This window comes from Budorcas taxicolor, chromosome X (assembly GCF_023091745.1).
Source record: "Budorcas taxicolor isolate Tak-1 chromosome X, Takin1.1, whole genome shotgun sequence".
Classification (NCBI taxonomy): domain Eukaryota; kingdom Metazoa; phylum Chordata; class Mammalia; order Artiodactyla; family Bovidae; genus Budorcas; species Budorcas taxicolor.
In genome coordinates this window covers 86,833,091-86,902,833 of record NC_068935.1, presented here as the reverse complement: position 1 = coordinate 86,902,833, position 69,743 = coordinate 86,833,091, and the positions used below count along the sequence as shown (strand labels likewise).

Below are 69,743 nucleotides of genomic sequence, written 5' to 3'. Positions count from 1 at the left end.
CGATTTTACTTTCCAAATTCCATTAGGTCTCTCCACTTTTTCTGAAGATTATAGGTGATAATGGCTGTAGAGTTTCCAGGGAAATTAAAACTTTACAGAGTTTTTCTAACACAAGATTATAAAGCAACTAAACTTCAATTAAGTTATATTTAAAAAAAACTTTATGGAGTTTTAAAATACGTTATTTAGGTGTAATGCCTGTCCTTGCTACTGAAGAGATAAGTTGAGTTGGGAATTACAAAGGCAATCTATTTCCCTGTCCTTAGCAAAAAGTCTCTGGCCAGTAGGAAAAGTGCAGTTTACCTGGAAAATAAACCACAACCATATCTTGCTCATAGCCTTTTGTATGTGTGCTAAGTCAGTTAAGTCATGTCTGACTCTTTGCGACCCTGCGGACTGTAGCCCGCCAGGCTCCTCTTTCCATGGCATTCTCAAGGCAAGAATACTGGAGTGGGTTGCTATGCCCTCCTCCAGGGGATCTTCCTGATCCAGGGATTGAACCTGTGTCTTACATCTCCTGCATTGGCAGGTGGGTCCTTTACCACTAGTGCCAGCAAAAGGGCCTCGAGCTGTTGGTTCCTATCCATACCTTACATTTTCAGTCTTTAAGAGCTTAATGCTTGTTAAGAGCTGTGACGTTCAAGGGAAATATCTCAGCAAGACCCTCAAGTTTACCCCATCAATGTTGGTCCAGTGTCAAGGCTATTATGAAGCATTTTTGCTAACCTCCACTCTTATGGTGATCTCAGGTGCCAAAGCTGAGTGGAGGTGATGGAATTCCAGTAGAGCTATTTCAAATCCTGAAATATGATGCTGTGAAAGTGCTGCACTCAATATGCCAACAAATTTGGAAAACTCAGCAGGGGCCACAGGACTGGAAAAGGTCAGTTTTCATTCCAATCCCAAAGAAAGGCAATGCCAAAGAATGCTCAAACTACCGCACAATTGCACTCATCTCACACGCTAGTAAAGTAATGCTCAAAATTCTCCAAGCCAGGCTTCAGCAATACGTGAACCATGAACTTCCTGATCTTCAAGCTGGTTTTAGAAAAGGCAGAGGAACCAGAGATCAAATCGCCAACATTCGTTGGATCATTGAAAAAGCAAGAGAGTTCCAGAAAAACACCTGTTTCTGCTTTATTGACTATGCCAAAGCCTTTGACTGTGTGGGTCCCAATAAACTGTGGAAAATTCTGAAACAGATGGGAATACCAGACCACCTGACTTACCTCTTGAGAAATCTGTATGCAGGCCAGGAAGCAATAGTTAGAACTGGACATGGAACAACAGACTGGTTCCAAATAGGAAAAGGAGTACGTCAAGGCTGTATATTGTCACCCTGCTTATTTAACTAATATGCAGAGTACATCATGAGAAACGCTGGACTGGAAGAAACACAAGCTGGAATCAAGATTGCTGGGAGAAATATCAATAACCTCAGATATGCAGATGACACCACCCTTATGGCAGAGAGTGAAGAGGAGCTAAAAAGCCTCTTGATGAAAGTGAAAGAGGAGAGTGAAAATGTTGGCTTAAAGCTCAACATTCAGAAAACGAAGATCATGGCATCTAGTTCCATCACTTCATGGGAAATAGATGGGGAAACAGTGGAAACAGTGTCAGACTTTATTTTTTGGGGCTCCAAAATCACTGCAGATGGTGATTGCAGCCATGAAATTAAAAGACGCTTACTCCTTGGAAGAAAAGTTATGAGCAACCTAGGTAGTATATTCAAAAGCAGGGACGTTACTTTGCCGACTAAGCAAAGGCTTAGGCTATGGTTTCCAGGCTATGATTTTTCCAGTAGTCTTGTATGAATGTGAGAGTAGGACTGTGAAGAAGGCTGAGTGCCAAAGAATTGATACTTTTGAACTGTGGTGTTGGAGAAGACTCTTGAGAGTCCCTTGGACTGCAAGGAGATCCAACCAGTCCATTGTGAAGGAGATCAGCCCTGGGATTTCTTTGGAAGGAATGATGCTAAAGCTGAAACTCCAGTACTTTGGCCACCTCATGCGAAGAGTTGACTCAATGGAAAAGACTTTGATGCTGGGAGGGATTGAGGGCAGGAGGAGAAGGGGACGACCGAGGATGAGATGGCTGGATGGCATCACTGACTTGATGGACGTGAGTCTGAGTGAACTCTGGGAGTTGGTGATGGACAGGGAGGACTGGCGTGCTGCGATTCATAGGGTCGCAAAGAGTCGGACACGACTGAGCGACTGAATTGAACTGAACAGGTGTCAATTGAAGAAAAAAAACACACAACATAAAAGTAGTAAAAGTCACTCAGTCATGTCCGACTCTTTGCAACTCCATGGACTATGCAGTCCATGGAATTCTCTAGGCCAGAATACTGGAGTGGGTAACTTTTTCCTTTTCCAGGGGATCTTCCCAACCCAGGTATTGAACCCAGATCTCCTGCAGTGAGTTGAGTTTTATTCAGTGACTTAGAGAACTGGGCAATGGCACCCCACTCCAGTACTCTTGCCTGGAAAATCCCATGGACAGAGGAGCCTGGTAGGCTGCAGTCCATGGGGTCGCTACTAGTCGGACACGACTGAGCGACTTCCCTCTCACGATTTGGAGAAGGGAATGGCAACCCACTCCAGTGTTCTTGCCTGGAGAATCCCAGGGACGGGGGAGCCTGGTGGGCCGCCGTCTATGGGGTCGCACAGAGTCGGACATGACTGAAGCGACTTAGCAGTAGCAGAGAACTGGGAACTGTTTCAAAGAGGCAGGTGAGGGGGGGAGCCAGTAAATATATAAATTTTTTGGTGGGAGAATACATGTAGTCACACACGCACCTTGGTAAAAAATTGCTGCTAATCACACACACACACACACACACACACACACACAACCCCACCAAATCTCAGTTAAGTGTTTTTGTGCTTATCTATGGGAAGATGCAAGAATCTGGTGTCATTGAAATTCTTCCCTAGATATGCATCTTAGTTATCTAGGGGCCCATATATATACAAAATAAAGAATGTTCCCCCACCGAATTCCTTTCAGAGTGTACTTGTAGGTCAGTGACTGCTGCTGCTGATGCTAAGTCCCTTCAGTCGTGTCTGGCTCTGTGCGACCCCATAGACAGCAGCCCACCAGGCTCCTCTGTCCCTGGGATTCTCCAGGCAAGAATACTGGAGTGGGTTGCCATTTCCTTCTCCAAATCATGAAAGTGAAAAGTGAAAGTGAAGTCGCTCAGTCGTGCTGACTCTTAGCGACCCCATGGACTGCAGCCTACCAGGCTCCTCCATCCATGGGATTTTCCAGGCAAGAGTACTGGAGTGGGGTGCCATGGCTTTCTCCGTCAGTGACTGCAGTGGCTAATTATTTGAGCCTTGTAAAATTTGAATTGTGGGCTACATTCTTTATTTACACAAGTAATGGAAAGCTATATAGAAATTCCTTCATTTGTTGTCCATTTTGAGAAGGGTTGTATAGTGAATATGAAATTATCACTGTGAAAAGCTAGTTACATTTCCCTATGAAAGGAGAGGGGAAGAATTTTGTCTGCAGGAAAATGCAATTTGACATAATATGCTCCAAAGAGAGTTATTATAGCTGATTTAAACAATAACTCAGGCCCTTGAAAATTTTATCATGGCATGCTATTAAAAAGTCAGCACTTCTTGGGGGATTCCCTGGTGGTCCAGTGGTTAATACTCTGAGCTCCCAATGGAAGAAGCATGGGTTCGATCCCTGGTTGGGAAACTAAGCTCCCACATGCTGTGTGTCCAATAAATAAAATAAAACATTTTTTTAAAAAAGTCAGCACTTCTTAATCCTCAAATACAGAAGTGAAGAGGAGGGTGTTTCCTTTGTTAAATAAAATGATCTCTCTCCTTTAAGTAGATAAAACAAGCAAGGTCTTCATGTAATTTCTGCCCTCTTTCCCTAAGGAATCTCTCAAATTGATGATCTTGTTCATAACAAAAGTTTCTCAAGGTGGCTACTTCAATCTCAAAATTTTCCTGGTGAAATTATGCCACTTAGAGAGATAAACATATGTATTGACATTACAGTGAGAAAACATGAAGGAAGCAAGTCCTTGGCCTGAAAGGGGCACAGTTTTAGACTGAGAACATTTCCTGAGAAATGCAGTGTTCCATAAAGGTGGTGGTTGTGTGACTTGATGTCTCCAGATTTTGGCCAAAGGCCAATCATCACTGATCATGGACCAGGAATAAATATCCTTCTGATTCTGGGTGGATGAAACTAAGCAAAGCAATTCTCAGGGACACAAAGACAAGACTGAGGAAAGTTCACATAAGGTAGTTTTTTTTTTTTTCCCCAAGTTATTTTTAGCGGTAAATACACATTACATGAAATTTACCTCAACCATTTTTAAGCGTACTGTTTGGTGGTAATAAATACATTTACAGGAATGTCCCTGGCGGGCCAGTGGTTAAGAATCTGCCTTCTAATGCCAGGGATGTGGGCTCAATCCCTGGTCATGAGACTAAGATCCCATAGGCCACAGGGCAACTAAGCGTACACACCACAACTACTGAGCCTGAGTGCCTCAACTAGAGAGTGTGCAAGCCACAACTAAGACTTGATACAGCCAAAAATAAATAAGTAATTAAAAAAAAATACATCCAGGACTTGCCAGGTGGCCCAGTGGTTAAGAATCCACCTGCCAGGAAGAAGACAAGGGTGCCCACTCTCACCACTACTCTTCAACATAGTTTTGGAAGTCTTAGTCACAGCAATCAGAGAAGAAAAAGAAATAAAAGGAATCCAGATTGGAAAAGAAGAAATAAAATTCTCACTATTTGCAGATGACATGATCCTCTACATAGAAAAGCCTAAAGACTCCACCAGAAAATTACTAAAGCTAATCAATGAATATAATAAAGTTGTAGGATATAAAATTAACACACAGAAATCCCTTGCATTCTTATACACTAACAATGAGAAAACAGAAAGTGAAATTAAGGAAACAATTCCATTCACCATTGCAACAAAAAGAATAAAATACTTAGGAATAAATCTACCTAAAAAAACAAAAGACCTATATATATAGAAAACTATAAAACACTGGTGAAAGAAATCAAAGAGGACACAAATAGATGGAGACAGATACCATGTTCATGGATTGGAAGACTCAATATAGTGAAAATGACTATACTACCCAAAGCAATCTATAGAGCCAATACAATCCCTATCAAGCTACCAATGGTATTTTTCACAGAACTAGAATAAATAATTTCACAATTTGTATGGAAATACAAAAAACCTCGAATAGCCAAAGCAATCTTGAGAAAGAAGAATGGGACTGGAAGAATCAACCTGCCTGTCTATACTACAAAGCTGCAGTCATCAGGACAGTATGGTACTGGCACAAAGACAGAAAAATAGATCAATGGAACAAAATAGAAAGCCCAGAGGTAAATCCACACAACTATGGACACCTTATCTTTGCCAAAGGAGGCAAGAATATACAATGGAGAAAAGACAATCTCTTTAACAAGTGGTGCTGGGAAAACCGGTCAACCACTTGTAAAAGAATGAAACTAGAACACTTTCTAACACCACACACAAAAATAAACTCAAAATGGATTAAAGATCTAAACGTAAGACCAGAAACTACAAAACTCCTAGAGGAAAACATAAGCAAAACACTCCCCAACATAAATCACAGGAGGATCCTCTATGACCCACCTCCCAGAGTAATGGAAATAAAATCAAAAATAAACAAATGAGACCTAATTAAACTTAAAAGCTTTTGCACAACAGAAAGAAACCATAAGCAAGATGAAAAGACAGCCTTCAGAATGGGAGAAAATAATAGCAAACCAAGCAACTGACAAAGAATTAATCTCAAAAATATACAAGCAACTCCTGCAGCTCAATTCCAGAAAAATAAACGACCCAATCAAAAAATGGGCCAAAGAACTAAACAGACAGTTCTCCAAAGAAGACATACAGATGGCTAACAAACACATGAAAAGATGCTCAACATCACTCATTATCAGAGAAATGCAAATCAAAACCACAATGAGGTACCATTTCACACCAGTCAGAATGGCTGTGATCCAAAAGTCTACAAACAATAAATGCTGGAGAGGGTGTGCAGAAAAGGGAACCCTCTTACTCTGTTGGTGGGAATGCAAACTAGTACAGCCACTATGGAGAACAGTGTGGAGATTCCTTAAAAAACTGGAAATAGAACTACCATATGACCCAGCAATCCCACTGCTGGGCATGCACACTGAGGAAACCAGAATTGAAAGAGACACGTGCACCCCAATGTTCATCACAGCACTGTTTACAATAACTAGGAGATGGAAGCAACCTAGATGTCCACTGGCAGATGAATGGATAAGGAAGTCATGGTACATATACACAATGGAATATTACTCAGCTATTAACAAGAATACATTTGAATCAGTTCTAATGAAGTGGATGAAACTGGAGCCTATTATACAGAGTGAAGTAAGTCAGAAAGAAAAACACCAATACAGTATATTAACACATATATATATAGAATTTAGAAAGATGTTAATGATGACCCTATATGTGAGACAGCAAAAGAGACACAGATGTAAAGAACAGACTTTTGACTCTGTGGGAGAAGGCAAGGGTGGGATGATTTGAGAGAATAGCGTTGAAATATGTATATTAACATATGTGGAATAGATCGCCAGTCCAGGTTTGATGCATGAGACAGGGTACTCAGGGCTGGTGCACTGGGATGACCCTGAAGGGTGGGAGGGGAGGGAGGTGGGAGGGAGGTTCAGGATGGCAAAACCCGCTGCAATATTGTAAATTAATTAGCCTCCAATTAAATAAATTAATTTATTTAAAAATGGATTTCCCTGATGTTTCATGAGACTTGAGCCTTGGTCAATGTTATGTCCAGTTTCATTGAATAAATACTTTCTCACTCCAAAAATAAAAAAGAATCCACCTGCCAAGCAAGGGACACAGTTTTGATCCCCGTTTCCACATGCCGGAGGGTAGCTAAACCTGAGTGCCCTTGGGACTATGCTCCACAACAAGAGAAGCCACCCAATGAGAAGCCCATGAACTGCAGCTAGAGAGTAGCCCCAGCTCGCCACAACTAGAGAAAGTCCACGAGCAGTAACAAAGACCCACCACAGCCAAAAATAAAAGAAATAAAATACAGTCACAGAGTTGTTCAACCATCACCACCATCTATCTTCCTAACTCTTTTCCTCTTCTGAAACTGATATTCTGTACTCCTTAAACAATAACTCCCCATTCCCCTCTCCCTGCCAGTTCCTGGCACCCACCATTCTACTTTCTGTCTCTATGAATTTGACTACCTCGTGTAAGTGGAATCATATAGTATTTGTTTGTAACTGGCTTATTGCAGTTTGTATAACAACCTCAAGGATCATCCACGTCATAGCATGAATCAGAATTTTTAAAGCTGAGTAATATCCTATCTTATGTATGTATCACATTTTCTTATTCATTCATCCATTGTTGGACACTTAGTTATTGTGAATAACGCTGCCATGAACAGAAGTGTATAAACAGTTCTTCAAGACAATGCTTTGACATGAGGTTTTCTCATGGTGATTGTATTGCTGATCCTGTTCACAGCACCAATTGTCTTGCTGTATCTCACTGTGCACACTGTTTGCTGAACGCATTGTAGGCAAGGTGTGAGCTAAGAGGCTGAAAGAAAATGTGAGGAGCCTAGGAACTGCAGACATGTTTATTCTCTCCTGGCTGGTGCAGCAGCTGTAGCAGCAGACACAACACAACACAACACAACACAACGTAAGTGCACACAATCCTTCAGGGCTTTTTCAGGTGAATCTTATACAGGCATACCACACAAAGCAGCCCATGACCAAGTGACCTCGTGGTGCATATGTGCAGTGCTGTACATGATCTCAGCGGTTACATAATCATTATTTACAAAACATGGGGCAAGAAAGCCTGACTATGCCATCTTGGCTAACTTGCTCTTTCCCTGCAGGGGAAGCAGCTTTGTCCAAAAGACACTGGTCTGAGAAGACCTTCTGACTTCAGCCCCTAGTGTCAGCTCAAGAATAGAGTATCACAAATAAGCTCCTTTTCTCCCTATAGACTTTTCCTTCTGTTGCAAAATAACACTCAACTGTGTCACTAAATATAACACTCTTACTAAACAAGTGGATGGACTATAGGAACAGGTGGTAGAAAGCTGGAAAACAACATTATTATCAAGTACTTATCTGATCAGAGAACCAAAGTCCTGGGGAAACTTTTCCCTCCCTAGGAAAACAAAGAAATCCAATGCAGAAAGGCCTAGTTGAAATGTCTTTCAATTCACTGTGAACTTACTCCTAGGTACTGGTAAGGAGGTATGACTCAATTAGAAGAAAGGCACAAATGGTTCCAGATATATGCACTGCTATTGAGTTGAGGAGCTCAGCTGAATTGCCAGGAAGCCTCCAATTGTGTGGACTTCCCTGGTGGCTCAGACAGTAAAGCGTCTATCTACAATGCAGGAGACCAGGGTTCGAGCCCTGGGTTGGGAAGATCCCTTGGAGAAGGAAATGGCAACCCACTCCAGTATTCTTGCCTGGAAAATCCCATGGACAGAGGAGCCTGGTAGGCTACAGTCTATGGGGTCGCAAAGAGTCTGACACGACTGAGCGACTTCACTGTCACTCCATTTGTGTAAATGCCTATCAGTTAAAGACCATCAAAGAACACAGCAATAGTTAAACCAAGTTGGTTTTATTGGCTAGTTGCAAATGAGGGAGACTACACATCATGCAGAACCATAGACTACCTGAAAAAGGGGTATTAGAAATAACTTACTATGGAATTTCCCTGGTGGTCCAGTGGTTAAGACTTCACGCCTCCACTGCACGGGGCATGGGTTCGATCCTTGGTTGGGGAACTAATATCCCACATGCCCTGTGTCCGGCCAAAAAAAAAAGAAAAAGAAAGTTATTGGATCTGAGATCATATGTGGTTTTATAATTTTCTGTCTACAAATCTTGCACTTATTCTCAAGAGCTTTTATTCTTTTTGATGTTATTGCAGATGGATTTTTTTTTTCTTGGCCACACTGTACAGCGTGTGAGATTTTAGTTCCCTGACCCAAGATGGAACCTGTGCCCCATGCAGTGAAAGCATAGAATCTTAACCACTGGCCTGCCAGGGAAGTCATGGAATTATTTATTTAATTTCATTTTTGGATTGTTCATTGCCAGTGTATGGAAATACAATTGAATTTTGTGATATTGACCTTGTATCCTGAAATCTTGCTGGTCTCATTTATTAGGTCTAATGTTTTTTTTTTTTTAAGTCTAATGGTTTTCTTGTGAAGTAACATTATCCATGTACAAAATCATGTCATTTGCAAACAGAAATAATTTCACTTCTGCCTTTCCAATACGAATGCCTTTTATTTCTCTTTCTTGCCTAATTGCCCTAGCTAGCACCTTCAGCACAATGTTAAAAAGAAGTGGTAGAGGAAACATCCTAGTCTTGTTCCTGATCCTTGGGGGAAAAGCTTTCAGTCTTTCACCATTAATTATGATGTTAGGTTCTTTGGAGCATTCTCTGCCAGGTCGACGGAGAAGGCAATGACAGCCCACTCCAGTATTCTTGCCTGGAAAATCCCATGGATGGAGAAGCCTGATGGGCTGCCGTCTATGGGGTCGCACAGAGTCGGACACGACTGAAGCAACTTAGCAGCAGCAGCTGCCAGGTCGAGGAGTAGGTATGTGGATGGATTGGCTGTCTAATGGGGTTGGAAGCCCCTTTTCCATCCTGGATGGGTGGCATCGACCACCTTCAGGGAAGGGGAGCCTGGTTCTAGTTGTCCTACCTTCTTTCTTTTTTTTAAAAAAAAAAAACTATTTAATTTTAAAATTTATTTTCAGTTGATTTTTGCACAACAAAGTTTAAGCTTCTCAACCTTTTCCCCTATCCAGGGCTGCAGACCCTGAATGGCCTGGATCTGCAGTCCTCATCTCATTCTCACATCCCTCCTCCCTTTTCCTCCAGGGTCTGTCCATTTGTTACTGTATTTTGCTGGGGATTGGCACCAAGGTGGCATGAGATGCCACTTGTGTAGAACTTTGCTGAATAAAGATCAGTTTCTTGTGACCAAAAAAATGTGATATTAGCTGTGGGTATATTTTTTATTCCTTTATTAGGTTGAGGAAATTTCTTCTACTCCTAGGTTGTTAGTGATATGTTGACTTATGATGTGAAGGGGTGTTGAATTCTCTCAAATGCTTTTCCTGCTTCTGTTGAGATGATCATGTGGTTCTTGTACTTTATTTTATTGTTATGGTCTATTACATTAATTGATTTCACATGTCAAGCAACCTTACCTTCCTGGGATAAACCCCACTTTGTCACAGCGTGTTTGTTGTTGTTCACTCACTAATTCATGTCCGGCTCTTTGCGACCCCATGGACTGCAGCACACCAGGCTTCCCTTCCTTCACTATCTCCTGGAATTTGTTCAGACTCACGTCCATTGAGTCGGTGTTGCTATCCAACCATCTCATCCTCTATCGTTCCTTTCTCCTCCTGCCCTCAATCTTTTCTAGCATCAGTGAGTCAGCTCTTTGCATCAGGTGGCCAAAGTATTGGAGCTTCAGCTTCAGCATCAATCCTTCCAATGAATATTCAGGACTGATTTCCTTTAGGATGGACTGGTTTGATCTCCTTGCTGTCCAAGGGATTCTCAAGAGTCTTTTCTAGTTGTATACTCCTTTTTATATGTTATTGGCTTTAGTCTGCTAGAATTTTGAAGAGGATTTTTGAGTCTACATTAATAAGAGATATTGATCTGTACTTGCATAGTGTCGACTTTATCTGGTTTTGCTTTTGCCCTCATAGAATGAGTTGAAGAATGGCTCTTCAATTTCAGGGAAGAGTTTGTGAAAAATTGCTAGTAATCTTCCTTTAAATGCTTGGTAGAGTTTGCCAGTGAAGTCATCTTGATCTGGGCATCTCCGTGGGAAGTTTTCAAATTATTGATTAATAATTAACTTAAATTATTGTTCATTAATTTCAATAACATACAGAGACTTTGCTCTGGGCTTCTCTTATGGCTAAGCTGGTAAAGAATCTGCCTGCAATGTGGGAGACCTGGGTTCGATCCCTGGGTTGGGAAGATCACCTGGAGAAGGGAAAGGCTACCCACTCTGGTATTCTGGCCTGGAGAATTCCATGGATTGTACAGTCCACGGGGTCTCAAACAGTCAGAGATGACTGAGCAACTTTCACTTCACTTCACTTTGCTCCAGTATAGGTCTGTTCCTTCTCTCCTATTTGCCCTATTCAGTTCAGTTCAGTTCAGTTCAGTCGCTCAGTCGTGTCCGACTCTTTGCGACCCCATGAATCGCAGCACACCAGGCCTCCCTGTTCATCACCATCTCCCGGAGTTCACTCAGACTCACGTCCATTGAGTCCGTGATGCCATCCAGCCATCTCATCCTCTGTCGTCCCCTTCTCCTCCTGCCCTCAATCCCTCCCAGCATCAGAGTTTTTTTTCCAATGAGTCAACTCTTTGCGTGAGGTGGCCAAAGTACTGGAGTTTCAGCTTTAGCATCATTCCTTCCAAAGAAATCCCAGGGCTGATCTCCTTCACAATGGACTGGTTGGATCTCCTTGCAGTCCAAGGGACTCAAGAGTCTTCTCCAACACCACAGTTCAAAAGCATCAATTCTTCGGCGCTCAGCTTTCTTCACAGTCCAACTCTCACATCCATACATGACCACAGGAAAAACTATAGCCTTGACTAGACGGACCTTAGTCGGCAAAGTAATGTCTCTGCTTTTGAATATGCTATCTAGGTTGGTCATAACTTTTCTTCCAAGGAGTAAGCATCTTTTAATTTCATGGCTGCAATCACCATCTGCAGTGATTCTGGAGCCCAGAAAAATAAAGTCTGACACTGTTTCCACTGTTTCCCCATCTATTTCCCATGAAGTGATGGGACCGGATGCCATGATCTTCGTTTTCTGAATGTTGAGCTTTAGGCCAATTTTTTCGCTCTCCTCTTTCACTTTCATCAAGAGGCTTTTTAGCTCCTCTTCACTTTCTGCCATAAGGGTGGTGTCATCTGCATATCTGAGGTTATTGATATTTCTCCCAGCAATCTTGATTCCAGCTTGTGTTTCTTCCAGTCCAGCGTTTCTCAAGATATACTCTGCATATAAATTAAATAAGCAGGGTTCAAGCTGGTTTTAGAAAAGGCAGAGGAACCAGAGATCAAATTGCCAACATCCACTGGATCATGGAAAAAGCAAGAGAGTTCCAGAAAAACATCTACTTCTGCTTTATTGACTATGCCAAAGCGTTTGACTGTGTGGATCACAATAAACTGTGGAAAATTCTGAAAGAGATGGGAATACCAGACCACCTGACCTGCCTCTTGAGAAATCTGTATGCAGGTCAGGAAGCAACAGTTAGAACTGGACATGGAACAACAGACTGGTTCCAAATAGGAAAAGGAGTACGTCAAGGCTGTATATTGTCACCCTGCTTATTTATTTGCCCTATTATCATTAAGCAAATTAGATCTTTATACATTATAAGTCCATCAAGAGTTTTATAATTATTGCTTTATGCAGTTGTCTTCTAAATCAAATTAACAGAAGAAAAAAGTTACAAAATATATACTTTTGCTGTCTTATATTAGGTTGGTGCAAAAGTAATTGCTGTTTTGTAATGTTGAAATTTCATGTTTGATATTGGAATACATTCTTAAATAAATGTGGTTACATTATACATCATTTTAATGTACATTTCTCACTTCATGTTTTTTGCTAATGACATTACTTGCTGCTTATTTTATATTTATTTTAGACTATAGAAGTGATGTTAGACAAAAAGCAAATTTGAGCAATTTTAAAATTTGAGTTCAAAATGGGTCGTGAAGCAGTGGAGACAACTGACAGCATCAACAATGCATTTGACTCAGGAACTGCTAATGAACATACAGTGCAGTGGTTCAAGAAGTTTTGCAAAGGAGAGTCTTGAAGATGAGGAGTGTAGTGGCCGGCCATTGGTAGTTGACAATGACCAACTGAGAGCATCGATCCTCTTACAACTACATGAGAAGTTGCTGAAGAACTCGTCGACCATTCTATGGTTGTTCAGCCTTTGAAGCAAATTAGAAAAATGAAAAAGCTTGATAAGTGGGTGCCTCCCCACTGTGCATGTGTGCTCTGTCCTTTAGTTGTGTCTGACTCTTTGTGACCCTATGGACAGAGGAGCCTGCCAGGCTCCTCTGTCCATAGGCTTCTCCAGGCAAGACTACTGGAGTGGGTTGCCATGCCTTCCTTCAGGGAATCTTCCTATTTTGGACCCGAGTCACCTGAGTCTCCTGCATTGCAGGCAATTCTTTGTTCACTGGGCCACCTGGGAAGCCTGCCTCATAGCTGACTGCAAATTAAAAAAAAAAAAATCATTGTTTTGAAGTATCAGCTTCTCTTATTCTGTGCAATGACAATGAACCATTTCTTAATCAGCTTGTGATGTGCGACAAATAGTGTATTTTATATGACCACTGGTGATGACCAGCTCAGTGGTTGGACAGAGAAGAAGCTCCAAAGCACTTCCCAAAGCCAAACTTGCACCAAAAAAAGGTCATGGTCACTTTGGTGATCTGCTGCCAGTCTGATCCATTACAGCTTTCTGAATCCCAGCGAAACCATTACATCTGAGAAATAATGCTCAGCAAATTAATGAGATGCACTGAAAACTGCAACACTTGCAACCAGCACTGGTCGACAGGGAAGGCCCAGTTCTTCTCCATGACAATGGCTGCTGGCATGTTGCATAACCAACACTTCAAAAGTTGAATGAATTGGGCTACGGAGTTTTGCCTCATCCACTTCATTCACCTGACCTCTTGCCAACTGGCTACCACTTCCTCAAGCATCAGGACAACTTATTGCAGGGAAAATGCTTCCTAAGAGTATGCCAAATCCTGAAACAAGGATTTTTATGCTACAAGAATGTGCGTGTTAGTCACTCAGTCATCGCTGACTCTTTTCGACCCCACAGACTGTAGCCTGCCAGGCTTTTATGTCCATGGGATTCTCCAGGCAAGAATACTGGAGTGGATTGCCATTCCCTTCTCCAGAGGATCTTTCTGACCCAGGGATCAAACCCTGATCTCCTGCGTCATAGGAATATTCTTTACAATTTGAGCTACAGGGAAGTCTGCTACAAGAATAAGCAAACTTATTTCTTGCTGGCAAAGATGTGTTGATTGTAATGGTTCCTATTTTGATTAATAAAGATGTGATTGAGCCTAGTTATATGATGGGCTGCAGTCCATGGTGTCGCTAAGAGTCGGACACGACTGAGTGACTTCACTTTCACTTTTCACTTTCATGCATTAGAGAAGGAAATGGCAACCCACTCCAGTGTTCTTGCCTGGAGGATCTCAGGGACAGGGGAGCCTGGTGGTGAAAGGTTGTTGTTGAATGAAAAGACACCGGGATTCTTGGCCTCTGGAGGAGAAGAATTCAATCCAGGACCAGAGACAAGGCTTGATCGCTCAGAGCTTTTGTGTAATAAAGTTTTATTAAAATATGAAGGAGATAGAGAAAGCTTCTGACATAGGCATCAGAAGGGGGCAGAAAGAGTACCCCCCTGCTAGTCTTCAGCTGGATGTTATATAGTCACTAACAGTCTGTTAATGAAAGAAAGGAATGTCTTAAAACTCAGAATGGCACCAAGCCATAAAATGATTAACTTGAATCATAAAATGATTAACTTGAATCTTGTAGAAGGGCAGAGTATCATACAAATAGTTTCATTTATATAGATTACTGGAACAATATCTGAGTATAACATACTGGTTTGTCAAGTAGGTTCTGAGCCATTAGGCGGAACCGACTTGAAGACAGATTTTGGGGTAAACGCATAGTACATTAACGTAGCTTGAGACAAATACTTCCATAAGAAAAATGCATTAGTTATCTCAAGGTTTGAGAATAGTTAACTTCAGGTGAAACCAGGTGTCATTATGGCAACACAGTATTTTAAGAGAAACCTCCTTTTAAATTTGTATAGAGAAGAAAAAAATATCACTAGTTTGTTTCCCCCTGCCGCTTAAGAGAGACAAATATGTCTGATACTTGCAGGCTATTTTCTCTGTTTGGAGACCCCTGGCCTTCCTGCCTGTTACCCTCTCATTCCCCCCTTTTCTTTTAGGAGAATTATGTTGTCTAGGGAAAAGGGGCATCGTTTTCATTCCATAACTGTTTCAGGGAAAAGGGGCATCGTTTTCGTTCCATAACTGCTTCAGAGCTGACAAGGGGCATTGTCCCTAAATTGATGAGGCAACATATTCTCTTAATCCTCATATTGAGGATATCTGATCCAGGGGCCCCAAATAATAGTTGGAAGAAGCTGCAGCAGTAGCAGGAGTTTGAGCAACCACTTGTAATTTAAAAGCTTTCATGCGACTAGAAACAAATCCAGTTACACAGTTCCAGACGCAAGGCAAAATAGTCATTAAAACAAGTTAGAATCAAAATAAAAGTCATGTTATATCCATGAAGTGCAACGCGTTGCACCGGTCCATTTTACGGTTGTTAGATGTCATCAGATGAAGAAGAGGCATCACATATGATTGTTGTCGAAGGTATTCACAGACTTGGAGAAAGTCTTTTCCTTGAAGTGGAGATGTCCACCATGCGAAGCCTTCTACTGATGAAGAGGGGAGCACTCTGCAGACCCAGCAGTTAGACCGATTGTGGAATGCAGCATAGGAGGGAGCCCAGGACCAGGAAGGCATTGTCTTGAGGATCAAACGGCAGACTCAGGATTTTTGGAGTCAGCAGAAGTGAGCTCAGATAGATTATCAGGCCCATCTGAAAAGTACAAAGTCAGAGCATAGAAAGTAAAGACATAAAATGAGTCTCTTAGTTCTGGTTAGGGTGCCACCTCTTAACTCGAGTGTGATGTACCCACGAATCAATTTCTGGCACTTTGATAGCTGTGGGAGAAGAAAGAATAACCTGGTAAGGGCTTTCCCAGAGGGGCTCTAGGGATGGGCCCCCAGATCCCAATGTCCCAATGTTTTTATGAGGACCTCTGTTCCTGGCTCAAATAGAGGCTTGCTTGACTCAGAGGCTGGGTCAGGAGTCGTCTCCTGGAGTTCTGTTAATGCCTGTTGAAAAGTGGGCTGCTGTCTATGGGGTCGCACAGAGTCGGACACGACTGAAGCAACTTAGCAGCAGCAGTAGCAGCATAATGACTTAAAATTCATGATCTGAAACCACAATTACTTTTGTACCAACCTAATAGTTACCTCTGAAGTTACCTTTAGCAAGTTTCTTTGTTTCTTCATGTGAATTTGCGTTATTAATTTGGGATCCTTTTTTTGCCATGTATCATGCAGGATCTTTTAATTTCTTTTCTTCCAAGGAGTAAGCGTCTTTTAATTTCATGGCTGCAGTCACCATCTGCAGTGATTTTGGAGCTCCCCAAAATAAAGTCTGACACTGTTTCTACTGTTTCCCCATCTATTTCCCATGAAGTGATGGGACCGGATGCCATGATCTTCATTTTCTGAATGTTGAGCTTTAAGCCAACTTTTTTGCTCTCCCCTTTCACTTTCATCAAGAGGCTTTTTAGCTCCTCTTCACTTTTTGCCATAAGGGTGGTGTCATCTGCATATCTGAGGTTATTGATATTTCTCCCAGCAATCTTGATTCCAGCTTGTGTTTCTTCCAGTCCAGCGTTTCTCAAGATGTACTTTGCATATTAGTTAAATAAGCAGGGTGACAATATACAGCCTTGACGTACTCCTTTTCCTATTTGGAACCAGTCTGTTGTTCCATGTCCAGTTCTAACTGTTGCTTCTTGACCTGCATACAGATTTCTCAAGAGGCAGGTTAGGTGGTCTGGCATTCCCATCTCTTTCAGAATTTTCCACAGTTTATTGTAAAAGATGCTTACTCCTTGGAAGGAAAGTTATGACCAACCTAGATAGTATATTCAAAAGCAGAGACATTACTTTACTGACTAAGGTCCATCTAGTCAAGGCTATGGTTTTTCCAGTGGTCATGTATAGATGTGAGAGTTGGACTGTGAAGAAAGCTGAGCACCGAAGAATTGACGCTTTTGAACTGTGGTGTTGGAGAAGACTCTTGAGAGTCCCTTGGACTGCAAGGAGATCCAACCAGTCCATTGTGAAGGGGATCAGCCCTGGGATTTCTTTGGAAGGAATGATGCTAAAGCTGAAACTCCAGTACTTTGGCCACCTCATGCAAAGAGTTGACTCATTGGAAAAGAGTCTGATGCTGGGAGGGATTGAGGGCAGAAGGAGAAGGGGACGACTGAGGATGAAATGGCTGGATGGCATCACGGACTCGATGAACGTGAGTCTGAGTGAACTCCGGGAGATGGTGATGAACAGGGAGGCCTGGTGTGCTGCGATTCATGGGGTCACAGAGAGTCGGACACGACTGAGCGACTGAACTGAACTGAACTGATGCAGGATTTTGGGCTTCCCTTGTGGCTCAGCTGGTAAAAAATATGCCTGCAATGTGGGAAACCTGGGTTCGATCCCTGGGTTGGGAAGATCCCCTGGGAAAGGGAAAAGGCTACCCACTCCAATATTCTGGTCTGGAGAATTCTGGTCTCTTGCAAAGAGTCAGACATGACTCAGCGACTGTCACTTTCACTTTCACATGCAGGATCTTAGTTCCCCTACAAGGAATCAAACCCAAACCCCACTGCATTGGAAGTGTGAATCTTAACCATTGGACAGCCAGGGAAGTCCTAGACCTGTTCTTATTTTTGAGTGTAGTATTAGCAATATGTAAGAAGTTTCCATATTCCTTTGATTACTTTTGTTTCCTCTCATTTTTTCCCCTATTCCATTTGTTCTTAGTCTTTCTGTTTTGTCCCATTGGCTATTCTTAAATTAATTAACTCAATGCTTTATACATACTTATCAAACTCCTATTATACTCTAGGTTTGGGGATGCAGTGGTGAAGAGATTGAAGACTGTCCCTGTGAAACTTACACTGTAATTGGGGAGACAGTATATAAAGCATTATAGAGGAAATATGATTAAAGAAATTGATAAGTGCTACAGTGGAAAATAAAGCAGACCTAGACACAGAGAATTTGAGGTAGAAAGATCAAGGAAGGCCTCTGTGAAGGGGTGATACTTAAACAGACCAGGATGAAACAAAGGAACAAGCCACATGCAAAATGAATAGCAAATGCAAAGACACTGAGGTTGGGAACATGCTCGGCATGTATGAAGAACAGAAAGGAGACCAGTGCAGGTACAGAGGAAATGAGGGGGGCAGTGGTAGGATGGGAGGTCAGAGAGGTATCATGGGCAAGATCTCACAGGACCTCATGGACCATAGGCTTTATGTGGGTACATGGACTTTAGCTTTTATTCTGATGGGATCTGGGAGGGAATGCTGAGTACATAGGAACATTAATTAGAATAGGGTCCCTCTAGCTGCTATGAAGAAAAGAAACTATCAGGGGCCCAGGAAAGAAGCAGGGAGACCGGTGAGGTGGCTACTGCAAGGGTCCAAATGACACACGGTAGTGCTGGCAGTGGAGGCAAAGACAAGGGGTTGGATTATGGATCTATTTTAAAGGATTTCCTCAGAGACTGGATGTGGAGGTGAGAAAAAGAGAGGCATCAAGGATGTTTTATGATTTTTAAAAGAACGAAATAATACCATTTGTGACAACACGGATTTACCTAGAGATTATCATACTAGATGAAGTAAGTCAGAGAAAGACAAATATCATATAACATCACTTATATATGGAATCTAATAGAAAATGATACAAATGAATTTTTTGCAAAACAGAAACAAGCTTAGATCAGATCTCAAAATCAAACTTATAATTACCAAAGGGGATATATGGGGGAAGGTGGTAAATTAGGAGATTGGGATTAACATACACAAATTCTGTGTATGTTTTCAGTCGTTCAGTTGTGTCCAGCTCTTTGGGACCCTATGGACTGTAGTCCACCAGGCTCCTCTGTCCATGGCATTCTCCAGGCAAGAATACTGGAGTGGATTGCTCCTCTAGAGGATCTTCCTGACCCAGGGATCAAACCTGTGTCTCCTGCATTGGCTGATGGGTTATTTTTTGCTGAACCACTGGGGAAGCTCTACATACACACATTACTATATATAAAATAGACAACTAACAAGGACCTTCTGCATAGCACAGGGAACTCTATTCAGTATTCTGTAATAACCTATATGGAAAAAGAATCTGAAAGAAAATAGACATATACATTCACTTTCTTGTACATCTGAAACTAATAAAACATTGTAAATCAACTATACTACAATAATTTTTTTTTTAAAAAGGATGCTTTATGGTTTTCGATCTGAGAAGCTGGGTGAATGATGGACCACTTATGGAGATGGGGGAGACTGAGAGAAGAATAGAGTTTTTGTTTTGTTTTTGTCTTTGCAGTGGAAGAGCAGGCCTTCAGTTCAGTTCAGTTCAGTCGCTCAGTCGTGTCCGACTCTCTGCGGCCCCATGAATCGCAGCACACCAGGCCTCCTTGTCCATCACCATCTCCTAGAGTTCACTCAAACTCACGTCCATCAAGTCGGTGATGACATTCAGCCATCTCATCCTCTGTCGTCCCCTTCTCCTCCTGCCCTCAATCCCTCCCAGCATCAGAGTCTTTTCCAATGAGTCAACTCTTCGCATGAGGTAGCCAAAGTACTGGAGTTTCATCTTTAGCATCATTCTTTCCAAAGAAATCCCAGGGCTGATCTCCTTCACAATGGACTGGTTGGATCTCCTTGCAGTCCAAGGGACTCTCAAGAGTCTTCTCCAACACCACAGTTCAAAAGCATCAATTCTTCGGTGCTCAGCTTTCTTCACAGTCCAACTCTCACATCCATACATGACCACTGGAAAAACCATAGCCTTGATTAGACAGACCTTTGTTGGCAAAGTAATGTCTCTGCTTTTGAATATGGTATCTAGGTTGGTCATAACTTTCCTTCCAAGGAGTAAGCGTCTTTTAATTTCATGGCTGCAGTCACCATCTGTAGTGATTTTGGAGCCCCTCAAGTGATGGGACCAGATGCCATGATCTTCGTTTTCTGAATGTTGAGCTTTAAGCCAACTTTTTCACTCTCCTCTTTCACTTTCATCAAGAGGCTTTTTAGCTCCTCTTCACTTTCTGCCATAAGGGTGGTGTCATCTGCATATCTGAGGTTATTGATATTTCTCCTGGCAATCTTGATTCCAGCTTGTGCTTCTTCCAGCCCAGAGTTTGTCATGATGTACTCTGCATATAAGTTAAATAAGCAGGGTGACAAGATACAGCCTTGACGTACTCCTTTTCCTATTTGGAACCAGTCTGTTGTTCCATGTCCAGTTCTAACTGTTGCTTCCTGACCTGCATACAGATTTCTCAAGAGGCAGGTCAGGTGGTCTGGTATTCCTATCTCTTGAAGAATTAGACAGTAAATCAACAGTTGGAGTTTGGGGAAGTTAACATTGAAATGCTTATTTCTACCCAAGTAGAAGTGTTGAGGAGGCAGTTGGAGTTTGAATCCCAAGAGGCCTGGGCTAGAGATGTGAATTTGGGAGTAACAGTAATTACAGGCTATTTTTAAAGAATCAGACTGGGACTTCCCTGGTGGTCCAGTGGTTGAGAGTCCACCTTGCAGTGCTGGGGACACGGGTTCCATCCCCTGGTCAGGGAACTAGGATTCCACATGCTTTAAGGCCAGTAAGCCCCTGCACCACAATTAGAGAGCCCACGTGCCAACAACTGAGACCGGATGCAGCCAAATACATTTTTTAAAATAAATAAAATAAAAAGAATTAGAATGACAGAGCTCTGGAGGAGCTCATACTGGCAATCAAGTGCTCCAGCCTGAGGCCACACAGGCTGTTTCCACTCAGTCGTGAGGAAGTACAATCTTCCCACCTTCCATGGTCCTGAAAGGGAGAAAAAAAAGAAAATCCTAGCAAACAGCAGGAATGACAACCATAGAGAGCCAATGGACTTATTTTTGTGTTTTTACTTCTGCAAAAGTCTATCTCCATCCGTTGTAATTGGGGGTTGATTCTTAGCTCTCCCCCCATCCCACCCCGCCACCCTGCATGGCTTGACTCCATCTGCAGTCTGTCTCCTAAAGAATGCCTCAGAATAATTGGTCCTTTGATGGCTCCCTTGAAAAGCACCACTCAAGGTATTTTGGAGGGTTGCTTTGGGGGAATTTGGGGGAAGGAAGGGAGGTAGATGTGTCTGCTCATTAGACCATTTTGCCACACTCTCCCAGAAAGCTTCAAAATACAGTGAATTGGAACATGTCCTTCTGTGCTTCAGGCTCACCAGCCTTACTTCAGTTCCTTGAACATGCCACGCTGCTTCTCAGCTTAGATCTTTCTCTTGTGGAATTCCCTTGCCTGAAATGCTTTCCCCCTATACCCATCTCCCTGGGTAACTCCTCCTGGACCTTTAGATCTCAGCATAGATACGCTTTCTCAGGGCGAATTTTCCCAGTCCCCTCCCCCACTATGGGTGGTAGACCCTCTTACACTGGGTACTTGACAACTCTGGTGTACAGGCTAAATTTGGTTGAGTACTGCCAGACAATTGCCCAAAATGGCTGCTCAAGCCCAGACTCTCACCAACAATACATGAAGGTCCCTGTATCTCCATAAGACTGCCAAATTTCATGTGATTCAGTTTTCTAATTTTTTCCAGTATGATGGATATAAAGTAATATTTCATTTTATTGGCTTTTGAGCAGTGAGCAGCTGGACCCTACCTTTCAGGAACAAGTCTAAGGTGTGGAAGTCATATCACCTAACTTTTTTTCTATTAAAAATGGAAAAATTTGTTCAATTAAAAAAAATGCACTTCTCTAATGATTAGTAAAATTGAGCATGTCTTCACATGCTTGATAACCTCATGGGTTTCCTCTTGTGTGAGCTGTCTATTCCTATCCTTTGCCCATTTTTCTTTGAGGCTCTTGTTTCTTTCTTGCTGTTTCTCAAAGTCACTTTTATATTCTGGATGTTTAATCTCTGGTGATTTCAGCTATAGCAAATAGATATTTGCTGTTTCATCTGTTAACTTTGTGTATAGGGTCTTTTATTAAACAGAAACTGTAAATTTTGATACGTACATTGTCATTAACATTCTTCCGTGTGGTTTGTGCTTTTGAAGTTTTGTTCAGGAAGTCCCTCCCCATCCCTAGGTCCCATGGTATATTTTTCTATTAACCTATAGTGTTTTCTTTTACATGAAAATCTTTAACCTGTCTGGAGCTATTGTTTGTATATGATGTGAAGTAGGATTCCAGCTTATTTTCTTTCAGTTTTCCATACACCATCTTACCTTTCTGGCCTTAGAACACATCCTAATACCTGGTAAGTCAAGTCTACTTTTTAATCTTTTTCAGAAATGATTTAGCACTTCACAAATCTTTATTCTTTTTTATAGATATTTATTTATTGAGGTATAATCCACATACACAAGATTCATCATTTTAAAGTGTACAATTCAATGGTTTTTAGTATATTCACTAAGTTGGTCACCCATCACTGTTATCTAACACCAGAACATTTTCATCACCTCCAAAAGAAACCCTGTACTTATTTGCAGCCACCCCTGTTCCCTTCTCTTCTCCCCTCAGCCCCTGGCAACTACTAATCAACTATCTCTATGAATTTGCTTATTGTGAGCATTTCACATAAATGGAGTCACAAATTATGTGACTTTTTGTGTCTGGCTCCTTTTCACTCTGCATATTTTCAGGTTTCATCCATATTGCAACATGTATCAGTACTTTGTTTCTTTTTATGGATGAGTAATATTCCATTTTATACCTCATTTTGTCTATCCAGGCATCAGTTGGCAGATATTTGAGTTGTTTTTATTTGGGGGCTATTATGAAAAATGCTGCTTTGAACATTCATGTAAAAGTTTTGTGTGGACTCTTTATATACTTTATTGAATAAGATTTATTGATTTTCCTTAAAATGTTCAGCTGGGATTTAAATTAAGATTATATAGAAATTATATAGTAATTTAGATGTAGCTGAAATAGTTATAATATGAAATAGTCTCACCCAAGAGGATGAAACATGTCTTCTTTTATTCAGATTATCTTTTGTGTAACAATATTACCACAAACTTCTCAGCTTAAAACATTAACTAACAGTATCTGTGGGTCAGGAGTCAGGGTATGGTTTAACTGGGTTCTTTGCTTAGGGTCTCACAAAGTTGAAATGAAGGTGTTGACCAGGGCTACAGTCTCATCTGATGCTTGTCTGGGGAAGGATCTGTTTTCAAGCTCACTCAGGTTGTTGGCAGAATTCAGTTCCTTGCAGTCATAGGACAGAAGGCTTCAATTTCTTGCTGGCTGTCAGCTGGGGTCACTCTTAGCTCCTAAAGGCCACCCTCTATTCCTTGCCATGTGAGGTTCCCCAAAGTGGTCAACTGTTTCATGAAAGCCAGCAAGGGAGTGGGAGTTGCCTCACAAGTTGATCATTTCCACCTCATTTTTAACATGATTATCTACATGTAATCACATACATCTGATCACCTTTGGACACACACATACTCAAAGGGAAGGGATTACCCAAGGATGATAATACAAGGAGACAAGGATCATGGGAGCCATCTTAATTGTGTGTCCATTACATTATCCTGAGCATATAATCTTCAGGTTCATAAGGGGATGTGTATAAGGATTTGGGGTCTTCCCAGGTGGCTCAAGTGGTAAAGAATCCGCCTGCCAATGCAGGAGCCACAGGAGATGCAGGCTCGATCCCTGGGTCAGGAAGATCCCCTGGCAACCCACTCCAGTATTCTCCTTTTTCCTCCAACCAGGTTTATTAAACTTAACAAAATTCTATATACAAGGTGACCTAAATATGCTGCTTCAAAACATGATACTTTCCTTAACTGGTATTTTGATACGTCAATCCACAGAGTGTCAAAATGCAGCCTACTCTAAAATTAATAGAAAAGTGCTCAATATGTGTTACATGAATGGTCTATTAGTTCCATAAGATAATTAACATAAGGTACGACCGAGTCCCTGTGACAGGCTGCTGGAGAACTGATATGGGTTGTCAGGAGGCCATTTTATGAACTGCCACTGTAATGCCATTGTGTTTCTGGATCATAATGTTCGCATTATTTGATTCTAGATACACCACAAGAATATCAGTGGGGTCCGAGGTTAGCTTAGCTGCTTGCTGGGCTAGAACAGATATCACCCGAGCATGCTCATCTGATAGGGTTCTGCAGCAACCTAGATTGAGTCCCTGTGAATCTGTGCCCAGGACTCCGAAAATGGATGGGTTCTTCAATGTGTCCTCCAAGTGCTGCTCTAAGGTAGCCTCCATCCCGCCGCGTGTCACCTCCTTTTTTGCCATGGGTGTGAGGTGCTCCTTGGTCTCCACTCCATTATTCTCACCGAGCAAAAGTTGGACCCGACTGAGCATGCACAATAGAAGCAGTTAGAATGGATTAGATATACTCACAGCAACACAAATAGATCTTTCTTTTATTCACTTTTGATTTATGTCATGTTACCATACTTTTAAAATTCCAACCAAAATGAAAATACCTTTTAAAAATCTGGTTATAATAATGATACATATTCATTGAAACTTTTTTTTCAGATAACAGAGAAAAATGTAAAGGAGAATGTGACAAAGCATCTGTCGTCTCCCCCTGCACCCACAATAACCACTGATATGCCCTTCCTGTCGTTTTTCCCCCGATAGATACAGAAATTTTACCAAAGTTTTGTTTTGTTTGCTGTATCATTTTACATGGCTTAAAATCCTTTTGGAATTTATGAGTGAAATCAATCTACGTATCTATGGAAGACAAGTAGATGGAGACAACAAAATAAAGACAGACCCAGGAGGAAGATTGCAGAGATGAAGTGAGAGAAAGAATCAGAGGCAGGAAGAGATAGATGGGAGAGGAAGACAGAGAGACCTATGGGCATATAAGGTCAGAAAGAGAAACAGAGCAATGGAGAGATGAAGATACTGGGAAAGAGACAAGGAAAGGATAGAAAGGAGCTTTTATTGAGCTCCTTCTAAATGCCATTTTTTAAAAGTTTTTTTTTTAAAAATTGAATTTGTTATGACATTGCTTTGTTTTATGTTTTGGTTTTCCGCTAGGAGACATGTAGGATCTTAGCTTCCTGATGAGGGATTGAATCCATGGCTCCCTGCATTGGAAGGTGAAGTCTCAACCACAGGACCACCAGGGAAGGCCTCTAAATACCATTCTTATTAAACCTTCAAAGCCACTCTGGGAGGCAGTTACTAGTAACTGCTTTATGCAGGTAAGGGACAGCACCTTAGAATGGTGAACTAATTGAACTCATCACTCTGTAAAGGCCATGGTCCATAGGCCATCCGTAACTGTTTATCCAATGAACAAAATTGTGTATCTCTTTCCCAAGAAGTGGGGCGGCAGGGGCGACCAGACCCCCATTCCACTCCACTGAGTCATTTTTCCTGCCTGTCTGCTGAGGCGACAGCAAGGTCTGTTGCTCTGGCTACTGGCCTCCGACTGCCATGGCAACCGCCATCAAAGGCTCCAGCTCATCACCTTGCCCCTCGGGAATATCCTTGGCAACGGGCAGGATGCAGAGGCTGAAGGAGCTAAAGGCTGCGCCTGCGTAGAGTGACGGAATGGGGTGGGCAGAGAAAGGCAAGATTCCTCAGCGTGCGCAGCCGCAAAGCACCGCAGCGGTGCTGGGTAGCTCAGGCGCTGCGCACTTGCCAGTCAGTCAGCCTGTCCGGAGCCCGGCTCGCTGGGGCAGCATGGCGGGGTCGCCACTGCTCCACGGGCCGCGGGCCGGGGGCGTCGGCCTTTTGGTGCTGCTGCTCTTGGGCTTACTTGGGCCACCCCGCACTCTTTGCGCAAGGCCGGTAAAGGTGCGACCCGGGTCGGGCGCTGGGTGGGGGTGGGAGGGAGGATGCTACAGGTGAGTGCCGGTGCCTGGTCGCCTGCCCCTTATCCTCGCTGGCCCCAGTTCTCGGGACCTGTGGAGAGATCGGCCATGGGGGCCTGGGGTCCAGCCTCCAGCCTGCGCCCAGGCCATGCCAGCCTCTGTCTCTTGGGTGTGCGGGTGGCAGTGTCTGGGGGTCGTCTGGCCGCCGCGCCCTGCGCATCCCTCCGCACTAGGCTCTGGGCCCGGCCTCGCCCCGCCCGCCGCCTATGGCGCTGTCCACAGACGTAGCACACAGTAAGGCGGGGGATGCGGGCCTCGGTCTGTGTCCGAAAGATGTGATGACAGGGATATGAGTGTGTGCTGTCTCTGTGTGTTTCTTTTGATGTAAGCGCTTACGAGCGTCCATACAAAGGTGCCATTGTGGGTCCAGGTGTGCATTGTGTGTGATGCTTCTGTGTGTGTTTTCTCAGTGTGACACCGGTGTGTTTGTGATTCCTGTGGTGATGGTGTGACTTATGGGTGTGTCTCTGTGTTTGGGTGTGTGTCTGTGTGATTGTCTTTTTGTTTGGGAGGGAGTGGTCTTTGCATCCCCTAGGTGCACACCCCATTTCAGTTCTGTTGAACTGAGAGACGGGGATTTTGTATATGTGTTGATGAGACTGTTTCTTTGTGGAGCTGTGTCATTGTGGAGAGAGGAGCCATGATGTCGCTCTCTGTGCAGCGTTATGTCTTTAAGGGTGGTGCGTGTTCTTGCATCTAGATGGCTTGGCGATTGTAACTGCATAGCATTGGTTGGTGTGAATGTGTGCAGCCCCCCGAGTGCGGATGGGCAGTGTTGGGTTGCATATTTGACATCTCAAGGCTTGTCACTCCAAGTAGTGTGGGTGAGGCCACGATTGACGTGTGATTCCCTGGAGGGTCTCAGGGGTGGTGGCCATCAAGGGCACTTGGAGCACATCCTTCTCTAATGTAGAGTTCAAGGCTGTCTGCATCAAGGATGGTTTTTTAAAAGTATTCTTTATATATGAGAATATATCTAAACATATGTATATATACAGTGTAAGAAATAATGATAAAATAATCCCTTTGTGTGCCCATTACTCAGCTTAATCAAACATGACCAATAGTTAGAAGCCCCTGGGTGCCTCTCGCCACAGCAGTCTCTCTCTTCCATAATCATTATCCTGTATTTTCTGTTAATTGATCCCTTTTGTTTGTAGCTTATCATCTATGTCTGTATCTCTAAACAATATCTTGTTTAATTTTTCCCCACAGAGATGGAATCATACTGGGTGTCTGACTCCTGGTAGTCACTAGGGGTCACTAGGAAGTCATCAGGGTGTCTGGTTGTAACAGGTAGTCTGCAGTGGAATTCTGGAACTTGATTTTTTTAACACATTGGTTGTGAGATTCATCCACATTGAAGTATGTGGCTATAATTAATTTATTTTTATTACTGAATAATATTTTACACTATGAGTATATCATGAGTGTATCATGATTTATAGATGCATTTTCAATATGCCAGCAACAACATTTGGGTTGTTTCTAGGCGTTTCTTTTTTCCTCCCTTCACTTTTATGCTGTTGTGAACAGTGCTGCTGTAATTTTTCATGAACCTTTGTCCAGTAGTATATGCACAAAAGCTATTCTTGGGTGTAACACCCCAGGAGTGGGGCATATGATATGTGCATCTTTCAAGACGTTGCCAAATTGTTCCTCAACGTTATTTTGACAGTTGAGTTCCCAGCAGCAATGTATAAAAGCTTCCATTTTTTCTACGTCGACATCAACATTTGACATAGTCAGACTTTAATTTTGGCAGTCTTTTGCACTCCCCCTGCATAGTGTATCTCACTGGTGTTTTAATTTGCATTTTCCTGATTACTAATGAGGTTCACTAGTTTTCATTTGCTTAGTAACTGTATTTGGTTCCTTTTTTTGTGAAATACTTGGTCATCAGTTTTGCCCATTTTTATATTGCTTTTCTCTTACAGCTTTTTAGGAATTTTTGGTATATTGGACACTGTACCTTTATTGATTATTTGTGTTACAAGCATATTCTCCTAGTCTGATTTTACTTTTCATTCTTTTTATGGTGTCTTGGGATAAAAATAAATTCTTAGCTTGAATGTAGTCAAATTAAGTTTTTCCCTTTCCATTGTTCCCAAATTTGGATTACTTGTTTTTCCTGCACAATTTACTGAAGTTGTTCCCGTCCCTCACAGCTCTGCAGGGTCCCCTCTGTCGTAGCAACTGTCAGTATGTATGAATCAGTTTCCAAGCTCTGTTCAATCCTATTTCTTCCACTGCACTGAATCTGTAGTTTAACTTGCCCATTCAATTTTTAATGTCATTTATTTTTCTAAATGTTCTGTATGTCTCTTTTTCAAACCTTTATGGCCATTTACTGGTCTTTTGTTCCTTTCTCATACTTTTGATATCTTTTATTTCTTTAAACTTACTGAAATTGCTTCAAAGCTGCCTGAACTGAACATTAGGCATTGGGTAATTTATTTTACAGATAGACTTGTATATACAAATGATATATGTATACAAAAGATATATAAATGATACATGAACACAGTTTTTCATTCCAACATTATTTATCAGAATAGAAAAAGATTGGAAACATCCTCACTGTTCATCAGTTGGACTGGTTAAATAAACTATTGTGTACATCCATAGGAGAAGGATTCAAAGCAGAAGAAAGGAAGGATCGAAGAGAGAAAGGATGCTTTTAGGGTAGGATCTAGACATAGATTCCAAAACACAAGGCATAGAACAGTCTGCTACCTTTTGGGTAAAACAGATGGACAGTAGGAATCTGTAAAATGCAAATAGAAGTTCCTATTGTCCACAACATTAATATAGAAAAATCCATTGCTGTCATATCTACCATCTCTATTCCTATAAAGAAACCTCGTCTTCAGCAGCCCCGGGGGGCAAAGTCTGAGTCACTGGGAAATCGTTCGCGGTGCGGGGGGTTGGGGTTGAATCTAGGGGTCTTTGGTGGCCCTAAGTGTGACCAGAGATATTTGTGGGTTTCCATTGGCCTTAGGGGTGTCTACTCATATTCGAGGGCCCACGGCACCTTTGGTGGCATCTAGGGATATTTGAGGTCCGCGGAGTCCTGCGGGTTGGGAGTCTCTGGCCGGGCGAACGCTGAAGACCTCCCCCCTCCAACCTGTCTTCTCGCAGGAGCCCCGCAGCCTGGGCGCAGCCTCGCCGCCCTTGGCTGAGGCCAGCGGTCATCGCCGCTTCCGGCGGGCGGCGCCGAGGGGAGAGGCTGCGGGGGCTGTGCAGGAGCTGGCGCGGGCGCTGGCTCACCTGCTGGAGGCCGAACGGCAGGAGCGGGCGCGGGCTGAGGCTCAGGAGGCCGAGGATCAGCAGGCGCGCGTCCTGGCGCAGCTCCGGCGCATCTGGGGCGCACCCCGCACCAGTGACCCGGCCCTGGGCCTGGAGAACGACCCCGACGCGCCCGCCGCGCAGCTCGCCCGCGCCCTGCTCCGCGCCCGCCTGGACCCGGCGGCCCTGGCAGCCCAGCTTGTCCCCCCGCCTGCCCCCGCCGCGGCGCTCAGACTCCGGCCCCCAGTCTACGACGATGGCCCCACGGGCCCCGATAGCGAGGACGCCGGTGACGAGACGCCAGACCTGGACCCTGAGCTGCTGAGGTACCTCCACGAAGGGCGGTCGGGGGGCGGGCGCCATCATCCTAGGAGGAAGAGGGCGAGGAGCGGCGGAGGGCCTTCTTTACAGGGTGGAGGTGCGAACACCTAGGTCCTGGGACCCTAGGTGGGGGCAGAGGTGCCTGGCTGGCTCCCTTCATCCGAATGACTGGAGTGGGAGGCGAGGACACCTGTCTCCAGAAAGCAGTGGGACGCCTGAGTGGGAGGAGGCTGCCAGGTCCCAGAGAGGTTAGAGGTACCGGCGCCCTCCAGGTCCTAGGGCGGAGGCGTTGACTCACGGACACCTCCTCACTGCAGGTATTTGTTGGGGCGGATCCTAACGGGAATCGCCGACACCGAAGCCGTCGCTGCCCCGCGTCGCCTCCGCCGTGCCGCTGACCAGGATATGGGCCCTGAGCTACCCCCTGAGGGCGTGCTGGGGGCCCTGCTGCGTGTGAAGCGTCTGGAGACCCCTGCACCGCAAGCGCCCGCGCGCCGCCTCCTGCCCTGAGCACCGCCTGGATCCCGTGCACCCTCCTGTCCAGGACACCCTGCCATCTCCCGCCAGCCACAGTTGCTGCCCTCGAACCCCAGGATCCCCACCCAACCCCACAATAAATACAGTCTGAAGCAGCTATGTACTTGTTTGTGTGAGTGACTCTCTAGGGGGCTAGTGGACTAAGTTGTGATGGCCCTTCTTAGACAAAGGAAGAGGAGCCCCAGCCCTCGGTCCAGCACTTTTAAGACAACCCCCTCCCTGCAGTCTCTGCCTCTCCTCCCTGGGGAGATCTCCATGTGGGCAATGGCAGTGCCTACCAGATTTTGTGCCCCATTTCCAGGCCTCGGTTGGGAATAGGGGCCCCAGAAGTCTTTGAGGGCCACTTTCAGCAGCACCTTCTCGGAGTCCATCCCAAGGACCAAGCTGTTTGTGAGGCAGGTGAAGAGCTTGGATGGTGCTGGGATGTCCACTTGCACACATGAACTCCCTGACATAGGGAGGGGCTACCTGAGGGAAGAGAAAGGGAGTGGGCTGCTGGCCAGGGGTCAGCCCTCCCAATGCTATCCCCTTCTGGCATCGAACTTTCTGGGCCTTCAGATTATTGAGAAAATGTATTCATCAAGGTAGGAGGATAGGATGAATTTTGTTAGCTTGATATGTAATGTTTAAATATCTAATTAGATATTAATAGTATAGAGGCCACTCTTATTGTACTGTTATCCCAGCCCTAAAGATATTGGGAGTCAGTGTGGCAGTAACTGGTGCACACTGGCTATTCCCTCTGCCCCTAGTTTTCCACAAGATTTTGCTCAAATATCACCCACTAAGGCTTTCCTTGACCTCCACGTCACTCTATTCCTCCACCTGCCTTTACTACATAGCCTCATGTCCTATCTACAAGGGCAGGGATTTTCAGTGTCTAGGCTCTACATCTTCTGTATCCAAAGCAGGGCCTGGCACATAGGGGTTTCCCCCCACATTTCTTGAATGGAAGAATTCTCACAACTCAGTAACATTCTCCCCACTCAGTCTCATTCCCACCCACATAACACTTGGCATGGAGGCAGTTTTGAAACCTAAGAACACCATTTATTTAATTTTGCACAGAATCTCTCAACTTGACATAACACAACCAACACTATGTCCCACACTGCCAAAAAGCCCATCACCAAAAGAAAACCTCCCCAGGAGAGAGACACCAACAGTGTCCCACACAGCTACTTGCTGGTAGGGGGGGCTCATGTGAAGGAACCATCACCCTGGTCTGGGGGAGGGTCCACTTTTCTAGACTGAAGACCTTCAGGCCACAGAGCAGCCACAGTGGCACATGGCTTTCTGGTGCCGGCCTTTATCCCCACCTGGCCCTGTCGTGGCCTCCTTTGCCATGGCCTCCCGGACCCTTTGGATCTCATGGATGAGTAGGGAAAAGGCTTCCACCACACCCTGGCGTGTCTTGGCTGAGGTCTCTACGAAAGGGGCCCCCCAGCTTTTTGCGAGGGCTGCAGCAGCGGCACGAGCATCTCCAGTACTGGTCACAAGGTCACATTTGTTGCCCACAAGGACAAGGGGCTGGGTGTGGTGTGGGCCCCAGGTGGCCCGCATCTGCTGCAGCTGGGCTAGAGATGAGGGGTCATCGAGGGCGAAGACACCCAGCACACCATCGCCAATCGCCACACACTGGTCACGCAGGGCCTGATGAGTGGCCAGCCCTGCCGTGTCCAGCACATTCAGGATGCAGCCTCCATGGTCTAGGGCCATCTCCTTCCAGTAGGAATCCTGGATGGTGGGGTCGTGGTCTTCCACAAAGCACTGGTTGTTCAGTTGAATGGTCAGTGCACTCTTTCCCACACCACTTGCGCCCACCACCACTGCCTTGTACTCAGGCAGCTTCTTGCCTACACCCTTGGAGGGTGACCCCCAAGCCCTGTGGCTCTGCTCCCGGGATCTAGGGCTCCAGGTGCCCAGGCCCAAATCAAACATGTCAGGCTTTGTTGGCTGTGCCATGGCTCCAACAGGCAGCTCAGGGAAGAGATGTGGACAGCAGGCCCTGCAGATGGGAAGAAAAGACAGACAATGGGGGTGGGGGGGGTGGGGGATTAGGTGAGACCATTTAGGGACGGGGGACAGCCAGGTATCATTGAATCAATATTTATTGAGTGCCTAGTGTGTACCAATCACCTAACATAGTATATACATTATTCATGTTGTCTATTCTCTCTTATTCCCCTTTACAACATAAACTCTGTGAAGGCAGGGATTTTTAAAACACCTTGATTAACTTATATACCGTAAAGTTAACCTAAAGTGTATAATTGTTTTTTAAATTCATTCATGGAGTTGTGTGACCATCACCGTAATCTAATTTTAGAACATTTCCAGTCACCTGGAAAAGATACCCCCTGCCCATTAGCAGTTCCTTCCCATTCTGGAAGGACGGCAAGAATTTCATCAGTTTTGATTTCAGATCATGTCAGTGTTGGACCCCAGCCCAGCACACTGCCAGTCACAGTTTGTGCTGAGCAACATTCCTGCCCCCAGGAGTTTATGTTCTAAAAGAAGGAAACATCAAGAGGGAGGGAATATATGAATACCTATGGCTCATCCATGTTGATGTATTGAAGAAACCAATGCAATATTGTAATTATCCTTCAATTAAAAATAAATTTTAAAAAGATGGAAACAATAAACCAAAGAATTAAGCTAATTATGAAGTCTGTTAATCATAATCATTGGAATTTAGTTTTTATTACTTATTCAACATATAGCTATTGAGAACCTACTGTGTGGCAAGGACAAAGAGGTGGGGGAAAAAAGAGATTAATAAACTCTGGCCCTCCTGAACGTGACTTTCTAGTCAGGAAAACAGACAACAAAGATAAATCAGTAAGAATGCTCCAGTAATAGGTGATAAGCAGGGAGAAGGTGCTTAGTTAATGTTAGGCATTTCTATTATAATTTAATTTTCATTCACTAATTCAGGGACCTTCCTGCATGCCAGGCATTGTGATGGGTGTGGAGATGGGAGGTAGGGTTGGGGGCAGGAGGTGTGGGGGTGGTGAAGTGGCTGAGAACAAAATAAAGTCCCTGCTCTTGGGAGGATTCTGGAAGTGAGAAAGAGACAATAAACAAGATAAGCAAGTAAATTACCATGCAGTTAGAAGACACAGCAGGTGCTCAATTAGCGTCTACTATTAATAGAATGTCACCATTAACCCTTTCTGGAGAAGGAAATGGCAACCCACTCCAGTATTCTTGCTTGGAGAATCCCATGGACGGGGGAGCTTGGTGGGCTACAGTCCACGGGTCACAAGGAGTAGGACACGGCTGAGCAACTTCACTTTCACTTTCATTAACCCTTTCAATACACATCCCTGATCTTGGTTTGGTGTGTGGCCTCAGGATATGCATCATAATGGTTGAGGCCCCAAGTCTCCCCGGAAGCCCCAGGGCAGTGGCAGCTAGGCGGGATGGGGGAATTCTGTGGCATTTGGGATCCGAGGGTCAGAGTTGGGGTTGGGGGGAAGGTCCCAGGTGGAGATCCAGCTGTGGGGCCTCAGCCCAGAGAGGATCCCTGAAAAGAGCTGTGGAATGTGCCCTCCCGCCAGGAAGGGGGACCTGATAGGGAGAAGTTAGCAGAAGACAGAGCTCTGGTGGTCCCCCCACCCCGGTTGGGGGCAGAAACGGAGAGATCCGATCATGAGGATGGGCCGAGGAGAGAGGGCCAGCCAGGAGCCAGGGCAGCAATGCAGGCCGTAGGGGACCTGTATGAGAGCAGAGCGGGATTTGGGATGTTCCGGAGGCTGGCCTGACAGGGTTTTTGCTGAGGGTTTGGAGGCAGGGGACGGGGTGCAGGCGGCTGGAGAGGTGGCCGCTGTCACCTGAGACAGGGCCGGGTGTGAGGGGCCTTCGCTCTGGGCGGGGGTCACCGGGGCTGAGGCTGCCATGCAACGAGGAATCGGAACAGCGAGGCTTGGGAAAGTGAGTGGCGATGACTCACCCGAGGTCACACAGACCATTGCAGGGTGGCAGGGGAACGGGGAAGCAACGGTGCCAACTGCCAGTGGAGGGTGGTCGGGGACCCCTCCCCCAGGCATGAACCGCTGTCGCCTCCCTGACCCAAGGAGGGAGGGGCATGTCCACCCAACGGCAGTCCCCTCCATCTCCTCCCAAGGTGGCCTGGGCTCCGCACCACTTCAATTAGGCATCCCCTGACTAAAGCCCAGGAGGCTGGCCCGGTGTGGGGCTGGGATGGGGGCACACCCGGTTTCACCCCAAAGCCACACTCGGCCTGCACCTTCCCGCCCGCTCCGCTTTGGGGCCTACACCCTCACCCAGGTCCATACTCACGTCCTCACAAAGGCGGCTGGAGGTTGCTGGTCTCTGAGGAGGGGAGACAAACAGGAGAAACTGCCCTCACACCTGACCTCGGCCACACCCCCACAGCCTTAAGTAGAAGGACCGCCCAGATCGGTGTGGGGGCGGGGCGCAGGGGGAGGCCTGGCGCCCCGGCTCACCTCAGTTCCAGGAAGGCCGGTGGCGACCCCAACCGCCGCTCTGACAGAGGAGATGCTCCCTCAGGTCCCAGTGGCGGGATGGGGAAGGGGAGGAAGGGAGTGCACATGCGCATCAGGCTGCCCTCAGGCCCCTCTGCTGGCGCACCCCTGTCAGCGCTCCCAGGTGAGCGTGCCCTGAGGTATTCTTGAAGTGTGCCGTAAGCGCCGACTACCCTGTGTACCTCGTGCATCCTTCTGTACCCCTTCTTTACCTTGCCCCCACCTGGGACGTGATTTTCTGTGTTTAGTATGGGGCGGTTGTCACATTTTTAACCTGAGTGTCCCGTCTTTGCGAAATGTTTTGTGAGGGCCTCTCTGAGGCCTGGGAGCTTGCGCTGCCTCAAGCAGGTGTTTTGGTAGCATGGGAGAGAGTTGCATCCGGTCCTGAAGGGAGGAGAAAGTTGCAAAGCAGGTGTTATTCTGTAAAGGTCTAAAGAACCTGATTTGAGATAGATATGTGCCAAGCTACATTTCCCAGACTCCCTTGCAGCTATGGCTGTCATGTGACACAATTCTGACCAATGAAATGTAAGTAGGAGTTGTGGAGATGGGGCAACCAGAATGCTCCTTGCTCCTTTAAAGGGGATGACTGAGCTGACCAGCAGCCCCTTTCCCCATTCTCTTTTCTTGATTGGGTGAGGCTCTGATAGTCATCTTGGGAGCACGAGGGTGGCCATGAAAAAAAGTCCAGGAAACATCAGCCTGGACTCCTTTGAGTAGCCAAAACAATTCTCATTATGTAGGGGAAATAAAACCCCCCAATTATCCTCCAATTCCCCACCCTTGGTCAGTAGTAGATACTCCTTCCCCCAGGAAAGCTACCCATGACCACCAAATCTAAGCATGGTAAACCTGGACATTGTTCCCCCCTCCCCACCCCCACAATCAAGGCAAAAAGACATATGGGAAGGCTGAGGCCTAATGAGGACACTTCATGATTTTTCTCACCTTCCCAGCCCAGGGTGTAGCTGGGACTGGCTGTGAGCCTTCTGTTTCTAAGGCAGGTGCTCCTTGTCTCACACAGTTCACCATTTAATCTCTTATGGAGCCAGTTAAGCTTCTTGCTCTATTGTCAGTTAATTTTGGGGGGGCACTGGTTGAACAAGGGGTTGACCTGATAAAGACCCATAAAGACCCACACCTTCATTCCTTCATCACTCATCAGCTCTGTTGGCCAGAAGGGTGGGCTTCTTTACCCACTCAAGGTTAAAAGCTTTCTCCAGGTGTTGTAAGAATTTGTACTTTATTGCATATGTAAGCCTGCCATATTTCAGTTGATTCTTCTGCCTCCAAAATAGGTTTATAGCAGGCCCCTTTGGGGTCACTGAGCTGTGCTCCCCTTTCCTTTGGGGGCAGAGTAGATAGAGTCCCTTGAGCAGGCAGTAGGCAGGGAGAGATATACAATCGATGACCACAGTCTTCATATAAGTACGTACACTTAAATCAGCACCCTTGGGGAGTTGGAAAGGGTCTTCAGGATGGGATGAACTAAGGCTGGTCTATCTTGGGACTCTGAAGGTAAAGGAGCACATCCTGGGATTTAGTCTGAATGGGGTATGTCTTCCCCAAACTTGTTCTGGTGGGCGATGTTCTTCACTGCTAGGAGATCCTGAGGAGGAGGCAAGAGAGGGGAGGTAAAGTGAGCACCCCTCTACCTTAGCTAGGAGGCTGCCCCAACTCCAGCCCTCAACCACACTGTCTCTTGGCCTATCCCACATGCAGAAGGGTTTCCAATTGTCCCTTACCCAATCACAAAAGGTGTGTGTGTAGGGGAGGGAGTATGAGTATGCACACATTAGAGGGTCTGCCCAGGGCCCACCTTGTGGTGGACATAGGCCTGACAGTGGTAACACCAGGCAGACAGGTCGGCATAGCTGAGTACTAGTGGGTGTCCCGAACCTTCATGGTGTTGGAGCATATGAGCATTGATGTAACGACCGCAGTAGATCTGAGGTTGGGGAAAGAGTGTTGGGTAGAGATTAGACCCACCTAGGGTTTGCTCCTGGGTCAATCTCCACCCCACACTCTTCTTTAGCAGCATACCTGATAGCAAGACAGACACACCCAGTTCTCTTGGAGTGTTCCACAGTCCTGACAAGGTTGGGTCACATTCAGCCCTGTCTCAGGTATGGGGCATACTGCCGCCAAATGAGGACACCAAAGCAGTGGTCTCACAGCATAAAACATGACCTGAGGTGGGTAAAACTGAGTAAGCTAGGGACTCTATCTCCCCATTATATGTTCTTTTAGCACATACTCCTAGGTCAAGGCACAGATGGGTGTGAGAAGGAAGCCACCGTTCTAGCCTCTCCCTGAGCTCACCTGGTCAGTGTCAGCATGATCTCCAAAGACCTGCACTGGCACTGACTCATTCGTGTCCTGACCTCCAGCTGCCTCTCCTAGTAGTCCTTCCTCTTCTGAGGGCTCCTGTACACATGGAGAGGAAAGATGTATCTAGGAGGCCTGATCCTCATCCCTTCTTCCCCTTACCTGGGTGTGATGGGCCTTACCTGAGTCGTGCTATCTAGGTCCAATATTCTGAGGTTTGCCGTCAGCTTACTAGGGGATGTCTGGGCTGCGGCTCCTTGCACGGGTAAGGCAGGAGGAATCCTGTTGTTGATGCATGAGGCTGGCGGGTTTTGGATCAGCTCAGCTCCTCCTGTGGCCCCCTCTGAGATGGTCTGGTCCAGTGCAGCTCCTTGTGTGGCTGTGTCTGAGGACTGGCCCTGAGTAAGTTCTACTGGAGCTGTCGCTGACTCAGTCTGATCTGGAGTGGACTCTTTCACAGATGCTTCTGAGGCGGCCTGTCCCATGCCTGCCCCCAGGATGTTCCCTTCCACTGTGGTCGTCACATTGGCTAACTCAGAACTGGCTGGTTGGGATGGCTTCTTGGTGATCAACTTAGAACTGGACAGTCCCTCTATGTTTTTGTGCTCTGGAACCATGGGAGGGAGATTCTTGAATGTGGGTGCTATCTTTTCTCTCACCTCTGATCCCTGCCCTCCCCTGAGCCCCCATTGCCCCCAATGCCCTGTGCCCACTCACTCATGACCCGCAAACTGCACCAGTATCTTCGATGGACTTGGATGGTTTTAGTGATAGAATCCTGGGCTCCAGATAGTGGGGGCCGCAGCCGGGTCAGCAGGGGGAGTGGATCCCCAAGGAGGGAGCGAGTGCAGGCAGCCATGGACTCTGAGATGGACGTCAGGTTATAGCCACCCTTTGTTAAGGAAAAGAGGAGGGAAAGGTATGATGGGGTAGTCCTCAGGGAATTCAGGAGACACAATGTCTTGCCTCCCAATCTCCCCTTGGGGCCCTGAAAGTCTGGAGGGTGGGTACTGGGGACAAGTAAGTAGAACCCACATGTGTCAGATGAGTAGCACCTACTGTGTGAGATGGTTGTGAGGGTGATAAACTTGTGATGTAATGTGCAAGATAATATTAACCACAACCACAACAGCACTGATGGCAACAATAGTAAGAACTAATGTTCATCAAGTGCTTGCTATGTGCTAGACCCTAGGTTTTTTTGGCCAAGCTTTGCAGCATGTGGGATCTTAGTTCCCTAACCAGGGATCAAACCCCTTCCCTGCAGTGGAAGCACAGAGTCTTAACCACTGGACCACCAGGGAAGTCCTAGACCCTATTCTAAGCACTGAATCCTCACAGTCACATGGACCGAACTAGTGCAGGAACCTGCATCCACAGTAATGGGAACCCCTGGCCCCACCCACCCAGAAGCCCCTGCCCTGCCCTGGTATAGGAACAACTGATGTTTCCCTCTACATGCACCTCTGTCCTGATCTGGCAAGGGATCCCCTGTTTCTCACACTCTATAGGAACCCCAGTCTCTGCTCTTTTTCCTGATAAAGAAACTTTGGCTCAGAGTGATTAGATGACTTGTCTGAGATCCTAACAGATGGTAAGAAGTAGCACTGAGGTTGAAACCTGGGCTACCTGAGCAGAGAGTCCACCACTCCGCCCTGCCACAAGCAGGCCTGGGCACATGGTGGGACATCTTACTAGTCAATTAATCTTTCTGTGACTTTTTGCCCTCATCTGTAAAGGAGCAATAATAACAGCACAGAAGGTTGCTGAGAAAGTAAAACTAACATATGAACAATGCGTAACAATAAGCTACAGCTCTTGTACAAGGCTTATGACATTCCAGGCACCCCTCCACGATTAGCCAGCCACACCTTACAGACAAGGATACTGAGGTACAAGGGTCAGGGGCACTGAGTAATTTACAAAAGGTCAGTGAAATTCCTTTGTCCTGGGATTTTGTTGGATACAGCTCAAGCAGAGGTAAAAACCACAGACTTTGGCGCCAGGCTTCTTGGGTCCAAGCCTGCCTCTGCCATTATTAAATGTGTGATCTCTGGCTAGTCACTACAGCTCTCTGTGTTTCAGCTTCCCTGATCTTGAGAGAGGAAAATGGTAAGGTCAGTAGACCTTACCTCCCAAGACTGCTTTAAGTAAATGCATTAGTTACGCATGTTAAGTACTGAGGGAAGTGTCCTGGACATAGTGAGTACTCAATTAAAGCTGCTCATGCTGGTGTTATTAATGCACAGTGTATGCCCACAACCCCAGGTGGGGACACCCAAGCCTTCCCGACCATCCTCCGACCATGGGAAGAGGGACTAAGAGAGTTACCTCTAGGATTAGGATGATATGGCCATTGGCCAAGCCCATCAGCAGGTGGGTGAGGTGGGCATAGCCCTCTGGCGACACCTGGCAGCCGCCCAGAGGATCCCCCCGAGCAGCGTCAAAGCCAGCTGAGACCAGCACCAGTTCTGGGTTAAACTGAGGCAGAGAGAGAAGAGACACACTGAGCATGAAGGAGGGGGCATGGGGACTTAGTAGCTCAGAGAGACCCAGAAACATGGAGACAAGGACAAATGAAAACAGGGCGATGCAAGTCAGAGGGATGGAGACATGGGACCTGGAGCCCAGGAGACACAAGCCCAGAGCCCTGAAAATAGGGAGGGCAGGACATGGAGACACAAGAGACTTGGAGACATGGACACATCAGACACAGATTTTGAGACACAAGATAGAGAGATGCAGATGTGAGAAATGGATGGACGGGGACATGAAGCAGAATTGTAAGCTGTGGAGACTCATGTCAAGAGACAGTGACATGAAACAGAGAGATTATGTTCTCACATACACACCCAAGGCTGAGACTAAGAGGCAAACACTCCCCTCCCTAGATCAAACATGGGACACATGTGCACAACACAGGGTTTTATACACAGTGCTAAAGAGAGGTACACACATGCTTCCATCATAGAAGATGACAACAAAAGTGCCACACACAGAAGACGGTCACACACAGCCACACACAATCAAACAGTCTCATACAGACTGGACTATTCATGGTATTAGTCACACATACACACACACACACATAATTTCTCAGAGGGAACAGTAATCCACAGCTACTCCTGCACCAACACAATTATACACGTCACCACCAAAAGCAAAATAGCCATACATGCTGTTGCACCCACAGGAAATGGACACTTGCACAGTCACACACATACTATTTCAGAGTTACACAAACACAGATGGTAGTCACAGCCACTGCGCACAGACATACATACACATCTGAGCACGCATGTCTGCACAGAGGTCACAAAAATGGCACTCACATTCATCAACCCTCAGAGTAAGTCATGCATACATGATTTGCCACAGACATACATGGTTTATACATGGAGAAGAGTTACCTATAGCTACTTAGTGTCAGGCAAATATATATTAATATATAGGCCATAGCAGACAGTTGGAGAGATGACTGTCAGAGAGAGAGCTGTGCACAATATCACAGCCATCACACAGAGCAATGGTAGTGACAAATAGCTACCCGTAGTCTCACACATACTCGAACCCCTCAACACCGTGCAGTTCCATAGAGATGGCAGTCACATGGGGCCACCATCACACACAGACCAGCACTAGTGATGGTGTACACATGGGACATGTTCACAACCAGGCATACTTGCAGGCAAGATTACTCTCACATACCCAGAAGTCCTCACAGTTACACACAGAGGGCAGTCACAGACAGATACTGCACAGACATACCCAAAGGCCATCACAGTCACATCCCCTCACTCAAAGCCATCACTACTGTCACCCACAGGCCCTCTCACAGGATCAGTCACCTGTAAGTTGGACACATGCACACTCACTACCACATACAGAGTCGCATCACGTGCACCCCGAATCATACCTCATAAGCAATGGGAAGCACCAGACGGTGCCAGGCAGCCAGGTAGTCAGCATCACCCATGCGGGGCCCATTCCAGGCCACATTGACAGTGAATCCTGTGCCTGTAGCTTTACCTATCCGGGTACAGGCACCCTCATTCCCCATGGGAAAGAAGGTACCATGATCATAGCGGTGCAGGGAAATGTACAGCACACTGTGGGGACAGGGTGGGAAGGGGGGACAACAGCTGGTTAGCAAGGTGCCCCTGAGGCATGGCCTGCCCATCTCCCTGACCACACTCCAGCCCCTGCCCCAGCCCCTCACCTGGGGTCCTCCTCAAATATGTGCTGAGTTCCATTACCATGATGGATGTCCCAGTCCACGATCAGGATCCTGAGGAGGGGACAGCACCTTAGTTACCTGGCAACACTGGTTCCCTGGGGGAGGGCAGGGGCTACACCCCTGGAGTCTGTGTGCCGGGACATTTACTGCGGGTGGCAGGACCCTGACTCCCTGGGGAAAGCGCTGGGTGGCAGGCTTGTGGGTCCTATCAGAGTCCTAAGGGCTTCACAGTGGGCCAGAGCAAGTGCTCAGGGCCAGATCCTGGGCCCCATGTGGATCAGTGCCATGGGCCTTTTGAAGTAAGCACCAGAAGCCAGCCCCTGGGTTCTGTTAGGATAGTCATCAAGGGCCAGAAATTCTGGGGCAGGGGACCCTGGATTCTGTTTGATAAGCACCTGCATGCCACAATCTGGGGATCCCATTTGGGTCAGGCCCCAGAAGCTAGATCCTCCCTGGTCCTTTTCTGGAAGTGCTGGGCAACTGGACCCTGGGGTGGTCCTGGGTAACTTTGGGGGCTGCATTACAGGGCCTGCTGAGTAAGCACTGGGCAGTGGGGGCAGGGAGCCTTACCGCAGTGCATGCCCACTGATGGCCTGGGCATGGCGAGCAGCCACAGCCACAGAATTAAAAAAACAGAAACCACAAGCTGCATCCGGCTCTGCATGGTGGCCAGGAGGTCGCACTACAGCAATGCCATTCAAAACCTGGGGGAGGGGCAGGAAGCAAAGATTAGACCACCCACCCTCACCGCTTTCCCTCCCCTTCCCTGTCTCTTGTGCCCCTACTACTCCACCAGCTGCTAAGGCCTCCTCCCCACAGCCCTGTAGGCCCCATCCCCCTGGGTGCACTTCCCTGTGAGTAAGGCCTCTGGCGAGCTGGGGCTGTAGTCCCCTTCCATTGCGGACTGCTCTCCAAGTCCCCTTTCCTCAGGCCTGGCCCAACTCTCAGAGCTGCCTCTTTCCTGCCCCCCCTGCTCCCAGGACTTCCTTGCCAGGAGCCCAAGGTCCCCTCCCCAAAGCACAGGCACCTCTCCTGCCAGTACTGCCTCCACCAGGCGACAGGCGGCGCCTGCAGCCAGCTGTGCGCAGGCAAAAGTGCTGGAGCAGATGTAGATGGAGTCATAGTTGGCACCCTCACGGCGCAGCTCCCGGGTCTTCATCTTCTCCGTGGCCCGCAGACGTTCCAAGTGCTCAGCACTGGAGGTACAGAGGGGGCACTTGAGAAGACAGCCAGGTAATTCTGTCCCCTCCACATCCTTCCCCACCCCGTGTCTTGTAACAGCTCCATGTATCAGAGAGGCAAGCCCAGGCTCCATGCTCTGAGGCCCATCCTACCCTGGCCACGTGGGTCTGACCTGTGGCAGGTGAGCAGCTCAGCATCTGTAGCGGGCCTTGCGGGCAGGGAGTGGCAGCGCTTGGCAAGGCCCAGTTCGTCCAGGTGATGTATGATACAGTGGATGCGCTGGGGCATCTCAGGGTGGTAGCTAGGAGTGAGGGAACAGAGGCAGGGCTTACTACTGAAAGTGGGGGTCCCTCCCCACCTCCCACTTAGCCTGGTTCTCTGACTGCTTACTTATCCCACAAGTTGTAGTGCTCCATCATCCGCTGGTCATAGACCAACCCCGTGCGAGCCTGCAGCACTGGCCATATCGGAACGGAGAGCTCAGAGGACTGTGGCAGTTTCTCTTCCTCCTTCTCTTCCACATCATCCTTCTCCACAGTGTCCTTTTCTTCCAGGCTCTCAACTGCAAGGGGAGGCCACATTCACCCTACTCCCTTATGCCGCCCCCAACCTAGATCCCTGTAATACTCTGGAACGAGGTTTACCCAAACCTAAAAAGGGGTGGGAGGCCTGAAATCAGGGCCCAGTAAGAGAGAGGGCATGACTCCCCCCTCCCCCCAGCAAGGTGGCTTCCAGAAGGTCAGAGTGGGGTCTGAAGAGAAACTCCTCCCACAGCTTATTCCTTACCCAACCCCTGACCCAACACACTCCCTGCCACCTACCTGATCTCACAAGGCTCTCCCAGAAGGGTTCCAGGGCTTCTAGAGCACAGGAGAGTGACACCTGGGCACTGGAGGTCAAATGAGGGGGAAATGTGACCAACCGGCTCCTGAATGAGCAGTGAGGGGCCTGCTTCTCCCCTCCTCCACCTGGGCTTACCTCAGGCAGGGGGCACCAGGAGATTCTAACATAGGACAAGGGTCACCCAGAAGGGTGTGGAGGGAGGCGCTGACACCTTCAGCCAGAGAGCGGAGATTATAGCCACCCTGGGAGAAGGAATTCATGTGAGGGTGGGCAGGAAAGAGCCAGATATTACCAGAGAAGACTATGAATGACACTGGGGTGGTGCTGGCTGCATGCCAAGGCATTTGAAGGGTGATTTCATTTGCTGAGCAAATAGTCTGAGTTGGTTACAACTATTATGATACACCTCTGACATAAGGGAAGCAGAGGCATAGGGAAGTTGAGGGACTTAGGTGAGGTTGTCCAGCTAGTAAGTGGTAATGCTGGGACAAGAACTTCTGCCAGATTTGAATGTTGTTCTTCTGTCTTCCAGGATCCATGGGCTGAAGTGGAAGTGAGTCACTCACCTCCAGTGAGAGGATCAGCTTGCCTTCTGCCAGACCCATGAGCAGATGGGTGAGCTGGGCAAACCCTGCTGGAGTAGCGGCCATCTCACCCTGGGGGGGACACGGAGGGTCAGCCTGGCTCCACAGGGCCTCCTTCTGCCCTCCTGCCATCCCCAAGTACCTGCCTTACCTTGGGGTCCCCTTGGAGGGCATCAAATCCAGCGGCTACCAAGACCAGCTGGGGCTGGAACTGAAGGAGGGAGGAATCATATGAGGCCACCTGCTATCATGGCCCATCCCTCAACATCACCTCTGCCCCAGCACACCCCAGAGCCCCAGGACCTCAAATGCGACTGGCAGGAGGACGTGAAGGAAAGCGGCGATGTAGTCAGCATCTTGCATCCCCACCTGCAGACAGGGAGGTATAATGGGGACGTGCTGCTATCTGCTCTGAAGGGCAGGAGTGGGTCTCACTTTGGGGGTGAAGGGTGGGCAGACACTGACCTGGTTCCAAGGCACGTTGATGGTGTATCCCTGGCCTTGGCCTAAACCTGTGGTAGACCAATTAGAGGCCTTAAGATGGGGCCAGAACCGACCTTGCTCATAGCGGTGGATGGAGAAATAGAGGACACTGGAGGCAGAGAAAAAAAAAGAGGTGGGGGGTTCAGTCAGTATTCCCCAGAAACCTCCAACCCACAGCTACCACAGTTGACTTAACCACTCATTCATTCTCTCAATAATTTCCCCATGAATTTTTAAATTCATATATTCATTCTTCCATTCAGTTGCCAAATTATTCATCCTCCCATTCATTAATTCTTCCATTTATCCATTACCTCACTCACTCATTCATTTGGTCTCTTACTGAAATTCCTCCCACAGCAAACACTGCTGCCCCTTTCAGTGCCTATACAGTTCTACCTCTGAGACCCCAAGAGCTATCAGGTCTATTCCACCCCTAAGGGCTCCTGACCCCATGGGGGACTCTAGATCATGCCTGCTTACCCACCTGCCTCTGTTACCACGGTAGTGAACGCAGAACACTGTGACACTGGAGGCCCATGGGGCATGTGGCTCTTAGTTAGTGGGAGCCAGGTAAGGCTGAAAAGAATGCCAGGCAAGGCTAGGGAGCTTAGTATTTTCACTGAAGGAAGTGGGGAGACTCAGGAGCTATGTGGGGCTAGAGTGAGGATGCTGGCTGGGGCTCCATGAGGCCAGTGAGGGGGCAATTCCTTCTCTCCAATACCTTACAGGCCACCTCTATCACTTCTGTTTTCTAGAGAAACTGAGCACTCAGAGCAGTGAGGAAGACTGACACAGAACAGATACTGAAAAGTCACAATGGTATATGTTCTGATAGTAAGCCCAGTAGGAGGGCTTGATTTTGACTGAGGCAATCAAAATGAATCTCTCTCATCCATCCTTCTATCCATCTGTTCATTCACTTCCTGCCTTGTTCCAGAAAGGATTTAAGGCAGCATTTTTTTTTCTATTTTAGGAAAAGGCAAGAAATAGTGGTAAGCAATGAATCTAGGCAAACTTAACAGTCACATTTTAATAAATGTTGATACTGTAGTTGTGAAATTAAATGCAAACTGGTACAAAAGGATTTCTGAAATCGAAGAAAACTATCTTGGAATTAGGGGATGAAGTCCATGCGAAAACTCTGGTCTTGAGCAGATGAGGGGGTGATTGTTTCACTTTTGACTCTGATAGATAAATATATAGTAGAACATAAAGATTATCATCAGGGAAAGAAAGGAATAAAGAAAAGATCTGAAGAAAGTCCAAGTTTATAAAACAAACAGAAGGAGATAAAATAAATTCAACTGGGAATTCCCTAATGGCCCAGTGGTTAGGACTCTGTGCTTTCATTGCCAAGGGTCTGGGTTCCATCCCTGATCAGGGAACTAAGATCCCACAAGCTGATGCATGGCCAAAAATAAGTAAATAAATAAAATAAGTTCAATCAACTTCCAGTAAAAGAATGGTAGATTAATAGCACAGGTTTACCTCCCCACTCCCCTACAATCCTATCAAAAGATAGTAAAGATATTTTAAACAAGAATCAATGCAGGAAAACAGAGTGGGAGAAAGGACGTCAGACAATTAGAGACTTCAGCAAATCCCTGGAAAGTTGTCTGAGGGTCCAGGGCCCCAGTGAGCCCTCTCCCATACTGAACATGTTGGGAGGATACCCAAGACAGTTTTGAAGTTTCCCTTCTGGAGAAGTCAAGCACAAATCTAGGTCAATGCACTCAAAGTCAATTCTGTCACTGAATGACAAACTCACTAAATTTATTTTTTCCTTTTAACTACTAAGTTTTAGTTTATTAACGGAATTCTTGTTAATTTTCTTAGGCATGATAATAAGATTTCCTTAATATGATTAGTCATTCTTTTTAATAAATGCCTTGGAGGCAACAGCTGTATTCTTCTGTGGATATATGACTGACTATATGTATAGGTATGAAGAATTATGAATATATTCTTCCTTATGAATAAGAATGTATAAATGAAAAATAAATCTATCCATGACCTTCAATCATCTAGCTTCCTTATCTCTGTCTCTTAACTCCATCAGGAGGATAGTTCTTAAAACATTGTTATGAAGACAAAGAAAATAAGTAAACTAAAGCTAAGTAGAGCATAGACACAGAGAGCAAGAAAGTGTTCTTGGAGATTAAAAGAATTCATAAACACACAATTCAACAGAAGGACTGTTGAATTAGAAGGTGAAGTTGAGTAAATCTCCCAGGACACAGAGCAAAAGGAAAAAGAGACAGAAGATATGAGATAAAAAATAAGAGATACAGAGGATCAACCCAGAAGTCTAACATCTGACTAACAAGAGAGACCAGAGAGGACACAGTAGAAGAAATCATCAACAATCTAACAGAAAACTTCTGAGGATTTAAGAAAGGTGTGAATATTCTGACATAAAAATGTCTACCACTGGTAAGTAGAATCAGTGGTGAAGTGAAAATTTAGGGCACCAGGAAGAACCTAAAACCATCCAGAAAGGAAAATATACTGGAAAGGAATGAAATCAGACTGATATCTGAACATGTGCCAGCAACACTGAATGGTGGAAAATAAACAAAGCAATGTCTGGAGAACCACCAACCTAGATTAGATAAAGTGCTACAGGAGTGCAAGAGCCCTTTTACAAGGAAGAAAGTACAATTTATGCAGTCAATTCAATAAAAGCCCAGATAAAACACCCTACAGATGTGCTCAGAGAAGCATAAAATTATTTATTTACCAGACTATTCACTGTAGAATTGTTCATAATAGCAAAGACTGGGAAGCACTATAAATGTCCTAGGATTAAATGACCAAAGTTACAGCCATACCATGGAACATGGTAGAGCCTTACAAAGAATGAGATGCTTTTCAGAGGTACTAACATGGAGAGGTGCCCACACCATACTGTTAAAAACAAAAAAGCAAGTTGCCGAAGAAAATGTAGTGGTAGTATGTTAATAATAGTAATGATAATGATGAATATTTGTACATCTACAAGAAAAATTCAGTTACTTTTGAGGTGATGGGAATTACAGGAGAGTCACTGCTTCAGACATTTTGATATTATTTACTTTTTTTTGGCTGTGCCATACAGCTTGTGGGATCTCAGTTCCCTGACCAGGGACTGAACCCCAGCTGTGGCAGTGAAAGCCCAGAATCCTAACCACTAGGTGACCAGGGAATTAACTCCCTTCAATTTTTTAACAAATAATTGGAAAACAAAATAGTATTTTGAGGTTCACTTCAGCTCCTGGGTAACTTGGTAAATGAGCTCTCCAAATACCTGTGGGCTCAAATCTTGTCTCTTCAACTTCTCTGTATGACCTCTTAACCTGTAAGCCTCAGTTCCCTGATCTGTAAAATGGGGACCCCAAAAGCCCCTGGCTCAGAGTGAAATTCTGAGAGAGACAGCAGACATGCAGAGGGCAGCATTGAGCCTGTTCCCAGGACAGGTCCAACCAACGAATATGAATGCCTTCCCTTCCCTCTGGGGCCCCTTCTGGCTGCGCCTGTAAAGGTAGGGGGTGTCTGGGAGTCTAGCATTTGGGGTAGTACTCTAGCATCACGGCATACCTAGGATCTTGGTCAAAGGCGAACTGTATTCCCTGACCATGGTGCACATCCCAATCCACGATAAGGACCCTGTGAGTGGGAGAGAAGGGGGGCACTATGTAAGAAGATCAAGGAACAAGTGCCCAGACCAGGAACACCCCACCTCATATCACCCTCATTACACCCGCCCTGCTGTTTGCTGCTGACCTCTGAATATCATGCTTCTGTTGAGCATAACGGGCAGCCACGGCCACGTGGTTGAACATGCAATATCCATCCATGAGACTGTGCTGGGCATGGTGTCCAGGAGGCCTGGGCAGGGCAGGGAAGGCCACAGATTGCTGGTGGTGGGGTTCTCCTCGGCAGAGATGGACTCTTCCTGCTCTCTACTCCTGGACCACCAACACCCTCAGTGCTGATGCCTGCGCAGCTGCCAGGAACTGAGTACTTGGGGTCCTCAGACCCTCACCCCTAGTCTACTCTTCTCTCTCTGAAGGAAATTTGAAAATGCTTATACACCCTCATACCAAGTCCTGCTCCTAGGGACTTAGTCCACAACCTATGTAACAAAAAGGGTGAAATAACATGTTTATAATTGGATGATATTTGCTGCAGCATTTTTTGGAAGCAGCAATTGATTGGAGAGAACTAAAATGCCCACTGGTAGGGGCTGGTTAACTTACTGCGTGTTTGTATAATGGTGTTCTACATAGGTCTAGCCTATACACCGTTAAAGAGAAAAGCTTTCCAAGATATAAAAGTGAAAAACGCATGGTACAGGGAGTGTGTCGAATGCTACCATAATTTGTGGCTAATAAAGGGGAGGGGGGCTTCCCTTGTAGCTCAGTCGGTAAAGAATCTGCCTGCAATGCAGGAGACCCAGGTTTGATTCCTGGATCAGGAAGATCCCCTGGAGAAGGGAATGGCAACCCACTCTAGTATTCTTGCCTAGAGAATCCCATGGACAGAGGAGTCTGGCAGGCTACAGGGAATGGGGTCACAAGACTTGGGCACAATCAAGCAACTAAAACCAAAGAAGAGGGAGAAAAAAAGCTATATCTTCTGCATTTCATCACTTCTGGGGTGCCAAGGCTGATAAGATGGACTGTGATTTTTTCACATGCCAACAACAAAGCAGGAAATGATGCAAAGGAATTCTGAGGCATTACTGTTTCTAAGATGCATCTGAATTTCAAGATGTTACAAATATGAAATAATATACATCTTAGAATCAACAAAATATGGTATTTATCCCACAAATAGGCACAGACTGTTTCCAGGAGGACATATGAGTCATTGGTTACAGTGATTACCTCCAGAAGAGGAAGCAGGGGTCTAGAGATGGGGTGAGGGGTAGGGAGGACTTTCACTTGTAGCTGACTGCCAACTTTTTTAACATTTGACTCTTGAACCATGTAAATATACTATCCATATCACTACCTTTCACATTTGAGAAAGGAATTTTTTTTAAATGTAAAAAGCCAAATGCCAGTGGGCCCTACCTGATGATGGCCATGCCATTCCGGATCTCAGCCTCCAGGACTGCATCCACCAGCCTGAGGACAGAGCCTGAGGCCAGGCAGGCACAGGTGTATGAGTTCTGGAGAAGACAGCAGGGAGTCAGAGAGGGGAATGAGGGAGAGAGGGGAGAGAGTGGCTCTGTCCACTTAGCTACTCCCTCCAGGGTGGTGTGGATGTGGGAATGGGGAATCCCAAGATGGCCACCACCCTCTGCCCTCACAGTTCCCATCCATACCGGATGCAGATAAACTGAGTCATAGGTATCTGCTAGGACGTGGAGCTCCCCCTCGTTCATGTACTGGGTCGTTTCCATCAGATCAATATATTCTAGGCTGGGTACATAGATGGGGGATAGGATTCAGGGGTCCGCCTCCCTCCCTGGCCCTGAACTGGGGCCCCATACCCTCCCCAACTGAGTACTCCATGCATCAAACCGATGGACAAATCAGGCCTCCTCACCTGTCAATGTGGGGGATAGCTGGGGTAGAGGACACCTTCCATGCTCCTTCCCCAGTCTGCCTCATTTCTAGTAATAGCCTTTGTCTTCTGCTCTGGCCATACCAGATCCTACCTCCAGGCCTTTGGCCAGACTGTCCCAGCTGTCTGGACCTTCCTCTCCTCAGCCTTCTTCACTGGACTCATTCTTTTTCTCTTCTCAGCTCCGATACTCCCTCTGACAAGCTAACTTTCCTTGAGACATACCACAACAGGCCTCTTATTCTGGGTTCCTTCAGCCCCACTGGGGGAACCCTCTGATCATTCCATCCACATATCCATTGTCTGTTTATACATCAGATTACAGTAACAAAAAGGGCTCACCAGGGACTGATGATATGCCAGGCACCATTCTAAGTACATATCACATCCTCCTTATGTTTACTAGCTCCCAGGTTACAGGCATGACACTGAGATTCAGAGAGGCTCAGTGACTTTCCTTCTCAAAGCATTGGCCCAGGGGCGGCCTCCTCCCTATCCCCTACAAGGCTCCTAAACCTTCACCTGTGAACCAACATCAGCTCCTCCTTTTCGGCGAATCGGGCCTGGGGAGACAAGCGAGAGACAAAGGGCTAAGGCTCGGCTCTGGCTGTGCCTGGGTCCCTCCCTCAGACAGTGCCTTCCGCCCAGGATGTTGGTTGGGGGACTCACCTGAAAGGACACGCAGCGGTCCAGGAGGCCCTCCTGGATCAGTTGCTCCTTGATGGCATGGAGCCGCTCTGGGCGTTCCGGGAAGCTGGGTTAACAGAGATACAGATATATGACACTGGTGAGCACCACATCTGCCCCATCTGCCTTCCACGGCTGCTGACACGTGAAACTGTGGAGTCACCTCCGGCACCTGGTGGCTCTGTTCTCACAACATATCCAGAGCCTGACCCTCTCCTATCACCTCCACTGCTGCTACCATAACCTCTGGCCTGGGTTATTGAACTCAGCTGGCCTCCTCCTGGCTTCTGCCTTTGCTCCCCCAGCAGTCCTTTCTCTGCACAGCAGCCTAGACATTGGTTAAAACTCAAATCAGGTCACATCCTTCCTCTACTCAAAACCTTCTCCTGGCTCCCATCTCATTCAGGGTAAAAGCTAAAGTCCTCCCCATGCCCCAGAAGTCCTGTGACCACCTGCTCCCATCACCTCTCTGACCCCCATCTCCTACTGCTTGCTTCTACACTGGGCTCCTTCCTATTCCTGGGCTCCTTCCTATTCCTTAATCAAACCAAGTGCGTTTCCACTTGCTTTCCTTCCTGCCCAGGACAACCTTCTCCCAAATGTCTCTCTAGTTCACTCCCTTACCTCCTTCAGATCTCTGCTCAGATAGTGAGGCCTTACCTGATCATCATATTTAAAACTGAAGAGTCTCCTCCACTGCACTTTCTGCTACTCTCCCTCCTGCTTCAGCATTTCTCCATAGCACTTCTCCCTCTAATACACTTTATCCCTTGTTTTTTGTTTGTTTACTGTGTCTCCCTCCCTGGTGGCACAGACGGTAAAGCGTCTGCCTACAATGCGAGAGACCCAGTTTCAATCCCTGGGTCAGGAAGATCTCCTGGAAAAGGAAATGGCAACCCACTCTAGTATTCTTGCCTGGAAAATCCCATGAACAGAGAAGCCTGGTAGGCTACAGTCCATGGGGTCGCAAAGAGTCAATCACGACTGAGCGACTTCACTTTCTCCTCTACAATGTAATCTCCACAAGGGCAGGAGTTTTGTTTGTTTTGTCTACTGCCTGTCCCTGGTGCCTCAGGAGATAAGATATGTATTTGGTAATGAAGCCTTTTGCCATCCAGAGTCTTCCACTGGAAGAGGGGCAATAGAAATTAAACTGGTAAACACTTAAGCATGTTGTTTTTAGTCACTAAGTCATGTCCGACTCTGCGACTCCATAGACTGTAGCCCCCCAGGATCCTCTGTCCATGGGATTTCCGAGGCAAGAATACTGGAGTGGGTTGCCATTTCATTCTCCACATAAGAATAATAATGGACAAAACAATGGCATCGGTTAGGAATATCTCAGGTGTGGGGAAAGGGGAGTGGCCAGGCAAAGCCCTCTCCAAGGGTCTCCTTGAGATCTGAATGTTAACTGGGAGAGGAGGCTGAGATGAGAGAATGCCAGGCATGTTGGAAGAACAGCAAGGGGATCAGTGTACATGAAGTGAAGTGAAGCAAATGAGGGGTAGGATTGGCTGAAGAGGTCATGGAGGTGATATGGAACCAGGTCACACGGAACGCTGAAGGCCAGGATGAAGAATTTAAACTTTACCTTCAGGGAAACAGTCTGTCCTTGAAAGACTTGAAGAGAGAGAACATCATTGTATGTATTCTTTTAGGCTGTTGTATGGAGAACAGGCAATAGGGGTAAGGGTGGAAGCAAGGAGGCCTCTGCAAGTCTAGGTGAGTCATAATGGTGGTGGCAGTGGAGATGGCAAGGAGAGGTCAGATTCTGAATCCATTTCAAACAGAGCCAAAAGAATTTGCTGATGGATTGCAACATGTGACTGAATGGGAAGTGTAATTCTTCCATTTCAGCACAAAGGTCCCTTCTTCAAGGAAGCCTCCTGAGAACACTGGTTACTAGTCTAAGGTCCTCTAGTAAACACTCTTGAAAGCCTTGGTCTTAAGTCCTCCTTCATCAAATACCTCACGTTGCTGATGGCTATTTAGCGACCTGTTCTCCTACTTACCTGTCAGCTCCCTGTCTGTCTTGTCTGACACATTTGTATCATGTCTGGCACACAGTAGGCACTCAATAAATGTTCGTTGGCTAAATGAAAAGAACCCATTCAAGCCTGATCCCCATCTCCCTAAATCATTTGCTTCCAGTCTCTAGGCTAGAGTAAGAAAGGGTTCATTCTTGCTAATGGGCTCTAAGTGCATATATTTGTGCACTGGGTATGGCCTGGAGGAGCCAGCCTCACCTGTCATCCCAGAGGCAGTGGAATTCATTTAGCTGTTCATCGAACACCAAGCCAGTGCCAGACAGTGTCCTGGCCTCCAGGTTCAGATTCTGCGAGGAAAAAAATGGGAGAGACTGATGCATTGAGGGCCTGAATCAGAGGGAACATCCCACACTGTCCAGGATGGAGAACCTTAGGGTTTTGATTGTCCCAGGAGCCTCTCACCAGCCCTTGCAGCCCCATGATGAGGTCTTGCTCGGCTGTTTGGCTAAGCTTCTTCATTCTGCCTTTCTTCTTTACCTCCGCTAGACTGGGGCTGGAGCGGAGTATGGCACCCTTTTTAATACCTCGCTTCTGCCAAACAGAGAGAAGGGTCAGAGTCCAATGCACAGCCCGCTGCTCCCCCTCCCCCTCATCAAGGCAGGTTGGGGGGCCTCACCGAGGTGATGCTGGAGTCATGGGTGGGGGAGTGGGGATTGTGCCTACTCCTTCGCTCCTTGGGTGTGGTGGAATCCTGACCGGTGGAGGTCATGGCTGGGGAGACTTCACCCCTGACGCAGTCCTGGGGGGTGGGGTGGAGGTGACGGTGAAGGAGCCCGAACGCCCTGAAGACCCCACATACCAGCCCCTTCCCAGGCCCCGCCCCCTAGGCTAGTCTCCTTCCCTTATGCTGGCTCTTGCCCACCGCCTTTTAAACTCCGCCTCTCAAGGCTCTCTCCCTCCAACCGGGTGTCCATCCTACCTGGTCCCGCCCATTCCACTAGGCTCCATCCCTTTAACACTATTCTTTCTCCTTTCAAAGTCTTGCCCTTTAACAGAGCAATTAACCCCCAAGCTCAGTCCGTTCTCTCCGCCCCTTCCGCTCTATCAACCCTTTCATTCCCCAAAGCCTCGCGCAGACCCCACCCCTTCGCAAACCTGCCCCTTCCAGCCAATCTCCCAAGATAATCAGCCACCCTTTCACTCAGCCAGACCCAGCCCCGGCCCCGGCCCCGACTCCACCCTTAACGATCCACTTAACTCCACCCCTTATCGGGCCAGCCCAGCACCTTCCATTTGGCTAGATCCTGACCCTAACGTTTCGACAAGCCCAGCTCCTCAGGGGACTGCCTCTCTCCCTCCAACAGGCCCCACCCCCTACCCAAGTCCAACCCCTAGCGCTTCACCAAGCCCCTTCAGTCAGTTCGAGCCGCCTTCCGCTGGCCCCTCCTCCTTCTCGCCCCGCCATTGGCACCGACCAATCCCTTCCGCGCCACACACCGGGTGCAGCCCCTTTGTCAAACTCCGCCCTTGTCTGGAGCCTCCAAATTCCTGACGACCGCAGGTGCGTGATCCCCTCTTTTACATTGGGCCGAGTCTCTCCATAGACCGCCCTGATTCCGCCCACACAGGGGACCGTGCCGCACCGCCGCGCCCCTACTGCGGGCCACACCTCCCGTGGACTCACTATCGGCTACTCCACTTCTCTGCGCTCGACGCTGGCCGTACTGCGCCTGCGTGAGGCGCCTACAGGCGGTTCGACCAAGCGCCGGGGCTCAAGCCCGACCCTCTCCCAACCACCCCCGCTGTCGTCCTATCGGCCATGGCCGCCGTCCCTTATTCCCTGTCCACTTAGCTTAGGGCCCCTCCAGACCCGCGCCACCCTACCGTGCGATGACTCAAGAGTGGAAGCAAGCAAACAAGGGCGTTAGGAAGGGGCGCTTTCTCACCTCCCCGTGGCTTCCCGCGCGACGCGCCGTAATGACGTAGCCCGGGCGGGCTGGTGGTTGTGCCTGGAGAGCGTTGGAATCTGGACAAGGCTGGTGGCGGCCAAAATGGGAGTGGTGATGATGATAAATGTGAGGATTTTCTGAGTTCATGTTCACTAAGGTAGTACACAAGAAACATTCACCGAATGTTAGATACTAATATTCTGCCGCGAAACTGGTGGAGCAGGAGTCTTGGTAGGGGCAAATAATTGTGATAATAGCAAGTATTGTGTGACAGGCATTGTCGTAAGACAAAATACTATGAGGTCGTTCCTGGAGGCTGCTTTGCAGATGAGGAAACTAAGGTTACGTGACTTAACCAAGTGACCTTGGGCAAGTTACTGAACATCTCTGTGCTTCAGTTTCCTCATCTGGAAAATTGTGATAATGATAGTGCCCAGAGACAGAATGGACCTCAGGAGGGGAGTTTTTATTTGGGCGGTGGCCCTCCACAGTGTCACTTCTACTCCCATGGTGTAATAGAAAGTGTGTGCCTAGCACGTAAGGGAGGTTGCCCCTGTGCACCCCATCCCCATCTACCTCACATCACATGTCTAAATGTCAGCCCCACAGTAAGCCAGTTTGTCCTCCTAATCTCCCTGTCTCATTCTTCACCATTTCCTACTGGGCTGTAGGCTGGGGTGGGAGAGATAAGCAGTCTGGGGTTCAACATCGCTTACTAACAAACAGATTGACAGCCCCATTGCCCAGTAGCTGGGTCCTCTGACCGTCTTGCAAACCCCTGTTCGAGCCTTCTCGTCCCTTACAGTCTTTTCCTACCTGACCATGTCTTTTGTCCCAGTGGAAGAGGGTTACAGCTTTAAAACCTTTAAACCTCTGCATAGACCAAAGAAAGCATGTAGACAGTGATACACCCTGAGGAGCATTTTGAGACTGTGATGCAGGGTGAAAGAGTAGGGAGTCTTGAAAAAGCCAAGGCCCATATTTTTCTGAATAGTCAGAAGAGAGATTTCTCTAGAGCTGACGTTGGCAAACTTTTTCTATAAAGGGGCTGATAACAAATATTTTAGGCTTTGCAAGTCACATATGGCCACTGTGGCATTGTCTTCCTTCCTGTTCTCCTTCCCCCTCTTCCTTCCTTTTCTTTTCTTTTGCTTCCCTTTCTTTCTTTTCTCCATCCCTTCCCCTCCTTTTCTCTCCTTTATGTTCTTTTTGTCTCTTTAAAAGTGTAAAAACAGGTTGCAGTCTGGCTTTGGCCTGAAGGTCACAGTTTGTGGATCCCTGCTGTACAGTGTCAGTCTTCGGTTTCCTTTATCTGGCTGGGATTCTTTTACAGGATGAGTGCAGAGGTTCCATGCTTCCTGAGGAGTGGCATTCCTTTTATGTGAGATGTGAGGATAGCGATTCATAGAAAAGGTCAGGTTATTTCTGGTGTTCTTGTACTGGGTCAAGCAAATGTTCCTGGACAGGGATTCCTATAGTTTCTGTAGTGGTGTTCCTCTGCGGAACTAGGCAGGGGTTTCCATACAGGAAATAGCCAGTTGTTTCTAGGGAACTCCAGGCTATGCATTCCCATACAAATTCAGGATGAGGCTCCATAGACTGCATTATAATAGGTTCCTATAAAGAGGTGGTTGTGGTTGTTTAGTTGCAAAGTTGTGTCCAACTCTCGCAGCCCCATGGACTATAGCCCACCAGGCTCCTCTGTCCATGGGATTTCCCAGGGAAGAATACTGGCGTGGCTTGCCATTTCATTCTCCAGGGGATCTTCCCCTGCTGCTGCTGCTTAGTCACTTCAGTCGTTTCTGACTCTGTGTGACGATATGGACTGTAGCCCACCAGGCAACTCTGTCCATGGAATTCTCCAGGCAAGAATACTGAAGTGGGTTGCCATGTCCTCCTCCAGGGGATCTTCCCAACCCAGGGATTGAACCCTGGTTTCCTGCATTCCAGGTGGATTCTTTACTGCTGAGCCACCAGGGAAGCCCAAAAAGAGATTATGTAGCCCAATTCAGGGTCAGCACAGGTGTTTCTGTAAAGGTTCAGAGCTGTATTCATACAAATTTAGGATTAGGTGTTCATGTCCAGATTCAGTCTAGATTATTATTAATTGTGCTAAATTATGTTAGCTGTTGTAAAACCTAGAATCTCAGAGGCTTCACAGATGCATGTTTATTTCTTACTCATACAAAATCCATTGGGAATATTGATTACTGATCATTCATGGACCCAGGCAACTTCCATTTTGCAGCTCTGCTCTCCTCTGAGCCCTTGGAGTCCTCACTATTCAGCTAGTAGATGGGGAAAGAGAGAGTCGAAGAGTCTATGACAGAATTTTATGGAAGAGGTATGAAAGTGTAGCATGTCAATCTGCCCACATTCCATTGGTCAGAGCTCTGTCACATGCCCACATCTAATTATAAGGGAGGTGGGAAAAGTGGGTGAGCCTAGAAAGAAAAGGAACAGGTTTCAGAGCCTACTAGCAATGCCCGCTACAGGATTCTATAGACTCCACAGAGCTATGCTGTCCAATGTGGTAGTTACTAGCCACACACTGAGCCCTTGAAATGTGACTAGTCCAACTTGAGATGTACTGTAAGTATAGAATACACACTGAGTCTTTTTTTTTGAATTGGTATAAATAAATGCATCAATAATATTTTTTTGGGGGTGAGCTGTGTCATGGGGGATATTAGTTCCCTGACCAGGGATCAAACCTGAGACCCATAAAGTGGAGAAAGAGTTAGTCGCCCAGTCGTGCCCGATTCTTTGCAACCCAATGTACTGTAGCCCACCAGGCTCCTCTATCCATGGGATATTTCAGGAAAGGATACTGGAGTGGGTTGCCATTTCCTTTGCCAGGGGATCATCCTGACCCAGGGATCGAACCTGGGTCTCCTGCAGTGCAGGCGCATTCTTTACCAATGAAACTACGAGGGAAGGGCCCCTAGAGTGGAAGTGTGGAGTTCTAACCACTGGACTGCCAGGAAGTCCCAGCAATAACTTTTAAGTTGATTAAAATAATTTTATTTATTACTGACTGGGCTCAATCTTCATTGCTGTGTGATCATTCTTCTCATTGTGGAGAGCAGGAGTAACTCTAGTTGTGGTGCTTGGGCTTCTCATTGCAGTGGCTTCTCTTGTTGCAAAGCACAGGCTCTAGGGCACGTGGGCTCAGTAATTATGGTTCCTGGGCTCTAGAGCACAGGCTCAATAGTTGTGGTGCTCGGGCTCAGTTGCTCCACAGCATGTGGGATCATCCTGGATCAGGGATCGAACCCACGTCTCCTGCATTGTCAGGTGGATTCTTTACCACTGGGCCACCAGGGAAGCCACTATATCGATTACATATTGAAATGAAATACTGTTGGTCCTTGAACAAAATGGATTTCAATTTGTGGGTTCACTTGTATGCAACTTTTTTTCAATACATATTACTGCTACATGATCCAAGGTTGGTCGAATCTGTGCTTAGTAACTCAGTCTTGTCTGACTCTTTGCGAGTCTACAGATGTGAAACTGCTGATGTGGAGACACCAAATATAGAGGACTGACTATAAACTTATACATGATTTTCACTGCTCGGAGTTGTCAGTGCCCCTCCCACCTTGTTGTTAAAGTGTCAACTGTACTCAATTATAGTGGGTAAAGTATAAAATATATCATTTAAATTAACATCACCTGTTTTTCTCTCTTTTTAATGCAGCCACATGAAAATTTAAAATTACACATGTGACTAGAATTGTACTTCTTTTGGACAGCACTGCTATTGAGAATTCTCTTTAATGTATCAGGACAGGGGTGGAGGTGGAGGTTTCTCCACCTGTAGAGGTTTCTCTACAGGGTCGGGTTGTTTTGTCTTGTCTGAGGTCCGAAGAATGACCCTATTATCTGGTAAGACAGGTTTGTAGAAAAATGTGAGGGTTGGAGACATTGTGGAGTGAGAGGGGAGGATGTGAAGGCATTGTTTTCTTGGGCAGATTAAGCATGGCTGTTCCTTTAGAGGACAGAGGGTGGTTTTCTGTAGAGGGTCAGGCCAAAGGATCATAACATACTGAGGCCAGGTATTTCTGCATGGGATCAGAGCTGGGTGGCCAGAGATGCAGATCGAGAGGCTCTTTTAGGGGTTAGGCCAGGGTTTGTTTGTTTGTTTGCTTGCTTGTTTGTTTTTTCATTTTGTTGGGGTTATAGCCAATTAACAGACAATATTATGATAGTTTCAGGTGAACAGCAAAGGGACTCACCCATACATATACATGTGTCCATTCTCCTCCCAACACCCCTCCCATCCAAGTTGCCGCATGACATTGAACAGAGTTCTCCGTGCTACAGTACGTCTTTGTTGGTCATCCATTTTAAATGTAGCAGTGTGCAGGGTAAGTCACTTCAATGTTGTCTGACTGTTTGCGACCCTGTGGACTGTTGCCCACCAGGCTCCACTGTCCATTGGATTTTGCAGGCAAGAATACTGGAGTGACTTGCCATTTTCTACTCCAGGAGGCCAGGGTTCTTGTACAGACTCAGGACAGGTGATCATGGTGATTCAGATTTTGGATTGTTTAACAAGGTCAGAGCAGAAGTTCCTGTGCAGGATAGATGTTTTTATACTGGTTCATTTCTTGGATGTCTCTCAAGTCAGAGGTTCCCTTTGAGTGTGAGAGCAGGGTTTTCTGTACCAGCTCAGGACACAAGTTCCTGAAGGGACTCAGAGGGTGGTCCCACGCAGCATCAGGACAGAGATCCTGTGCAGACGTAGGACACAGTCACCTTCACAGATTCAGGTGAGGGTTTCTTCTGTTGGGTCAGGACAGTGGCTCCTGTAAAGGGCAAAAGTGGGGCTTCTGGGACAAGGCCGGGGAAGGGGCTGTCATAGAGAGTCACAGGGCTTCCCATGCAGGGTTACAGGGGTGTTCCACAGGGGAAGGTTAGGAGTTCCTGTAAAGGATCAGGTCAGAGGTTCCTATAAATGAGTCAAGTTAAGGATTTCTGTGGAGAGTCAGGATAAAGGTTTACTGCTTAAAGTCTGGTTAGAAGTTCCAGAACAGTTATAGTCAAGGCCTCCTGTAGAGAGTCATGGCCCTGGCACAAACATAGGGTGAGGAGGGGAAGCCGTGTACAGTGTCTGGGAGGGGGATCCTGTGCCAAGTGAGACCATAGGTGGCTGCATAGGATGAGATATGGGCTTAAAGTTGAGGATTAGGACAGGTGTCCCTAACACAGGGCTTCCTGTGTAAGCTCAAGACTGAGGTTCATGTTGAGAGTTAGAGCGTGAGTTCCTGCATGCTCTGCGTGGTGGGTTGTGAAATCAGCTTGTTGTGCAGAGTGACGTTAGGAGTTATTGTCCACCATGGAGGCAAGGGCTTCTAAACTCAGTCTGGATTTTCTGAACTCACTAGATTTTCTAGTGAGTGAGGTATTTTGAAAATGCTACCTGGAGGGCAGGGCTCCAGTACGTTGTGAGGACAGAGGTGTCCTGTCCAAGGTCAAGATAGGATTCCTATAAAGAGAGTGAGACTTGGGAAGAGGGTCAGGACAGGCATTTCTGTTGGGGGTGGTACAGGGACTTTCTTTCAGTGGGAGTTCCAGATTGCCAGCAGGAGTAAGGCAGAGGTTCTTGTGCCATGGGAGGCCAGGGGTTCCTCCTGTGCAAGGTGAGGGCTGATGTTCCTGTCCAGAGTCAGGCTGGGTTTCCTATTGATAATTAGAAAAAGGGGTTCCCTTAGAGTCCCAGAACTAGGTTTCTGTACTGGGCTCGGGCAGCCATTCTTATAGCGGGTGCAGACCCAGATTCCTGAGCAAGGTGGGGCCAGGCACATTTCCACACAGGTTCTGAGAGGGGTTTCTATTCAAGATGAAGACTAGGCCTCCTCCAGGCTGAGAGGGCTGGGGTCCTGTAGGGGCAACCAGGCTTTTACAGGGCCAGGGCCCTTGTGGACAGTTCCTGTAAGGAGTGTGTGGACCACTATGATTCTCACATGGGCTAGTGTAGTGACTGCTCTGAAGGGATGCTGCTCTGTTCAGGACAGCTACTCACGCCAGCTGTGTTCAAGATACGTGGGCCCACAGTCCCCACCTTGGGGCTCCAGGGGAGAAGCTGTACAGAGAACCAGACCAATTAAGTGTGAGGTTTTGGGGCTCCAAAATCACTGCAGATGCTGATTGCAGCCATGAAATTAAAAGACACTTACTCCTTGGAAGGAAAGTTATGACCAACCTAGATAGCATATTCAAAAGCAGAGATATTACTTTGCCAACAAAGGTCCGTCTAGTCAAGGCTATGGTTTTACCAGTAGTCATGTATGGATGTGAGAGTTGGACTGTGAAGAAAGCTGAGCGCTGAAGAATTAATGGTTTTGAACTGTGGTGTTGGAGAAGACTCTTGAGAGTCCCTTGGACTGCAAGGAGATCCAACCAGTCCATCCTAAAGGAGATCAGCCCTGGATGTTCTTTGGAAGGAATGATGCTAAAGCTGAAACTCTAGTACTTTGGCCACCTCATGCGAAGAGTTGACTCATTGGAAAAGACTTTGATGCTGGGAGGGATGGGGGGCAGGAGGAGAAGGGGACGACAGAGGATGAGCTGGCTGGATGGCATCACCGACTCGATGGACGTGAGTTTGAATGGACTCCGGAGTTGGTGATGGACAGGGAGGCCTGGCGTGCTGCAGTTCATGGGGTCACAAAGAGTCGGACACGACTGAGCAACTGAACTGAACTGAAGACTCACTATAGTGAACGGAGGGTCACCTATCTAAAATCCACTCCTTGAACTCAGTGTGGTCAGGGTGAGTTCTGAGCCTAGCTTTTCATTAGTCAAATGAGCATGAATGCAATTTCCTCAGGCTTTTTTTTTTTTTTTTCAGGTGTTCATGAACTAAGGCAGCTGAAGCCTCTCAGCTGTTGCCGACCCACAGTGAGCACTTAGTTAAAGGTGCTGCTTGCTGTTAGGAGCTGCTGGAAAGCCTCGGCCAGCTGTGGCGAGCCACTTAACCTGTCTGGTTTAGGATGTCACCTGACTGCTCCTTGTTAAATGGAAGTACAGGTTCCACGTTAGGGGAAGCAGTTCACCCTGGTGAGTAGGTAGGTGTGTTGGGGCAGGAGCTGGTACTGTGGGAAGCTCCCCGACCTTCAGGGTCTAAATATCACCCCCAGAGGGCACTTTGTCCTCCTAATCTCCCCCGCTCATTCTCTACCATTTCCCACAGGGCTGCAGGCCTATCTGGGTTGAGAGAGTTAAGAGATAAGTGACAGAAAGGCCCATAAACAGCCTCACAGTCCTTCACTGGCCTTCTGACCTACTTGACAGCTACCATTCCCCCCCGCCTTCCTCCCTTTCCTGTCCTCAGATGTCTGATGTCCCTTAGAAGAGGGTTCCTGGCTTACACCAACTGAAACTGGTGGCTCAGACAGTAAAGAATCTGCCTGCAATGCAGGACACCTGGGTTCAATCTCTGGGTTGGGAAGATCCCTTGGAGAAAGAAATGGCAACCCACTCCAGTATTCTTGCCTGGAGAATTCCATGGACAGAGGAGCCTGGCGGGCTACAGTCCATGGGGCTGCAAAGAGTCAGACACAGCTGAACAACTAACACATACATTGTCAGCCACTCGGAGACACTGGGACATGGCCCACGCCACACGATATGCTCACACACATACAGACTTGCACAGAAATACTGTTGTCACCAGACCCACAAAGACATTCTAAGACTCAGACCCTCACGGTCCCACTGCTGTGCCTCACACACCATCATATAACAGTTATTCAATGTTCCGAAATGTGTATGGATCCACTTCTGTGCCCAGTGCACATGCCGTCATGCTGTATCAAAGATCACCCCACTGGTGCACAACCCCACACGTTTACTCAGCACATGATGCCGCTGACACACTTCCACATACTTCACACATTCACCCCTGCCCGGCCTTTCAGGGGAACCTGGAGTCACGCACGTCATGTCACACAGCCTCATCCCTATTGCCCGTTGCACACTGGCTCCCACCATGATGTGTTGGTGCACGTGCTATCTCGTACCACCTGGACGCTGTCACACTTGGTTTCACATATACCATTACAATTGTGAAGCCCCATGTGCCAACTCCCATGGTCACACATGGCAGCTCACAGTGTCATGAAATAATTGTGGACACAGATACATACACACACCCCAGTCCCACACAGACTCACACCTCCATTTTCAGGACTCTGGTGGTTTTATTTTATGGAAGCTTTGCAGGTCCCACCCAAGGTTTTTCTGGGTCCCAGAAGGTTGGATAGGACATATTGCTGGCTAGAAATGGGGAGGGAACACCAGACCCTGCCCTGAGGCCGTGCTCTGTACTCTCATGAGCTGAGTGGGGCCACCACAGTGGTGGTGGTGGTGGGAGGCACAGGGCCTGTGGGGAAGGAGCCTGTGGGTGAGCCCAACAGGGGTCCTGGGAATGGCATGATATGGCTAACAGGCCCTGACAGCACTACGGGGCCCAGGCCTTGGTAGACATGGGCAGTACCAGGTGGGCCCAATGTCAAGCCTGAGGTCACCTCCCCACAATTCCCACTACTGCTGCCCCCAGCCACCACCATGAAGCCGCCAGATGGTCCTTCTGCTGCTCCTGTAGCTCCTAGGCTGGATCCCCGTTTCTTTTTCCCTTTCCCAGATGCCTTGCGGTTTCGAGTCTGGATACCATCCTTCCTCATGGTCAGTGGTCGGTTCACCTGCCAAGAGGGAGGCCATGGCTGTTTCCCAGCTCCACATCTTGCTCTATGACTCCTCCAGGGATGACCAATTCACCCCACTTCTAAGAACAGAGAACTTATTCAAGGATTAGGGAATGTGACCCTGATATGACAAGAATCCTGAAGTTTTCAGGCTGTGAGTTTGGGAAAGCCTCTCAGGTTGATGGGAGCTGCCCCTGGTCTAGGGCAGGGCAGGGGAGTGGAAATTAGCTGATGGCCTAGGGAGGAGGTGACAGGTGGGAATCAGGAGAGAGGGTGGAGGGGTGAGAGGGAATGGGGGGTGGAGGAAGGGTGAAGGAGGAGGAAGGAAGAAAATATCTAATGGAGAAAGGAAGAGGGAAGGGTGGAGGGGAAGGAAGGGAAATGGGAGGAAGGAGAGGAGGGAGGCTCCAAGGGCCCCAGGTCACCTGGTGTAGTTTGTAGTAGAGGCCGCAGGCGTTGCACACAGGGTCCCCGCTGGCGTTTCTCCGCCACAGTGTCGTGGTGGTAGTCTGGCAGTTGGTACACTGGGTCCCTGCCCTTTTGCTGACAATCTGGGGGAGGGAGCAAGTAAGTATGGACACACTGCTGGGTGGAGGACCAAAGAGGTGAGGGTCAGTTTGAGGGCAGGGTTTGCTTCAGGGCAAGGGCTAGGGTTTCTGTGTGGGTAATGAGAGGGCCTCCCTGCCAGGATAGGCATTGGGGGTATTTTATGGGGCGCTACACAATTTGCATGTAACTTTGGCCCTCCACTGGAATCATTATGGGAATTAGAAGTAATCATGATTGCCCCGCATCCCAGCCAGTTCAACCAACACATCTGAGGAGGGTCTCAATCCCTAGTGGTTCAAAGTGCCCCAAGGTGATCCCAGTGCGATGCAAAGGAAGAAAAGTGCAGGGAGAGGATAGAATTCCTGCTTGCAGCCTATGTTTGGTCAAGGATAAGAGGCACTGTACACAGCTGGTGGATGGGGAAGGAGCGGAGCGTGTGGGTTCTTATAGATCATCAGGACTGGGATTTCTGTGAAGGTTGAGAACAGCAGGGATGGCAGGGCTTGGTGTTACCAGGCGCTTCTTGGGCCGGATGAGAGGCCTGTTCTGCCCATTCATCTTGTGATAGAGGCCACAGGCGTTGCACAGGTAGTGGCCTGTCCTGTCCCGCCGCCACAATGGTGTTGCCGTTGCTCCGCAGTTCACGCATTCTCTGGCCTCTGGTGGGGTAGACAGAGGGGAGGAAGGAGTTAGTCTCAGACCAGCTCTCCCTTGGTCACCCCCACCAGCCTCAACCTCCCAGTCCCTTTTTGAGAACCTCACCGCAGGGGGTTAAGGGCAGAGTTCCACGAAGCTTAGGGGAGGAATAAGGTGCTGGATTAAGGGGGCTCCCAGTGGGAGAAAAGTAGGTACTAGAAAAGTCAGGACCCCCGTAGGCACTGCTAGGGACTGGAATTGATGAAGGTGGTGCAGTCCCCAGTGTCAAGAGGTCTGGACTCATCCGCTCCGTCTTTAAAGTCTCCAGGAAGCTGCTTCCCCCTTTCCCATCCAGATCTTCTGAGGCCTGGGGAGAGGAGTCCTCACGGGTGGGGCACACAGTTGAGGCAGGGTAGAGCCCGGTCTTGCCATAGGCCCAGCTAGCATATGGTGAGCCCCCGGGGATCCCCTCCATACAGTTGATCAGTGGGTACACCTGAAAGACTATGGGGGTATGGGAAAGAAAGAGGAAAGAGAAACAATCAGTCTAAATTCATCTTACTTTCAGGGTCTAATGATGCCCAAGAGCCTCAATATGGTGACCAAGTTTCCATGCTTTGAACGGGTGACCAGAAGAACTGCTGGCGTTTGAGTGACTCCAGTGTTCTGGGCCCTGTGGTTGCTAGTGGTTGCTCTGTCCCCTGACCTCCAACATTTCCAAATGAGCTTTGAGGATGACTTGTTGGGATTTGGAGCCCCATATATTACCTGGCAACTTCAGCCACTGTCTACTTCCATCATTGCTTCCCGGTATGGCTACCCCAAGAGGACAGGTTGGGGAGCAATGGCATTCCCAGTTCTGGACTTGACTAGGAGTCAGCACAGAGATGTGAAGCCTTATCTCATTTTCCAGAATTGACTCTTTGAAGTCAATTGACTCTGGGTCTCCATGGCAACCTTGACAGCACAGAGCCAGTGCCAAGATAGCCACCCAAAGAAGTTACCTGGGGAGTGTCTGTAGGCCTCAGCGTCCCTGTAGTAGGCCAGTGCGGCAGCTGCAGCCGTGGCAGTGCTGGCAGCAGTGGAGGAGGCTGCTGTATCCAAGCCCTCAGACCCGGGGGGAAAGAAGACCCCCGATTCTGGTGGTGAAGATACCAAGGCAGGGTCCATAAACTGGGGTAGGGGCTCAGAGGTCCCCAAGGCCCCGAGGCCAGGGAACTCCATGGGGCTTCTGGGGTTTGACCTGTGAGGACAGGAGGGGTCCTCAGACACAGAAACCCCCCTCTCCCCTCTCTTCCTCCTTTCTCCCTCCTCCCACTCCATTCCCTTAGTCCTCTTACCCGCCTTTTCCACCTCCCTAGTACCCTCCTCTTGCCTCCTCTGTCCACCCTCATCTCTCCCTTTTCTTACACTCAGTTCTCTTACTCCCTATCCTGCCCCTTTTCCCTTCTTCCTCTTATCTTTCCTCTCCTCCTTTTCTCTCCTTCACACCCTCCTTTTACTCCTCTTCTGTTTTGTCTCCTCTCCATTTTCTCTCCCCATCTCTTCTTTCTCCTCCTCTCCCCCTCTTCCTTCACTTTCTGCTCTTCGTCCTCCTTCCTTCCCCCCTGCTCTCTCTTTTTCCCTTCTTCCTCTCCCTGTCCTTTTCTCCCTGGTCCCCTATCTCTTCTCTCCTTCCATCTCTTCCTCCTCTCCCTCCGCTTTTCTTAGCTTCCCCCCTTCCCCATTCAACAACTGCTTCACTCCTCTTTCCTTCTCCTCCTTTGTCCTCCCCTCCCCTCTTCTGTCTTCATCATTCTCCTTTGCCTCCCTTTCTGCTCATCTCTTTCTCCTTTTCCTCATTTTCTCCTCTCCTCCTCCTCCACTTTCTCTTCTCCCTCTATCTCCACCCCCTCACCCTCCTAGGAGTGTGTAGGTGGGGTGGGCTGAGCTGCAGAACCAGAGTCTCTTGAACTCCTTGGTCATTCCCCAGACCTTGGGGTTCAGCCTCCTGTCTCCCCAACTTCATCCCTATCTGTTGCATCTTGCCTTCTGACTTTCTCAGAAACCCCATGGTTTCCGGCTTGACTCTCCCCTCCTCCACCTCCGTTGAGTGTGCAGACAGAGGGCCCCCTCAGTTCCTCCCTGTTTCATGGGGGGGTCAGTACCCCCACTGCTTATCTCTGCCATCCCCGCCCAACTTTTGAAATCACCCCAAGGCCTGTGGCTTCCTCTGAGGAGGGGGACAGGTGGGAGGTGTTCCCTCTGCCTGTGCCGTGTCCTCTGGAGAGGTCTGCCATAGTTCTGCTTTCCAGCTCCTTCAGTCCCCAACATCCCCAGGCCTTAGTTTCCCCATCTGCTGGATAGGAGGTGCTGACAGGGGTCTTTGCCCCTTTGCCTCTATTCTTGTCTGTGCGTATCTCTTGTCTCCTTGTGTCTCTTTTCCCCTACCCTGCTTCTTGTCAAGTCTGGCTCTCTATTTCCCTCCCATTTTTCTATGCTACCATGATTCATCTTGCTCTCTCTGTGCTTTTATAAATGTCTGTTTTTCCTCCTCCCCTTGTCTGTCTGCCCATGTCTCTGATTCTCTTTCCATCTTTATCTCTCTTTTATCTCTTTCTTTGCTCTCTCTATATTTTTCTGTTTCTCTTTTTCCCTCTCCACTCATCTCTCTGAATGTCTGTATATCTCTCCCGCTCTGTCACTTTCTGCTTGTTTGTCTCTTCCTTCGTGTTTCTCTCTGGGTCCTCTGGCCTTATTTTAATGTCTTTCTCAATATTCCCATACCCCTAATCATACCCTTCTACACACAACCCCAGTTGAGGAGTCAGGAAACCTACTGTTACCCTTGACTTGCCCTGTGAATCTGAAGGCCTTGGTCTCCCTGTCTGTAGGGTGAAGTGACAGAGATAAAGATCACCTTCCCCTGCCTAAGTGACCCATTGTATTGCCTATGTAGACAGGCTCACAGCTGGGCCCTGGGTTGGGGTTGTGCTAGGACAGAGATGGGCCTGTCATTGTACCCACCATCAACCTTCTCTAGGCCCTGGGCCGCCTTCTGTCTTCTCTGGGAACAGTGTCTTGCCTCCTCATCTCCAACTCCATCTCTTTCCTGTCTGTCTCGCCATGATTCTATCTGTGAGTCTCTCTCTGCATTTCTGTCTCACTCTCCTTTTCTGCTCCCGAATCTCCCACTCTCTCCTGTCTCTCCGTCTCTCTTACTCTTCCTTTGAGTCTCTGTTTTTCTTCTTTCTCTTCATGTCTCTGTATTTTGCTCCTTTTCTCCCTCTCCATCTCACTTTTTTTTCCTCCTTTTTCTCTGTCTCGATTTGTTTCTTACTCTTTTTGTCTCTGTTAACCACTATTCTTTTATCCCCTCATCCTCTCCTCACCAGCACCCCCCCCCCAGTCTCCTTCCAACCCCATTGCCCCTGTCCCTACACCTTGTACCTTGGCAGGTCCAGGACTGCCCACCCCTCTGTGGCAGGGACCCAACTCCCCCCGCCCCCCCCAGTTATCACTCTCTGGACAGAGATAAAGTTTATCTCGAGGCTGGGGGATATGAAAACTCCTTATCAGCTGCCCCACTAGAGTAAGTGCTGCCCCAACGGGTGGCAGGCAGCTGGCCGGCCCTCAGCTTTCCCTCAGTCCAGCCCCTCACCCCAGGTAACATCCCCACCCCAGCCCTCAAGGGAGGGTCCCTTGGGACTGAAGGGAGTACAGATGGGATCTGGGGGCAGATGAGTCTTGGGAGAGTCTGAGATGGAGTTTGAGGATTAGATATGGGGTTAAGGAGTCAGGGGTTTGGGGAACAACTGGAGTTTGGGGTAAACAAATGCGAGTTTAAGAAGCAGTGAAAGGTTTGCTTGAAAAGTCACATTTTGGGATCAGAAATAAGTTGGGAAGGCAGAAACAGGGTTGGGGATCAGAGGCAAAGTTTGAGAGAGAGAGAGAAAGTTGAGAAGTTGGAGCTATAGTTTAGGGGTTGGGGTGGATTCTGAGAGTCATAGAAAAGTGTGAGGGTCCAAGGATTTTGCTGGAGCGTAGATGGAGTTATGATAGGCAGGCAGAGGTGTGTCTGATGACTAGAGATGGCTTATGGGAGCACAGGAGGAGTTTGAGAATAGAGATACAATTGGAGTGAAGAAAGATTGGGGGCCAGAGAGGGCACCTAGGGGGACAGAGAAATATCGGGAAGCTAAGATGGGGTTTAGAGAAGGCAGACAGGAGGATTCATGTGACAGAACAGATTGAAGGGGTGGACTTGGTGTTTGGACTGATGAAGACATTTTTGTGCATAGGCAAGGAGTTGAGAGAGAGAAATGGTTTTAGGGCATCAGAGAGAAGTCACAGGGAACAAGTATGGGATTTGAGAGGAATCGATGGGGTTAAAAGCGTGGAGCTAGGCAGTCCACCTGGCAGTCCAGAGACAGGTTTGGGAGGTCAGAGAGAGAATTGGGGGCAGAGACAGGGGAGTTGTGGAGTAGGCAGGGGCTTCAGAGCAGAAATAGGTATGTGTGTTGGGGGGGGGGCACAAAAGTGAGCCTTTGTGGTGAATTCAGAGACAAGTTTGGGTTAGTGAAAGTCATATTTGGGGCAGAGGTTAGGATTTGGTGGGATGAAAGCATATTGCGGGTCAGAGATGGAGTATGGTGGGCAGAGTTAACGGATCAGGAGAGCATAAATATCTTGGAAGCAGTGGATGGGAGTCAGGGCAGAGAGAATTGGGTTTAGGGGGCAGATTTGGGGTACAGATGGAGGTTGGAAAGATAGAGGTGGTCTGGAAGAGCTGTCAGGGGATTCAGGGGTGGTAGACACTTTGGGGACCAGTGGTGGGTTGGGGAGCCTAGAGCAGGCTGGGGGAGTAGCCTTGAAGTAAGGGGCAGCAGGCCCAGGGTTTGCCTTGCTGGGGGCTCTTAGGGGGCTGAGACTGACCTGGGCTGGTTGGTGCGGAGGGTTCAGCTGCTTTGGGGATGTGACGAGCTCAATGTGATCCCGGGGGGTGTCCTGGCTGGCCTTGGCCTTTGAGGCTCCCTTCCTCCTTCTCTCCCTCCCTCCCCTCTCCCTCCTCCCTCCTCTCCAGGGAGTGGCTGGTGCCCCAGTGGGTGGGGCAGACCAGGGGAGGGGGCGGGCCCCCTACTGGTGGGGCACCTCTTGGGCAGTGAGGCCTTCTTCCACCCCACCTGCCCACCCTGTAGATTCTTGGACCCTGTTTGACTTGGGCTTCTGTGGGCTTCAGTGTCCAGTCAAACAAAAATGGGCTGAAAGCAAGATAAAATGAAAATAGCAGATATGGTTTCATGACCCAGCTGGGCTTTTCAGTGAGTTTTACAAACGTAAAGCCCCTACTGTGTGCTTAGCCAGGTGAGGGCTGGCCCCTTAT

The 69,743-nt window shown here is 47.4% G+C and overlaps 4 protein-coding genes across 5 annotated transcripts; 1 reads left to right on the top strand and 3 right to left on the bottom strand.

The window, feature by feature from the left end:
* Window positions 1–25,662: 25,662 nt before the first annotated feature.
* On the top strand, window positions 25,663–30,150 carry PCSK1N (proprotein convertase subtilisin/kexin type 1 inhibitor). Its single transcript, XM_052663750.1, has 3 exons — window positions 25,663–25,908; window positions 29,127–29,599; window positions 29,912–30,150. The coding sequence occupies exons 1-3, from the start codon at window positions 25,663–25,665 to the stop codon at window positions 30,102–30,104; spliced, it is 912 nt and encodes a 303-aa protein (XP_052519710.1). The 3' UTR covers window positions 30,105–30,150.
* A 1,241-nt stretch (window positions 30,151–31,391) lies between these two features.
* Window positions 31,392–32,096, bottom strand: ERAS (ES cell expressed Ras). Its single transcript, XM_052663939.1, has one exon. The coding sequence runs from the start codon at window positions 32,094–32,096 to the stop codon at window positions 31,392–31,394; it is 705 nt and encodes a 234-aa protein (XP_052519899.1).
* Window positions 32,097–35,811: 3,715 nt separating this feature from the next.
* Window positions 35,812–54,471, bottom strand: HDAC6 (histone deacetylase 6). Of its 2 annotated transcripts, XM_052662598.1 has the most exons (29): window positions 54,418–54,471; window positions 53,210–53,332; window positions 52,996–53,124; window positions 52,792–52,880; window positions 50,528–50,612; window positions 50,381–50,421; window positions 49,617–49,713; window positions 49,363–49,460; window positions 48,068–48,172; window positions 47,882–47,950; window positions 44,285–44,411; window positions 44,123–44,188; window positions 43,971–44,030; window positions 43,802–43,891; window positions 43,371–43,477; window positions 43,214–43,281; window positions 42,783–42,954; window positions 42,565–42,693; window positions 42,238–42,406; window positions 41,781–41,914; window positions 41,193–41,261; window positions 40,890–41,082; window positions 39,305–39,454; window positions 37,691–37,865; window positions 37,156–37,580; window positions 36,968–37,072; window positions 36,689–36,835; window positions 36,465–36,593; window positions 35,855–36,254 (listed from the first exon to the last, which is right to left on the bottom strand). In XM_052662598.1, exons 2-29 carry the CDS (start codon window positions 53,300–53,302, stop codon window positions 36,186–36,188), a joined length of 3,390 nt encoding a protein of 1,129 aa, XP_052518558.1. In that variant the 5' UTR covers window positions 53,303–53,332; window positions 54,418–54,471; the 3' UTR covers window positions 35,855–36,185. The 2 variants fall into 2 exon arrangements, with proteins under 2 accessions (XP_052518559.1, XP_052518558.1); XM_052662599.1 differs by lacking the exons at window positions 36,465–36,593; window positions 36,689–36,835 and having other exon boundaries at window positions 35,812–36,254.
* An 8,350-nt stretch (window positions 54,472–62,821) lies between these two features.
* Window positions 62,822–65,605, bottom strand: GATA1 (GATA binding protein 1). The gene is made up of 5 exons (XM_052662600.1): window positions 65,386–65,605; window positions 64,508–64,885; window positions 64,259–64,404; window positions 63,622–63,747; window positions 62,822–63,193 (listed from the first exon to the last, which is right to left on the bottom strand). The coding sequence occupies exons 1-5, from the start codon at window positions 65,603–65,605 to the stop codon at window positions 62,822–62,824; spliced, it is 1,242 nt and encodes a 413-aa protein (XP_052518560.1).
* Between the last annotated feature and the right edge of the window lie 4,138 nt (window positions 65,606–69,743).

Bases quoted from the DNA above. Each gene is read 5' to 3' on its own strand.
- GATA1 (XM_052662600.1), bottom strand. From the start codon at position 65,605: ATGGAGTTCCCTGGCCTCGGGGCCTTGGGGACCTCTGAGCCCCTACCC. The intron at 64,886-65,385 runs GTAACTTCTTTG...ATACCCCCATAG, and splicing joins GGCCTACAGACACTCCCCAG to TCTTTCAGGTGTACCCACTG. The intron at 64,405-64,507 runs GTGAGGTTCTCA...CTACCCCACCAG, and splicing joins TCTGCCCTTAACCCCCTGCG to AGGCCAGAGAATGCGTGAAC.
- HDAC6 (XM_052662598.1), bottom strand. From the start codon at position 53,302: ATGACCTCCACCGGTCAGGATTCCACCACACCCAAGGAGCGAAGGAGT. The intron at 37,581-37,690 runs GTGAGTGGGCAC...CCATGGTTCCAG, and splicing joins GTGCAGTTTGCGGGTCATGA to AGCACAAAAACATAGAGGGA. The intron at 36,836-36,967 runs GTGAGCTCAGGG...TACCCACCTCAG, and splicing joins ATCATGCTGACACTGACCAG to GTCATGTTTTATGCTGTGAG.
- ERAS (XM_052663939.1), bottom strand. From the start codon at position 32,096: ATGGCACAGCCAACAAAGCCTGACATGTTTGATTTGGGCCTGGGCACC.
- PCSK1N (XM_052663750.1), top strand. From the start codon at position 25,663: ATGGGGTGGGCAGAGAAAGGCAAGATTCCTCAGCGTGCGCAGCCGCAA. The intron at 25,909-29,126 runs GTGCGACCCGGG...GTCTTCTCGCAG, and splicing joins TTTGCGCAAGGCCGGTAAAG to GAGCCCCGCAGCCTGGGCGC. The intron at 29,600-29,911 runs GTACCTCCACGA...TCCTCACTGCAG, and splicing joins CTGGACCCTGAGCTGCTGAG to GTATTTGTTGGGGCGGATCC.